Below are 63748 nucleotides of genomic sequence, written 5' to 3'. Positions count from 1 at the left end.
TGAAAGCTCGCTAGCCGATAAACTAACAAAGACAAAGTATTGCAATTAAAATGATCTGTTATGTTTTACCATGACTTTGTTCACCTACTTTCAGGTTCTGTATATCTATATGCTACTTGTTTTGTCCAATCATTTGTGCAGTTAATGTATGTTACAAATTATGACTGAATAATGTGATCTTCACCTTCTTTTAGAAATCTATCTTTTCCAGAGTTCTTATAACACAAGATACTCCTCACTTCCAAATAGTTTCACATAATGATAAGTCAAGTCTTACCAGCAATCTGCAGCCAAAGCGCTGATCAGCACACATCCTTAGCTGCTGCAGCTATTCTATCTCTTCATTTTAGACTTTGATGCATTCTGTCCTTTTCTATTTCACTTCTTGAGACCTGTTTGAATTCCAAGCTGGGGCTAGGGGATTTCTTTTTGGCACCAAGGCTGAATTCACATATCACATTAAGCCAGATTTTTAAGTAATTTGTTAAACTATAATAGTCTGGTTTGTGTATAATGCTAAGCCATGAAAAGTAGATTAATACATCAGACAAAGACAGGAACAAATGAACATTATAGACCAACATTCTGTGTTAACTAGGCCTATGGCTGTTGGCCTGTGATGATTTCATCTTGTCCTTGTATTTAATATATGCATGAATCTGCTGGTGAGATTTTTTTGTGTCAAAATTCTGATGAACCCAACTTTATCTCTCTTCTCCATTTCAGTATAAGAAAGCTGCCCACATTCTAATTTGGTGTCTGATCCTGACAATCAAGGTGTCCATAGAAGAGTAAAAAAAGTCAAGATGGTGGTCACAATGCTGAGATTTTAAGCTCTGCCTATTTTTATGTGTGTGTCACATAAAATTGAAACATACTCTAGCCAGTTCCTGATCAGTCAAAGAGAAAATAAGAAACTGGGGATTTGACTTAAGCCATACATTTTTATACTTTCCCTCAAGACAGTTTATAGTTTGGATGTACTCTTGAATTCTGTCTTGAATATGGATGCTGAGTTTTCCTGCTGGCTTGCAGTGTGTTTTCTCATTCCAGTGTGCCAAATGCTCCATTCCTGAAGATACAAGTAATTGCTGCCTGAAAGAATTACCCTCAAGGGTCAGTAGGCTAGGTGATGATTTGGATATCAGGCAGGCATTTGCATATTTTGGCAGTTCTGTGGAAGCAACTCCCTTAATGTAATCAGTGGAAGAAAGTCATAAACAATTAGTTTCTGACCCCTTTGCAGCCACCTGAGAGTTTCTCATACCTGGCAGCCTTCCAATTATCTGGGAGCCTTCTGGGTATCTGCCTGTGTTGTCTTTTGTTGGATTCTTCAGCCAAGGTGCTAAAATAATACACATAACACAGCAGCATGTGGAGAGAGAGATAGAGAGAGATAGAGAGAGAGAATATCTGCCTGTAAGATTTTTAAAGTATTTTATATAAAAACAAATGGCATCCTATTTCTTATCTCTATTATTTTTATGCAACACTTGTTTTTAATCAACCCTTTCTTGACATCTAAATTTTAACTTTAATATTAAAAAAGAATAATAAGATTCCTGTCACTTTGTTGATTTTCCCTTGTTAAAAGGAAACATTTTAAAGGAATACATAAAAAGCATCATTACGTTTCTAAAAATGCTTTACTAAAAAGTGATGTATGTAGAAGCAGTGAAAGACTTTGTATTCCTAGGTGCAAAGATTACTGCAGATGCTGACTGCAGTCAGGAAATCAGAAGACACTTAATCCTTGGAAGAAGAGCAATGACCAATCTCGATAAAATAGTTAAGAGCAGAGACATCACACTGACAACAAAGGCCCGCATAGTTAAAGCAATGGTGTTTCCCGTAGTAACATATGGCTGCAAGAGCTGGACCATAAGGAAGGCTGAGAGAAGGAAGATCGATGCTTTTGAACTGTGGTGTTGGAGGAAAATTCTGAGAGTGCCTTGGACTGCAAGAAGATCCAACCAGTCCATCCTCCAGGAAATCAAGCCAGACTGCTCACTTGAGGGAATGATATTAAAGGCAAAACTGAAATACTTTGGCCACATCATGAGAAGACAGGACACCCTGGAGAAGATGATGATGCTAGGGAGAGTGGAAGGCAAAAGGAAGAGGGGCCGACCAAGGGCAAGGTGGATGGATGATATTCTAGAGGTGACGGACTCGTCCCTGGGGGAGCTGGGGGTGTTGACGACCGACAGGAAGCTCTGGCGTGGGCTGGTCCATGAAGTCACGAAGAGTCGGAAGCGACTAAACGAATAAACAACAAAAAAAGCGATTGTTTGCAAGTTGTTTACTAAGCTTATAAAAAATTAGGTTAAGGTAGCAAATTACTTTCAGTTATATTTGAAAGCAAGGATATTTAATTATATTCAATCACAGTTAAAGTGTCACGACTTAATGAAATTATTTAGTACATCAGTATAAATAACATACTGGACACAATACTAGCTGGTCATAATACTAGCCAGAATATTGGTTATTGACTAAAAATGAAATAACAACACTTATTCTCCATGTTGAAGAAACCAGTGCCTCCTAAAAACTGTACTGAAAATTCTGATCCCAAGCTCCCAGTAAACCACCTTGCCTTACAGTCAGATGCACACCAACTCTTGAAGCTCTTAGAATCAGAGTGAAATGAATCATATCTTATTTTCAGGTCAGGGTTGAAGTTATTTCATTTCTTAATTAAGACAACATGTCAATAAAGCCTAGAACTGTACTTAGCAATTCAAAGTAGTAATTAATTAGATAAGGAGCATAAAATCTATGTATTAAGCTGGTAACAATATTTAAGATTTTGAAACTATGATTTAAAAGGTTAGGAACACTTTACACATTTCCTATAACAGCTTATTCAGGGTATCTTTCAGCATTGCTGCATTTTTTTTAACCTTCATGTATGTTTGAAGTCATTTTGAATTACCAAGAAGTTTATATTGTAACTTCAGAATCAAACAAAATCTTCCTTGGACATTTATAGAAAGGACTGGGTGTCAGGGCCAGCCTCGTTCCGAATAAGGCATGGACTCACTCAATAGGGATTAAGGATTTCCGGTTTATTGAAATGGGTCTGACAAAAAGAAAAACAGGAATGGGGGTGCGGTGGTGAGGTGTCCTGTTTATACCCCTCTTGTGGGGCCCTGTGCTTCTCCACCCTCCATTGTCCCCATTCCCCTTGATGGGTTTCTTGATGGCTGTGTGGGTGTTTTCCTGGTTGCTGTCCTTGTCCTCTTGGTTCAGGTGTGTCCTCCAGGGCACCAGGTATGGGTTATCGCTGCTTATCTGAAGTCCTTCTATTCATCTGTATATGAGTCCATGGGTGTGGGTGCTTTGGGTGCTTGGTTTAAGTGTTGATTTGATTATCTGCTTCCTTTCTTTCTTAATGATCATGATCCACGTTGTGAGGCTCTTTGTGCCTTGCAACGGGGTCATGACATGCTGCCCCCCGAAGATGTCTTTAGGGTGCTGGTTTCCCTGGGTATGCCTCATGGAAACGTCTAGTCAGTTGTTTTGCTAAGACGTGTTGTGCCTGGACCCACTCTGGGTGTGGGAAATGCTTCCATTTAACAAGGTATTGTAGAGTACCCCTTTACCTTCTTGAGTCCAGTATCTCCTGTACCTCAAAATGCTGTTGTTTATCTATCATGATGGGTGGGGGCGGTGGGTCTTCTGTGTGCCATTTGGATGGGCTTGTTGGTTTCAGCAAGGCACAGTGGAATACTGGATGGATCCATCGTAGATTAAGGGACGCGGTGGCGCTGCGGGTTAAACCGCTGAGCTGTCGATCGGAAGGTCGGCGGTTCGAAACCACGCGGCGGGGTGAGCTCCCGTTGCTCGTCCCAGCTCCTGCACACCAAGCAGTTCGAAAACATGCAAATGTGAGTAGATTAATTGGTACCGCTTCGGCGGGAAGGTAACGGCGTTCCGTGAGTCATGCTGGCCACATGACCCGGAAGTGTCCTATGGACAACGCCGGCTCCAAGGCTTTGAAACGGAGATGAGCACCGCCCCCTAGAGTCAGACACGACTGGACTTTACGTCAAGGGAAACCTTTACCTTTACCTACCATCGTAGATTGTGTGGCAGTTCCAGTTTGAATGTCACCGGATTGATTACTTCTGTGATTTTGAAGGGTCCGATGAATTTCGGTGCCAGTTTCTTCGAGGGTTGTGAGGTTTTTATGAACTTAGTGGAGAGGTAGACCCTATCTCCCACTTTGTAGTTCGGTGCCTCCGCCCTGTGATTGTCCGCAAATTTCTTGTATGTGGTTTGTGCGTCTGCGAGGGCCATTTGGATGATTGGCCAGGTTGTCGCCAGTTGTGCCGCCTAGTCGTCTGGTGAGCAGGGTGGGGCATCTGGTTGAGGTAGTTCTGGTATCGATACAAAGTCCCTTCCATAGACCACCTTAAATGGGGTGTGGCCCGTGCTCTGGTGTACTGCATTGTTATAGGCTACCTCTGCAAAAGGTAGTAAGTCCACCCAGTTGTCTTGTTGGTAATTTATGAATGCCCTCAGGAATTGTTCAAGGGTTGAGTTTAGGATCTCTGTAGATCCATCTGTGTGTGGATGCCATGCTGTTGACAGTGCCTGTTTGGTGCCAATGAGTTTTAAAAATTCCCTCCAAAATTTTGACGTGAACTGTGTGCCCCTATCAGTCACCAACTGACAGGGGGCGCCGTGGATCCTGTATATATGTGTCAGGAACAGGCGTGCCAGCTGTTGCACGGTGGGGATGGTTGCGCAAGGAATAAAGTGTGCCTGTTTTGAAAAGTAGTCTTTTACCACCCAGATGACTGTTTTCCTTTGGCTGGGTGGGAGGTCTACAATAAAATCCATGGAAATTTCTTCCCAGGGGCGAGAGGGGCTGGCTACTGGCTGCAGCAGCCCTTGAGGTTTCCCCCCTTCCATTTGGAGGTGGCACATGTGGGGCAGGTGGCTACATAGTCTTTAATGTCTTTTCTCAGGGTTGGCCACCAAAATTGCCGTCTCGTTAGATGTAGGGTTTTTACAAACCCAAAATGCCCCGCAGTCTTGTCATTGTGTGAGCGGTTTAAACTTCCCCCCGCAATGACTCTGGCATGTACAAGACTTTCTCTTTCCAGGCTAGGTTGTCCTTGATAGATACATGGTGTTGGTTGTTTTGCAACCATGTATCTGTTTGTAGTGCTTGTCCGAGTCTTTGTTGCCAGTTGGGTGAAATTGAACGGCAGCTCCGTTCGTTTTCTGGCGTTTGTGTTGGCATGCATTGATTTCTCGTCTGGCTGCACATGACAGCTGGGCAGCCCAGTTGTTTGTTGGTCCATACCGTCCCCACGATGTCTGAGGCTTGCGTGTCGTCCTGTGGCTGTCGGGAGAGGGCATCCGCCAGGAAGTTCTTCCTACCCGGTATAAATTTCAGCGTGAAATTGAACCGGCTGAAGAACTGTGCCCAGCGCACCTGCTTCGGGCTGAGGCGTTTAGGCATGCTGAGAGCCTCCAGGTTCTTGTGGTCTGTCCAGACCTCAAAGGGGCAGGCTGCCCCTTCCAGCAGGTGCCTCCATGTTTACAGAGCTGCTTTCACTGCGAATGCCTCCTTTTCCCATACATGCCATCTCTGCTCCATTTCGGAGAATTTGCAGGAAAGGTACGTGCAGGGTTTCAGCTGGTTGTCAGAGTCCCTTTGTAGCAGGAGAGCTCCGATGGAGAAGTCGGAGGCATCTACCTGCACCACAAAGGGCTTGGTGGGGTCGGGATGTTGTAATACTGGCTCAGCTGTAAACAGGTTTTTTAGTCTCTCGAACGCCGTTTGACAGTCAGCTGTCCAGTTTAGCACCGCCCCCGGGTTTCTCGATTTGCGAATGTCCCCCAAACCCTTGGTCTTTAGGAGGTTGGTCAGAGGCAGTACAATCTCTGCCAGCCCCGGGATGAACCCCCGGTAAAAGTTCGTGAATCCGAGGAAACTTTGAAGTTGTCTCCTCATGCGTGGGCGCTCCCACGCCAGTATGGCTTGGACCTTGCTCGGGTCCATTTCAATCCCTTTTTCCGAAATCCTGTACCCTAAATAATCAATTTGTTGTTTGTGAAACTCGCACTTGGAGAGCTTGGCAAACAGCTCTGCCTTGCGAAGTTTCTTGAGCACTTCCCTTAACAACCGTTCGTGCTCACGTTCTGTTTCAGTGTATATTAGCACATCATTGAGGTAAACCAGTACCCCCTTAAAAAGGTGGTCACGCAGGACCTCATTGATTAATTGCATAAATACATCCAGTGCCCCTGCCAGTCCAAAAGGTAGCACCTTGTATTGAAACGACCCCAATGGGCAATTGAAGGCCATTTTCCACTCATCCCCCTCCCGTATCCTTATGCGGTAATAGGCTTCCCTTAGGTCTAGTTTAGAGAATACCTTGCCCTTTGCCAGGTGGGACAATATGTCCTTTATTAGGGGCAGTGGGCTTTTATTGGATACAGATGCTGTGTTCAGGCCCCGGTAATCTGTGCAGAGCCGCAGTGACCCATCCTTTTTTTCGTGAAAGAGGACCGGCACTCCTACTGGGGAGTTTGCAGGCTCGATAAAACCCCTTGCCAAGTTCTTATCTATAAAGTCCCTTAACGCTGCCAGCTCCCTCGGGGTCATGGCGTATATTTTGGGTTTGGGTAGGGGCACCCCCGGGACCAGTTCGATGGAGCAGTCTGTTTTTCTGTGAGGGGGGAGTCTGTCCGCTTCCTTCTCGCAGAAGACGTCTGCAAAATCCGCATAGTTTGGTGGCAGGTCATCTGGCAACGCTGTCCCTCTGTGCTCCGAGGTAGTCGTTGCCCTTCCCATTGCTGCCCGGGGGACTCTGTCCCCTGTGGGTGCTTGGTATCGCCTGTCAGCAAACTTGATCTCTCTGGTTTTCCAGTTGATGACTGGGTTATGCTGCATGAGCCACGGGATCCCTAGTATCAGTAGGGGTTGCCCGACCGGTGCCACGATGAAAGCCAATTTTTCTTCGTGGCTGCCGAGCTGTAGCGCGGTTTTGCCAGTGTATTGGGTGACTGGGCCCCCTCCCGCTGCTTATCCATCAAGCTGAGTAAACACCAAATGGTGCTGAAGTGGATAGCAGCGGAGGTTCAGCGCGGCTACCAGGACCGGGTGCATTAGGCTTTTTGAGCAGCCTGAATCAATCAGTGCCCAGACCTTTTCAGTCTTTTCCCCATGGGTGAGGGTGACATGGACATAGAGGGTGGGGCATTCTTCACTCACCCCTCTGTCGCACTGACAGAAGGGCCTGTTGCTCTTTTCCACCTGTCCTTTGGCGCCCATTAGGCCAGGTGGCTGGCATTTCCCGTCGGCTCGTCAGGATTGCTTCCCTCCTCCTCTGAGCTGTAGGGGAACTGTCTGGCTCGATACTCCCCCCTCGCTGCTGGTCACTTTCTTGGTGCTGGGGTTGGTGTGGCTGGTGCCCTCCGCGTGTTCTCTCTGGGTGTCTGTTTGGGGCAGGCTGCCGCCTTATGGTCGTCCTTGCCGCACGTGAAGCACTGCCCCTTTGTGAATCGCCGGTCCCGTTCCTCTTTCCACGGTTGGGATCTTGCCTTCCCCGGCCTTGCAGCTGTCCGTGAAGGTCTCACCACCTCTGCCTGCTGTGCTTCCCTCTTGGCTTGGAGGAAAGTGTCGTGGGTGTCCTCTGCTTCCCCCGCCAGCCGGATCCACTCAGTCAGGGAGTTGGGGTTGTTGCGACAGAGTGCCCACCTGAGCACGTTCAGGTTGAGTCCTTCTTTAAATTTCGCAATCAGGGTTGATTGAGACCAGACTTCTACTTTTCCAGCCAGGGCTTGGAACTCCATGGCATACTCTGCCATGGGGCGCTGTCCTTGCCGGAGCGTTTTCAAAGTCCGTTTTGCTCTTTCTTGCTCGAGGGGGTCCCTGAAGTGTAGTTCCATCGCCCGAAGGAACTCTGTGCTGTCCTGCAGTGCCCGGGTGCCTGATTGGCATAGTTGGATGTACCAATCAGCGGCCGTCCTTTTAGTTTTATGGCCAGGGCATTGACTTTGCCCCTTTCAGTCCTGAAACAGGGGCCCCACTCTTCAAGGTAGTATCTGGCATTCGTTAAAAAGAAGGAGAGTTTCGAGGGGTCCCCGTTGAACTTTATGCCAAAGTCCTTGACTGCCATTCTGGCCTGGCTCCAGGTCACATCTGGGCCATGCAGCGTGTTTCGCGGGGGCTGGTGCGGGTCGATTCGTCTCCAGGCGTCTGGCGGTGTCGGTGCCCTCTCTCGCCGGGTCTCCTCATATGCATGTCATCCCATTGACAGGGTAGGAGGGTGGGATGTCATCCATCTGGTGTGCTCCTGGAACTGGGCTCCACCGTAGTCGCCGCCATCTGCTGGGTCATCGCTGCGTCTCCCGTCTGGGTGCGCCTCCGGTCGTCGGGTGAGCTCCTGGGGCCGGGCTCCACCATGGTCGCCTCCGTCTGCTGGGCCGTCCCTCTGCCTCTCCTCCGAGTGTGCCTCCGGCGCTTCGGTGTCCTCCACGATGTTGCCGCCGCGGGATCCCTGTGCCGCCGTTAGCTGCTGGAGCAGCAGCTGTATTGCCTGCACCCCCTCCTCCAGCGCATCTAGTCTCGCCGCCATCTGCGAACTCCTGCTGGTGCACTCGGCTCTCCACTCGCTCTCGCCTCCGGTCGTGGATGACAGCCCGTCCTTCGGTCCCTCTGGGGTCCTGGGCGCACCTAGAGAGGGTTCCCCCATCTCGTCCGTGGTGGCCCACGGGCCATGGGACGCCTGGGTGCTTCCCTCCCACTCCTCTTCCCCTGAGCTGGATCCCGGGCTTACCTGGGCGTTGCGCCGCCAGGACCTCAGGCACATCCCGCCCGAGGGGAGAGGGGCTTCGCCGCTGGGTGCCGAGTGGTTGCGTTGCCACACTCCATGGGTTTTCATGCCTAGCTGGGTCCCTCACAAGCTGGTTGGATGGGTGCTAGGTAAAAAATTTTTGTCGATTCCCGTTTTTATGTCAGGGCCAGCCTCGCTCCAAATAAGACATGGACTCACTTAATAGGGATTAAGGATTTCCGGTTTATTGAAACGGGTCTGACAGAGAGAAAAACGGGAATGGGGGTGCGGTGGTGAGGTGTCCTGTTTATACCCCTCTTGTGGGGTCCTGTGCTTCTCCACCCTCCATTGTCCCCATTCCCCTTGATGGGTTTCTTGATGGCTGTGTGGGTGTTTTCCCGGTTGCTGTCCTTGTCCTCTTGGTTCAGGTGTGTCCTCCAGGGCACCAGGTGTGGGTTATCGCTGCTTATCTGAAGTCCTTCTATTCATCTGTATATGAGTCCATGGGTGTGGGTGTTTTGGGTGCTTGGTTTAAGCGTTGATTTGATTATCTGCTTCCTTTCTTTCTTAATGATCATGATCCACATTGTGAGGCTCTTTGTGCCTTGCAACGGGGTCATGACACTGGGACCTTCTAATCTGGGGGAAAATCTCAGGTTAAATAATCCCAGGGAAACTCCTCTAAACCTTTCTCCAAATTATTTCATGAACAGGAAGATAGTAAGGGGAAATTTGATGCAGAGAAGATGAAGATGTTGTTGGTCAATAGGAAAGAGTGTATTGTATTATTGGAGTTCAATCTGCTTTGGGTGAGATTGCACTCATTTTGGAAGAAAGGACCATGATCCTAATAATTCTTCATTGTCACCTCTCTCTGGATTCCAAGATAGTGTTTAGTTTATTGTTTATTGATTAGTCTAATGACCACATCAAATAAAATAAGATAAAATAGTGCAGTGTATTGGGTTATAAAAATATTCCCTGAAATAATCAGGTAATATCATTCCCTTGGCAGCTGACCCCAATCTGATCAAGATAGGAACCTCTCAGTTGAACAGCTCTAGCTATAAACTTGGTAGTCTTTCTTACTGTCCATGTGTTCGTACTTTGGAGGAAGTAAAATAGCTTATTGCTGGGGTCCCAATGGACTATACAGTACTGTCAATTAGTGACTTTAAATGCTGTGCTGTGGCTGAAGCATATAGTTGGCAGTCAAAGAAAATATGAGTGATGCCCTCTATTTGTGGCATGCCATCTCTCTCTCTCTCTCTCCTCTGTGGTAAGGTACTTGATGAAATTGCCTGTGTTTTACTATAGAATCTAGGTGCTCAAATCTTGCTCTGGTTAAGGCTGTTCTTTGGCCCTGTGTCAGGCCCACAGTTAGGTATTTTTCTAGTTGAAAGGTCTTTTTGTTCTGGGCTAGCCATTTTAAAGATTTAATGTTAGCAAGTGTCTCTATGTCAACTTGAGCACTAATATCCAGAACCCTCTGTTTGAATATGTCCTTGGCTTGGTGACCAACTGAGTTAAATATGGAAGTGAAAATCCATGGAGTAAACTGATTTAACCATGTCATATAGTGGGTCATGCCAGATGTTCATGAAGACACTTTTTTGGTAATCTATTATGGTCCATTGAAAGTATCTTCCACCAATAGTTGAGAGCTTGAATTGTTGTAGAGCTATGGATAGACAGAATGCCTGTTTCAGTTCTAACTGCAGTGGCTGGTTTTTGTCTGTTCCCAGAAGAGATCTTAGGAAGTGGATCTGGGTTTTTCCAAGTAGTGATGATAGTGACAATCCCCACAGTTCTGAGCCATAGGTCATTATAGGTGTTACTTTAGCCTTCTAGACTTTTAATATAGGGACTAGGGTACCTGGGTAATTATAATTAAGTAATTTCATAATGGCTTTAGACCTGGCTGGGGCCTTCATTGCACCTTTTTTTAAGATGGTTTATCCATGACCCTGTATTGGTAAAAACCACCCCTAGATATGAGAAAGAATTGACTTGTTCTATAGGTTCCTTGTTCAACTACCAGATATATTTAGTACACCTCTTTCCAAATACCATTAGTTTGGTCTTGTCCTTACTGATTTTCAAAGTATTAATGGAGTAGTAAGCATCCAAGTTGTGGAGTAGTCTCCTTAGACTAATTTGAGACTGCGCCCTAAGGACCCTATCATCTGCATACAAAAAAATATAGATAGATTTATTAGGTATCTTTGGCATATGGACATCCTGAGAGCAGAGGAATCCTGGGATCTCATTGGCATAGAGGAATCCTGGGATGTCATTGGGATGTCATTGGCATAAACAGCATTGGAACCAGAACGTATCTTTGCTTAACACCATTGGTAGTACAGGAACAAATGGCATCCTGTATGTCAGGATGCCATTTGTTCCTGTACGGAGTTTCAGATACCCCTATAATCAAGGAGTACTTCTTCACTGTCAGCTGTCATTGGATTTCCAAATAGTGCCTATGGCATGGAACACATTTGCACTCATTCCTGAGCTAATTGGATTTAGCAAGTTATTCATACCTTGTGTCATGAGTACTGATGGCGAGCAGGAGGGGGCCTCTATCCAGGGGGGGAAACTCATGCATAGTACTGAGGAATTAAGCAGCCATTCAAAGAGACACAGATCAGACCCACCTTAACTTTTGGGGTTTATCTGTCTGGGTTTTTCCCACGCTTCTTCAGTTCGTTAGGATTTTCTGTCTTATGTAGCAGTAATAAACACTAGAGACCTATTCCTCATCTCAGCGTGATTCCTGACTGTTAGGATACCTTGATCACATTCTCCTGAATATATGTAAAGCACTCTAGGTGGGGCTACCCTTGAAAAGTATCGAGAAATTGCAGTTGGTACAAAGTGTATCAGGATCACTTGATATCTATGCTGAAATATTTGTACTTATTCCAAATGGTTATCTAGATCACCTTATCCCATTCTAAACTTGTCTAACCATTAAGGGCTATAGAAAAGACTGTTCTGAAGAACTCCCACCATCTAGAGGGGTGTAGGTCTTTTCTTGCATTACACCCAGGTTATTAATGCATCCCTTGGGAATTGTTCAGCCAATTTGATTTTAGAAAATATGTAAAGACGCATATTTATCTTTATCATACCTTTAAAAATCAATTATCCTATTGTTTGTGCTTTGTATGTTGTATATTTTTGTATAATTTTAAATTCTAAGGTTATTGAGTGTTCACTTTGAAGATAAACCAAGTAAGTGAATCAATAGAATATGTCCTATCCTTTACAGTTTTCTTTGCCATAACCTATCATTGTGTAGATTATATAATACTGCCATTATATAAATAGAAATAAAACTTTGGAGACAGAACTTTTCCAAGGTTATATGGTGACTGGGTCCACATGTTAACCAAAATGTGGCTTGTTTGTTTTGGCTTAATGAGATGTGAGAACCCAATCAATGAATTCATAGAAAATTGGAACCTAGAAGATTCACCTTATAATGTCATTAGATTACATCTCTAGTTTTCTTTTGGCATATTAAAGCTACTGCATAATGGAGTTATGTGTTGTATTTAGTCAGATTTTAATCCTGCCAGTAATTACTCAAGAAGCTTCTTTGATCCATCCACATTTTCCTATGGTTTGTATTTTTACCAATGTTAAAAGAAATTCATAATAGATGTACATATTATAAAATATAATTTTAATTGAAGATCTCATCTAATGCACTATTTATCTCTTATTCAGTAGTAATAAATTCATTATTGGTAACATGTCCTTACTGTTAACAATACTGTACAGTACATTGGCTCCTACATGTACATTATTAGGCCAATAGTGCCTAATAGTCTAGTGGTTAAGGCACCAGGCTAGACACAGGGAGACCGTGAGTTCTAGTCCCACCTTAGGCATGAACCCATCTGAGGGACCTTGGACCAGTCAACTCTCTCTCAGCCCCAGAAAGAAGGCAAAGGCAAGCCACTTCCAAAAACTGTTGCCAAGGAAAGTACAGGGACTAGTCCAGGCAGTCATCAGGAGTCAACATTTACTTAAGGCACAAAAATAAATAAAAGTCTATAATTGAAATTTGTATTTGAAGTGTTTAAAAATTTGTTTTGAGTCATGAGATCGTATTTAAAAGTTTCATTCTGCCAGCAGAAATCACTCACACCTACCTAGAAAGTTTGTTTTGTTTGTTTGTTTGTTTGTTTTGGGAGAAAGGTGACCCAAATTATGAGTTCTTCCATTTTAATGTAAATAGATAACAACCCTACATTTAACATAATGGCCAAGCAAATATTATTTGGCATGATCAAACTATATAAAACACTAATTCATATGCTGTTAAATATGCCTGTACAAATGGGAAAAACAGACTTGGCAAACATGTATTACAAAGATAAAATTATTTAATTTGAATCAAATTTTAAATATGCCATCCTATACAATGTACACCAGACCCTGACATTCTGCCATGCTACTTGTAATGATCTGTGAGTGACAGAATGTGTACTGCTACTATGCTGATCTTAAATCTATAAGAACACGAAATTGACTAACAGGTTTTTACTATTAAACATCACATTTGTAACTATATTTTTCCACAAATAAAATTATATAGTATGTTTGTGCAGCATTTGAAATATTGATGTAAAAATAAGTAATATCAAAAATCCTTCACATATTGCAATAACTTTTTGTATTGAAATGAACTGTTAACATTAATCAAGATTTTTTTGTTGTAACAATTTAGTATTTGTAAGGGAAGCAACACCACCTTGTTGTGGTGCTGGAGCCTGAGCACCTTAATTATGCCATGAGCTAAACCATGAAGGGCCACCCAAGACAGGAAGGTCATGACAGAGAGGCCAGACTAAATGCGATCCCTGGGGAAGGTAATGGCAACCCACCCCAGTATTCTTGCCATGAAAACGAAATGGATCAGTACAAGCATAGATATGTCAGTATACCATCAGAAGATGAGACCCCCATGTCGGAAGATGGTCAAAATGCTACTGGGGAGGAACAGAGGATGAGTTCAACTAGCCCCAGATGTGATGACGCAGCTAGCTCAAAGCCGAAAGGACGGCTAGCGGCCGACGGTGCTGGTGGTGAATGGCGAATCCAATGTTCTAAGGATCAACACACCATTGGAACCTGGAATGTAAGATCTATGAGCCAGGGCAAATTGGATGTGGTTATTGGTGAGATGTCAAGATTAAAGATAGACATTTTGGGTGTCAGTGAACTGAAATGGACTGGAACGGGCCACTTCACATCAAATGACCACCAGATCTACTACTGTGGACAAGAGGACCACAGAAGAAATGGAGTAGCCTTCATAATTAATAGTAAAGTGGCTAAAGCAGTGCTTGGATACAATCCAAAAAATGACAGAATGATCTCAATTTGAATTCAGGGCAAGCCATCTAACATCACAGTGATCCAAATATACACCCCAACCACAGATGCTGAAGAAGCTGAAGTAGATCAGTTCTATGAGGATCTGCAGCACCTGCTGGACAACATGCCTAAAAGAGATGTTATTTTCATCACAGGAGACTGGAATGCTAAGGTGGACAGTCAAATGACACCTGGAATTACAGGTAGGCATGGCCTGGGACAACGAAACAAAGCAGGACATAGGCTGATAGAATTTTGCCAAGACAATTCACTCAGCATAACAAACACTCTCTTCCAACAAGCTAAGTGACGGCTTTATACATGCACTTCACCAGATGGACAACACCGAAATCTGACTTCATCCTTTGCAGCCAAAGGTGGCGGACATCTATACAGTTGGTAAAAACAAGACCTGGAGCTGACTGTAGTTCCGATCACGAACTTCTTCTTGCACAATTTAGGATTAGACTAAAGAGATTAGGGAAGAGCCACGGATCAGCTAGATATGAGCTTGCTAATATTCCTAAGGAATATGCAGTGGAGGTGAAGAATAGATTTAAGGGACTGGACTTAGTAGATAGGGTCCTGAAAGAACTATGGACAGAAGTTTGCAACAATGTTCAGGAGGCGGCAACAAAATACATCCCAAAGAAAGAGAAAACCAAGAAGGCAAAATGGCTGTCTGCTGAGACACTAGAAGTAGCCCAAGAAAGAAGGAAAGCAAAAGGCAACAGTGATAGGGTGTAATGATTGCCTTATCCCAACGAAGTCAGTCTCACCAGAGTTTAGTGAATAAAACTGATTTATTGAAAGGATAGTATGCAAATACGAAGAAAGCTGAGAATAAGCAAAAGCGCGCCAAATACAAACTAAAAACCCTCGTCTCCAAGCTGATCCCGCCCCCCACCCCAACATCACAACCACCCCCTCCCAGCCTTTGCAAGCGTCACACATCTGCCTGGGAAAGTAACCTTGAATACATGTCATAACCCAATCACACATTCCTTCATGGTAACAGAAAGATAACAGCCCGGCAGGGCTGGAATTCCCCACCCTGCAGGTGATAGACATGGATCAGAAACATGACATGCGAAACGTTACGATGTATACAAATCATTGGAACGATGAACATGACATATCGCCCCCCTTAAAGAAAGGAAATAACCTCATGGAGCAGGCTTAGCGGGATAAGCAGTGTGGAAATGGGCAACTAGAACAGGGGAGTGAACATCGCGGGCAGTGACCCATTCAGGATGAGGGAAATGTTTCCAGCGAACGAGGTATTGCAAGACAGAACGACATTGTCGAGAATCCAAGATTTCTCGGACTTCAAAGTGTTGTTGACCATCAATCATGATAGGTGCAGGGGGTGGAGGTTGTGGATGCCAGCGGGCGGATTCGTGGAAAGGTTTAAGCAGGCTGCAATGAAAGACAGGGTGTAAGCGTTTAAGATTCGCAGGTAAATCTAATTTAAAAGTAACAGGATTAATTTGAGCAACAATAGGAAAAGGACCAATAAACTTCGGTGCCAACTTTTTCGACGGTTGCGTGGATTTGATGAATTTGGTGGACAGATACACCTTATCACCCACTTGGAAAGGTGGTGAGGTGGATCGTTTGGAATCTGCATGTCATTTGTAAGTGGCTTGGGCATCAGCAAGTGCTTGTTGTATTGTTGGCCAGGCGGCCGCTAGACGTGCAGCCCAATCAGTAGATGAAGATGGGGGGGAGGCTGGCTGAGGCAGTTCTGGGATCGGGACGAAGTCACGGCCAAAAACGGTGTGGAATGGCACCTGGCCAGTGCTCTGATGAACAGCATTGTTGTAGGCAACTTCTGCAAATGGTAGGAGGTCTACCCAATCATTTTGCTGATAATTTACGAAAGCACGCAGATATTGTTCAAGGGTAGAATTGACCGCCTCCGTATTTCCATCAGTCTCCGGATGCGACGCGGTTGACAGTGCTTGGTTAGTACCCAGTAATTTCATAAATTCCTGCCAAAACTTGGACGTGAATTGTGTCACTCTGTCCATCACCAAGCAGGCGGGGCATCCGTGAATTTTGTACACGTGTACAATGAAGAGGCGGGCCAGCTGTTGTGCAGATGGGATGGAGGTACATGGGATGAAATGGGCTTGTTTAGAGAAAAAATCTTTCACCACCCAAATGACAGTTTTCCTTTGGCTAGGAGGTAAATCAACAATGAAGTCCATAGAGATCTCCTCCCAAGGGCGGGAAGGATTAGCCACTGGTTGTAACAAGCCCTGGGGCTTTCCCACTTTTCGTTTGGAAGCAGCACATACTGGGCAGGAATTGATGTATTCTTTGATGTTGTGCCGGAGCGTTGGCCACCAGAACTGGCATCTAACCAGATGAAGGGTCTTCCCAAACCCAAAATGCCCAGCCACTCTGTCATCATGGGATCGTGACAGAATGGTTTTGCACAAAGCCTCAGGTGCATAGAGACGATCATGCTTCCATGCAAAAGCCTGTTTAAAAGTGACTTCATTGAGGTTTGCTTGCAACCAAGTGTCAGTTTTCAGCTTGGAAAGCAACTGTTGTTGCAAGTCTGAGGGAACAGGCAAGCGAGGTGAAACTGAAGCGTCTGTGCGCTGCGCTCTGGTTTGGCTGCGAGTCACAGCTGCCAGACTCATTTGGGGCTCTGTCCAGAGAGTTCCCACTAGATCTGGCACCGTACTGGCATCCTGAGGCTGGCGCGAAAGTGCATCAGCCAGGAAGTTGGTCTTTACAGGTATAAATTTCAGTTTAAAGTCAAAACGACTAAAGAATTGAGCCCACCTAATTTGTTTTGGGCTCAGTTTACGAGAGGCAGTCAGCGCCTCCAGGTTTTTATGATCAGTCCAAACTTCGAATGGGTGGGTAGCCCCCTCCAGTAAGTGACACCAGCTTTCCAAAGCAGCTTTTACAGCAAAAGCCTCTTTCTCCCAAACATGCCATCTCCTTTCTGTCTCCGAAAATTTACGGGAGAGGTAAGCACATGGCTTTAACTGTCCGAGATTGTCCCTTTGCATTAACAGAGCTCCAATTGAAAAATCAGAAGCGTCCACCTGTACCACAAATGGTTTGTCAGGATCAGGATGCTGCAGAATGGGTTCAGATGTAAACAGCTGTTTAAGGGTCTGAAAAGCCCTCTGGCATGCGGGTGTCCATTTTAGCAGCACTCCTGGGTTTTTCACCCTCCGTGTGACCCCCAAACCTTTCATTTTGAGCAACTCAGTGAGGGGTAGTGCAATTTCCGCGAACCCCTGGATGAAGGGCCGATAAAAATTTGCGAATCCAAGGAGACTTTGGAGCTGCTTATGTGTGCGTGGCGGCTCCCATGCCAAAATGGCTTCAATTTTAGCAGGATCAATTTCAATTCCTTTATCGGAAATCCTATAGCCCAGATAATCAATTTGCGACTTATGAAATGCACATTTTGACAGTTTAGCATACAATTCTGCCTTTCTCAGTTTGCTCAGAACCTGTCTGACTAGATATATATGTTCCTCCATCGTTTCAGTATATATTAAAACATCATCTAAATACACCAATAACCCTTTAAATAGGTGGTCATGCAAGACCTCATTGATAAGTTGCATAAAAACTCCTGGTGCCCCCACCAATCCAAATGGCAACACCTTATATTGAAAAGCATCCAAAGGACAATTAAACGCAGTTTTCCATTCATCCCCCTCCCGTATGCGAATACGGAAATATGCCTCCCTCAAGTCCAGCTTAGAGAATATTTTCCCCTTTGCCAGATGTGTTAGCATGTCCTTTATCAGGGGCAAAGGATATTTATTTAATATCGATACTGCATTGAGCCCACGGAAATCTGTACACAGTCTCAAAGTGCCATCCTTCTTTGGTCGAAACAGTACAGGTGCGCCTACTGGAGAGCTGGCCGGTTCAATGAAACCCCTAGCTAGATTTTTGTCAATGAACTCTCGTAGTGTTGCCAGCTCCTTCTGGGTCATAGAATAAATTTTAGGGCTAGGCAATTTCACATTAGGAACAAATTCTATGGCACAGTCAGTTTTGCGATGAGGCGGCAGCCGGTCCGCCTCTTTTTCACCAAACACATCTGCAAAGTCCTGGTATTGCTCCGGCAGCCCTTCCAGCGGCTTGAGGACTTGCAGGGAAGTGGTTGCTGCCCGTCCCACCTCGTTGTCGTCTAGTTGATCTTTCGCAGGGGCTTTATAAAATCCATCTGCAAACGTCACCGTTCGATGCACCCAGTTTATGGAGGGATTTTGCCGTACAAACCAGGGCATCCCCAAGATGACCAAAGGTCCCCCTACCGGTGCCACAATAAACGGTAACTTTTCCCGATGGCTACCCATTTGCAAGGCAACCATCCCGGTAGAGTGGGTGACTGGTTTCCCCCCTGCTATGGTCCCGTCCAACTGGGTAAAGATCATCGGCCGCTTTAAAGGGAACGTGGGTAACCCCAACGCAGTAACCACAGGGTGCATCAAGGACCGTGAACACCCCGAATCAACCATGGCCCACAGTTCTATGGTTCGGGTGCTGGACCCCAACTTCACTCTAACGGTCAGGGTAGGGAAATCCCCACTCACCGAAACATGGTCGCACCTGTCTTCTTCTTCTTCCATTTGCCCCACGGCGCCCTTCAAAGCAGGTGGCTGGCGTTTCCTGCCGGCTCCTCGGTCTCCTGTTCCCCCTCTTCTCCAAAGAAGGGGATGCCTTCAGGTTCCACCTCGGCCAGGGCGGCTTTCATCTTCCTTGGTAGGGATGGCGATTTCCCAGCCGGTTTAGCTGGGCGATCCTCAGCTCGTCTTTTTGGGCACGCCGTTGCCCGGTGCCCTTCCTTCCCACAGCGCAGACATTGCCCCTTAGCAAAGCGACGCTCCCTCTCCTCTTCCCACACACGCTGACTGGGTCGTCCTGAAGAGATCGGAGCGCGGGCGCTTTTGATGGTTTTGCCTTGCTTCACCACCTTACGATGTGCAAAGGTTTCCAGGGCATTTTCAGCACTGCCAGCTAGTTGAATCCACCCATACAAAGTCTTTGGGTCATCACGCCCCAGAGCCCACCGAAGGACCTCAGTTTCCAGCCCATCTTTAAACATCTCTACTAGGGTGGACTGGGACCAATCCTCAACTTTTCCGGCCAGTGCTTTGAATTCTAACGCGTAGTCTGCCACTGAAAGCGACCCTTGGGCCAGGTTCTTCAGAGCCCGTTTTGCCCTTTCTTGTGCCAGAGGGTCCTCAAAGTGTTGTTTTAGTGCCCACAGGAACTCCTCGACATCTTCCAGCTCTGGGGACTCTGCTTGACACAGCTGGACATACCAATCCGTCGCCCTCCCCTTCAGCCTATTTGCAATGGCATTGATTTTCCCCCTCTCGGAGCGGAAGCTCTGCTCCCAGTCCTCCATGTAGCTATTAGCATTAGTAATGAAGAAAGACAGCTTCGTAGGATCGCCGTCAAACTTCACAGGAAAGGGGGGAGGGGGTCTCGCCGCCTCCAGCCATTCGGCTTTTCCCGTCACGTCTAGGGTCCTCATCCCTGTCACTGGCTGTCGGAACCGAGTCTGACCTCTTCTCTGCGGAGATGGGGGTGGTGACTCCGGGTTAGCGCTCTGCTCCCTAGCACCCTTTTGTCTTCCCTCAGCCAACCCCGACTTCCCACGGCTTTCCTTTAGCATCACCGCCAAAGACTCCAACTTTTCCTCTAAAGCCTTCATTCGCGCGGGGGTGACCGATTCTTTGGCCGCACTGGTTACCACTACCACTGTAGGTGACAACGGAGGTCCTGGTTTCCGGACCTCTTGGGCGTCCCCTACAGTGGAGTCCTCATCCTCATCCCCCGTTCTATATTCGGCCCCTGACGTGCCTGTCGTTTCTGATGTTACCAACTGCTCGCCGGGTTGTAGCCCCAGCTGCTCCCGGCGGGCCGCCCTCTCCGCGCGGGCGCTCCGGGCCACCCGCACCGTCATGGTATCCGGCTCCTCTTCACTCGGCTTCTCGTAGTACAGACATCGCTAGCGCACCCCGTCACAGGTAACCTGGCTAGGGGCTAGCGGGGTAAATTTCTTTGATGTTTCTCAGCTTTATGTAATGATTGCCTTATCCCAACGAAGTCAGTCTCACCAGAGTTTAGTGAATAAAACTGATTTATTGAAAGGATAGTATGCAAATACGAAGAAAGCTGAGAATAAGCAAAAGCGCGCCAAATACAAACTAAAAACCCTCGCCTCCAAGCCGATCCCGCCCCCCACCCCAACATCGCAACCACCCCCTCCCAGCCTTGGCAAGCGTCACACATCTGCCTGGGAAAGTAACCTTGAATACATGTCATAACCCAAACACACATTCCTTCATGGTAACAGAAAGATAACAGCCCGGCAGGGCTGGAATTCCCCACCCCGCAGGTGATAGACATGGATCAGAAACATGACATGTGAAATGTTACGATGTATACAAATCATTGGAACGATGAACATGACATAGGGGGAGATATGCCCAATTAAATGCAACTTTCCAGAGGTTAGCTAGAAGAGAAATTCCAGGCAAAAATGGGTATGATCAAAAACAAAGATGGCAAGGACCTAACAGAAGAAGAAGAGATCAAGAAAAGGTGGCAAGAACATACAGAAGACCTGTATAGGAAGGATAACAATATCAGGGATAGCTTTGATGGTGTGGTCAGTGAGCTAGAGCCAGACATCCTGAAGAGTGAGGTTGAATGTGCCTTAAGAAGCATTGCTAATAACAAGGCAGCAGGAAATGACGGTATCCCAGCTGAACTGTTCAAAATCTTGCGAGATGATGCTGTCAAGGTAATGCTTGCTATATGCCAGCAAATTTGGAAAACACAAGAATGGCCATCAGATTGGAAAAAAATCAACTTATATCCCCATACCAAAAAAGGGAAACACTAAAGAATGTTCAAACTATCGAACAGTGGCACTCATTTCACATGCCAGTAAGGTAATGCTCAATATCCTGCAAGGTAGACTTCAGCAATTTATGGAGCGAGAATTGTCGGATGTACAAGCTGGGTTTAGAAAAGGCAGAGGAACTAGGGACCAAGTTGCCAATATCCACTGGATAATGGAAAAAGGCAGGGAGTTTCAGAAAAACATCTATTTGTGTTTTATTGACTATTCTAAAGCCTTTGACTATGTGGACCATAACAAATTGTGGCAAGTTCTTAGTGGTATGGGGATACCAAGTCATCTTATCTGCCTCCTGAGGAATCTGTATAATGACCAAGTAGCAACAGTAAGAGCAGACCATGGAACAACAGACTTGTTTAAGATTGGGAAGGGAGTAGGGCAGGGCTGTATACTCTCACCCTACCTATTCAACTTGTATGAAGAACACATCATGCGACATGCTGGGCTTGAGGAATCCAAGGCTAGAGTTAAAATCGCTGGAAGAAACATTAACAATCTCAGATATGCAGATGATACCACTTTGATGGCTGAAAGCAAAGAGGAACTGAGGAGCCTTATGATGAAGGTGAAAGAAGAAAGTGCAAAAGCTGGCTTGCAGCTAAACCTCAAAAGAACCAAGATTATGGCAACCAGCTTGATTGATAACTGGCAAATAGAGGGAGAAAATGTAGAAGCAGTGAAAGACTTTGTATTTCTAGGTGCAAAGATTACTGCAGATGCTTACTGCAGTCAGGAAATCAGAAGACACTTAATCCTTGGGAGAAGAGCAATGACAAATCTTGATAACATAGTTAAGAGCAGAGTCATCACACTGACAACAAAGGTCCGCATAGTTAAAGCAATGGTGTTCCCCGTAGTAACATATGGCTGCGAGGGCTGGACCAGAAGGAAGGCTGAGAGAAGGAAGATAGATGCTTTTGAACTGTGGTGTTGGAGGAAAATTCTGAGAGTGCCTTGGACTGCAAGAAGATCAAACCAGTCCATCCTCCAGGAAATAAAGCCAGACTGCTCACTTGAGGGAATGATATTAAAGGCAAAACTGAAATACTTTGGCCACATAATGAGAAGACAGGACACCCTGGAGAAGTTGCTGATGCTAGGGAGAGTGGAGGGCAAAAGGAAGACGGGCCGACCAAGGGCAAGGTGGATGGATGATATTCTAGAGGTGACGGACTCATCCCTGGGGGAGCTGGGGGTGTTGACGACCGACAGGAAGCTCTGGCGTGGGCTAGTCCATGAAGTCATGAAGAGTCAGAGGTGACTAAATGAATAAACAACAACAACAGCAAGGGAAGCACATATTATGAACTATTCCAAGAAAAAAATAGTAAGCTTTATTTTTATGGTAGTGGTCAATACTCATGAAAATGAATCCCTTTTTTTGTAATCTTCATAACTTCTCCATTTAATGAATCATCTTCAAGAAATTTTATCAGTCCTTCAGCAATTAGTGATGGGCTACAAATAAATTCATATGACATGAATTAGACAAGGCTGATTAAAAATATTAGAAGTTCTTTCATACTTCCTAAACTATTAAAAGAAAAAAGAAACAGAAATGAATTTCAATCTTGTGCAAGGATTAATGTACTTGAGGGCCAGTCAGGTAAATAATAGTTTGATCTAATTTATTTCTTTCATTTTCCCATCAGTATGATAACAAACAGTTTACATCACAGATCATACAGTGGTTTTAACGCTAGCTGAAATATCCTGAGGTGTGTCTCTGGGATCTTGCAAAAGTTGAAATAAAAGTCAGGTATAAAGCTTATGAATACCTCGTTCAGTCTTCTGAACCAATTATGTAAAATCCCATTCAAGGTGTTGTAGAGACTAGATGATATTGGATAGTACCAGAAAACTTGTGTGACTATTTTAGGACTCCAACTTTTCCCATCTGTATATGTGATGTGAGCCTGTGGATTCCTTAACTCTAGCTAAGCTTGCAAAATATAAGATGTTAGGTAAAGTAACCTTGGGTTAAGCAATCTTGGGTTACTTAATATGTACTTTTTGCTCCTTGGGCCATTGTGGCTGTTCAACCATAATTAGAGGTAATGCTAAGTGTACTACTATTCAAAGATTTGTCAAAGCCACTACCTGCCACGTATGTAACCTTTCATGGAGGAGTGATCTGAAGCTGCAATCACTTAATCTGATCTGCAATTTTCCTTAAAGATGTATTCCAAGCTTAAGTTCCTTATTTCCATTAAATCCCCCATATACTTTTTAAAAAATATGATACTTTTCAAATGAAGAGTTTGAAAATAAAAATTGAAAATACCATTTGAACCAAGCACATTCCAGTAAAAAACTAGTGTAGAAAAGACAAGAGCAGGGCTCGCACAAAATACTAAGCTAAATAAGCAAAGACAAAAAAGTTTGTTTTTTGAATCTGGTTTGTATCTTGTAGACAATGATTTAATAACTGGCAGGTGAATGCAAAGACCTTTAATAAAGCTATGATCTGTATGATCCCAGGTACTGGTTCTGATGCTTTGAAAAGACCCTGTCATGCATGTACATGCTTAGAGACAGTCAAGCAGGAGTATAAAATAAAGATTCCTTTGAATCAGTTTAGATACCCTGTGACTATATGGATATGTCCATGTAGTTTTCTTGGGAGCAATATGGGAGTATATAATTCTCATTGAGCTAAGACATTAAGTAGAACTGCATGATTTTTACTCACTCCAAAATTCCATAGTATTCCATCTTCTCTTTGATTTCTTCTTCGAATGAATAATATAAACCCATATTTTCTTCCTTGAAAGCTGTCTGAAGAATTGGTGTGTTGACAAAACCAGGACAGATAGCATTTATTCGCACACCATAATTTTTTGCTGTAGCAGCCAGCTGCAAAACAGGAAAGTATATTATATGCTATTGTTGAGATATGGTAAGAAAACATTCTTTACATGGAAAAAAATATCATGTTCTATCTTTGGCATCTTTAATTCAAAGTAACATTAAGTAACCATGCTGGTAACCATGCTGAGCAAAGTAGGCAATATCAGAAGAACAAGTAAAAATACAAAACAGCTTCTTATAAGAATTGTCTAGTGCACTTATAAATACTGTTTCATTCAATCAATATTAAAAATGATAATACTTTCTCTTTTTATCATTTATATTTTTGGGTTGTTACTGTTTGGTCTTTCAGTCACTCCTGAGTCTTTGTGATCCAGTGGACCTCATTTCTCCATGACGGTCTATCAGTAACTGCTTCTTTGAGTTCTTGTCATCAGTGATTATATTTAACTACATAGTCTTCTGCCAGCCTTTTTTTCAATTGCCTTCAATTTTTGCAAACATAAGGTGAAGATGTGGGACGTGGTGGCGCTGCGGGTTAAACCGCTGAGCTGCCGATCGGAAGGTCGGCGGTTCGAAACCGCGCGGCGGGGTGAGCTCCCATTGCTCGTCCCAGCTCCTGCTCACCTAGCAGTTCGAAAACATGCCAATGTGAGTAGATCAATAGGTACCGCTTCGGCGGGAAGGTAACGGCGTTCCGTGTCGTCATGCTGGCCACATGACCCGGAAGTGTCTATGGACAACGCCGGCTCCAAGGCTTAGAAACGGAGATGAGCACCGCCCCCTAGAGTCGGACACGACTGGACTTAATGTCAAGGGAAACCTTTACCTTTACCTAAGGTGAAGATACATCAGTTTACATTGATTCTTGCCTTTATATTATATGTATAAAATAGTTAACCCTTAGCTTCCAGTAAGCAGTCTGGTTTTACATCATCAAATACTGAAGATTTGTTTTTTCTTGTGGTCCAGGGTAATCTCAACATTTCAAAGGCATCAGGTTTTTTTTCCCCAGTCTTTCTGAGGATCCAGCTTACACAGACACTTGTTACAACTAGGAAACCATGGCCTTTATTGTCAGTATGATGTCCTTAAAGGTAAAGGTAAAGGTTTCCCTTGACGTAAAGTCCAGTCGAGTCCGACTCTAGGGGGCGGTGCTCATCTCCGTTTCAAAGCCTTGGAGCCGGCGTTGTCCATAGGACACTTCCGGGTCATGTGGCCAGTATGACTCACGGAACGCCGTTACCTTCCCGCCGAAGTGGTACCAATTAATCTACTCACATTTGCATGTTTTCGAACTGCTTGGTGTGCAGAAGCTGGGACGAGCAACGGGAGCTCACCCCGCCGCGCGGTTTCGAACTGCCGACCTTCCGATCGACAGCTCAGCGGTTTAACCCGCAGCGCCACCGCGTCCCATGATGTCCTTACACCTTAATATTTTGTTTAGATCTCTCATAGATCTCTCACAGCCTTTCTTCTAAATAATACACATCTTTTTATTTCATGGCTGCAGTTATCATCCTTGTACATGTTTTAGCCTAGGAAGATAAGGTCTGTTACTACTTCAATTTTTTGCCTATTTGCAATGGACTATTAGTCTAGCATTGCCTGTTGATATAATCCTACTTCTTTTTTTTGTTTTTTTGCACTCTTTGTTCACTCTCTATATGTTGTCACAAAAAAAATATTTCTTTTTGAGCTGGAATAAGTCCATCACCTTTGAGTTATGTTCCTGCCAAATCAGAAGTTTTTCTTAGCACTGATTTCATTTTAAGGAGAACCCCAGAGAACCTTCAGTTAATCAAATCTGAAGAATTAGGAACATATATAAATTCACTTCTTACCCCTATGGGTGGTATGTGTCTTCCTCAACCTTGGGTCCTCTACCAGGGGCCTGGGAGTTTGAGGGTTCTGCACAGTATCTTAGCTGTTCCTAGCACTTTACTCTTCTGGACAGGGAGCTCTGATGTTGTTCCTGGTTCCTATTGGAGCCATTCTCCCAGCTTAGGAGTCATAGCCCCAAGTGCTCCTACCACCACTGGGACCACTTTGGCCTTCACTTTCCACATCCTCTCTAGTTCCTCCTTCGGGCCCTGGTACATACGTACATACATACATATGAAGGAAATGGGAAGGTGGGCTTATCAAAAAGAAAACAAGTTTTTTTTTCACTGGTTATACTCACAGCCACTGAACGTGTAAATCCAATTACCCCATGCTTTGAAGCAGAATACACTGGTTGGTATGCAACCGGCCATAGTCCTTTAATAGTAAAAAGAAAAATGTTCAGGGATATTAATAAGAACTTTAATATTATAATTACCTGTAAAAAAATTTAACGTGTGAAACTATATAGTTTCTTTATAATATTATTCCAAGTAATTATAGAAGAGGGTCAAAAGATGGTTCATTTTTGTTAAAGTTAGCATTCTTCAGCACTTTGGATTTGATCTCCAAAAAGTGTTTCAGAGTACATAGGAGCAGGAATGTTAACACTTGTCTGCAATATTTAAAGTAGGTGAATTTTTCCAACGCCTTTTGGAGACTGAACCTGAAGCTCCACAGCCATTGTTATTACCACTTCTTATTTGTTTTTCCTATTTTATGATCACTCAAAAAAGCAATTAAAATGAACGTTTCAAAACAATATCATTCACGTGAGAACAAGTGGAGGAGAGAAGCAGCTATAAGGCTATTATTCTACTTTTATCTCACAATAATTATTTTTCCAGAAGCTCATTAATAGGTACTGTAGAAGTACACAAGATAGTGTCTTCTGCTTGTGTTAATTCTAGTTGAACCATAGGGTATGGGTGTCTGATTCTAACTGATTAGTCTGTATAAAACAGCGCTAAAAACTTCAGTGAGTAGCAGAACAGTATTACGGTACAAAAGCAATCAAAATAATGCTAATCTTGTGTGATGCAAAACCACAGAAATAGATAGAATAGAATAGAAAGATAGGGTGAGAAAATGAAAATGAAATAAAGAAAATCTGTACAGAGATTTTCCCCACCATGGCAATTCATACATGTTAATTCACACAACTGGGAAGTGTATTTTGCTCCCTTGATCTAGAAATTTGGACAGTTTTAAACCAGTCAGTGTTAGATGAGAGCTTCCTGCTTCTTTTTGTAAAATCTGTCCTGAATTATCTTGATCCCAGCTACATCTGTAGAGAATACACTTTAAAAAGCTTTGATCCTGCTGAAACATTTCCCATTCCTGAAACATTCCCCACCATTTGCCATTAAATGGAAAATCATTGGTACGCTGGAAATAAAATGAAAAGTGTTTCAAATAACAATAAGGCCAACTTTTTATTAGCTAACAAAATTAGATGAAACTCTTTATTTTTAATGACTGGACTTTGTAATATATGCATTGGCTATAATGAGGAATATTTTCATTTTTTTATCTCTCAGGTCTGCCTCTTTGATACATCCAATAGACAACAGAGCTATCACTTGCCAATTTATCCCTTTTTCTAATTGTATCTTGTTCTAAAGCACAATATATTACAACCTCCCTGGGAGGAAGATGGGCAGTGATAAAATTTGATAAATAAATAAATAAACAAACAAACCTGTAAAGCCCTGCTCTGACCAACTTTATCTCAGACAGAATTTTGGCCTTAACGGTCCAGCTAAATTTGCTATGCTGTGCTATGCTATGCTAAATTCTATGCTACCTTTCCTATTGCCATATTCTCACAACAGGACAAAATCAAAAGGTTTACATGTGCAAGGGTCTGAGAAATTTCAGGATTCAGGTTAAGTTTGCTCACTAATGCACTACCGATACAAATAAAGTTGTTGTTGAGTTTAAGGAAATCTTATTATAACAATGAACAATGGAGAGAATGTAGACTCTTCATAAAATAAAACAAAAGAACAGTGACAGGTTGTTCTGCAAACTGTTGCCATAGTAATCCGGTACATTTATTCCAAATGTTCAACTTTCAGTAGAGTCCTAATCTGGTACCTCTCAATAATCTTATCAATCTGTGATGTCTCTCAAGGCTGTCTAGACAATTACTATATCCTTTCCATGGAAACAATCTGAGATGACCCCTAATATTGGAATCAGAGAGCAAGCAGCTAATTGCTAGATTGACTCTGCAGAAAACCCCAGAGAAAGACCAAGTCTTTCAGAGTCTTCAGACTCAGCACCCGATGATAGTTCTCTGTTCTTGTAAGACTTTTGTTTGAAATCCTTAGCACTGAAGTCCTTCTCTCTGACTAGAAAAAAGATAATTTCTTTCCAGTAAGAGTTAAGTAAGAGTTATTGCCTAAAAATATGTATGTACATTTTCCCCAAACTTTATGTTCAGTAGCTCTTTTAAGTTCTTTTAATTCATAGCAGACAGGTTTCCTGAAGAATCATAGTATAATTGACCATTATTTAATACTTATCTCATTGTTACACAATGTCCATCCTAAAAAAAATTTCCTTGATTCATTGCTCATTTTAAATAAGTTGTCTACTCAGTTGATAGCTAGATTATAGAAAAAGCATAGGTATACAGACATTGGTGGCTATCTTTTCAAGCTTTCATTGGAAATCCATTCCAATCAATTGGCAAAGTGATAATTGGCCATTAGCCTCCTTTTCTAAAAATAAAATACTTGAACAGGCCTGTTTACTGGTACTATTTCTCTTTTCCCCCCTTAAATAAATTATATGTTAGTACTTTTCTCTCTACTATATAATGGTCATAAAACCCTGATTTTGATATATGATGATGATATGAGTATTTTATTTTTTGTGAACTTAGGTTTTAGAAGAAAGCTAACCAGATTGTCAAACCACTCAGATACAGAAACTCTGAGTATTAACTAAGGAATAACAAAAGTGATGGTGTTATGGTAGCAAAAACATTAAGCAGAAATGGACTATTCAAGTTTGACCAACAGAGTAATGTTCTCCCTTGAAGTATCTGGATTTTGCTTTCTATAAGTCTTTATCATAGAAAGCACACATCTGGATATGGCTAATGAACAGTGAACCATCTTAAAAATTATCCTTAAGGAAAAGAGAATTGACAAAAAATATCCTGATCCTTAAAAGCTTTCAGGGCAGCCTAATATTTTTTTCTTGACTTGTTGATTGTGATTCTCATCTAGAATTACTTGACTAAAACACATCCTGTTCACTTCTCTATGGCTGGTATTATTAGTTTTTTAGCATTTATGTAGGGTTTTGTTTTACTAGTATAACTTCCCTTGTTTACTTGATCTGGAAATAATAATCTTTAATGGACACATAGTCTCAAGCTTTAAATAATACTTTGTTCAAAAGTCAGGAAGTGACTTTTAATGATAAAAAAGTAAGGTTTTTCAGCCCTGTTTGCACTTCATATCTAAAGCAGAATCTTATTCATGTACACTCAAAATAAAATACCATTGACTTCAATAGGACTTACTTCCAGGTGCATGGGTATTAGTTTGTGAGCAGTCTAAGTCTACATGAATGTCAGAGAATCTCATCCCTCCAACAGAAATTTGTGCATAAGCTGGACATTCAAAAAAGGCTGTTATAATAGTATTCTCTTATTAAACTCTATGTTCTGCTAAACTACCACTAAAAGATTAGGACCTGATTATAAATTTATGAAACAAAGCATAGCTTACCTACCATTGAGACAACTGGGAGATTCCATAACTTGAATATGGAAATCTATACAAGAATTTTGGTGTATAACTGAATTTTTACTATATGAATCATCTACCTATATATATGAAAAGGAGAAACTACTACCAGTTAAGCTTTAAGGGAAGATCCAACAAGACCTCTTTATTTAACACTGAAATACACAGTGCAATGATAAATACAAGGCAAAATAAGAGATTCATCTAGCCTATAAAATTCATGAGAAGTTGCTGCGTTCTCAATCTAGTGCTGTTGGGAGCAGCAGACAGTCCATATTTTAAGGCAGTGGGTCTGCATGTTTAAGTCACATCTACTCTCTCATTCTGTGTAAGAAAACCTGGAGTGTTGAACAATCATACAAAATTAAACAGAAGACAGTTAATTATGGCTGACAAGACCATGATGGGATCAATAGGATATAGGTTGAGTTGCCCTGCTCTATTTTGACATGGATCTCTGTAATTAAAGATTGCTAGAAGGGAACTCATTAGGGACCTTTTGTCTAGCTGTAAAATGTGATTGACTGGCTCAGCCAAGTGACAAAAACATGTCTCTGGTAAAGCTGTAAACTACAAAGGACAAGCATCAATTTGTCTAAATACAACAGAACTGAAAAACCAGGGCTCTCCTGTGGACCTATCTTTACGTGCAGGGTATACTGTTCTAGAAACTGCATCTGATGCATTAATTCAAGGGTCTAGTGCAAATATAAGCTAGATCTGCAAATGTTAGCTAAGTCTGCAAGCAGGTTCTGCCTGATGCACATGCATACACACACACAAATACTGGGGGAAGAGGGAAATTATTATTGTGAATAAGTTTGTTTTTCATGTACGGTATATGTTTAGCACATTGATTGACAATATAGTTTATCTAACTGAACTCCTTAAGATAGATAATCCATGAACTGCAAATCACAGAGCACTCTCCTCAGGGTTTCCAGAGATCCCCTGCATCTCATGTGGTTTAGAACTAAGATACTTGAGTCTCCATTCAAAAAACTGGACTTTTCCCATTTCACTTTTTTTCCTATTTCTTTTTATTTAGTGGTAGGACCTGAAGAAAAGCCTTAGATGAGGCCTTACTTAGGATCTAGGTAAATGCACACAGGAGGGGACTGTTCAGAGTTTTCAATATTAAAAGCAATAATTTGAATGGGATGTACAAATGTAATGAAAGCCAGTGCAGATGGCAAAGTACTGGAAAAATATCATTATATCTGTTTGAAGCAGTTTGGATTCACTTTGATAAGGTCCTTTGCATTGCCTCAAGTATTAACCAGTAGTTCCAACAGTGAAAGCAGAGAAGTAACACAAATTGCCTTGACGATGTGCTTTGCAATGGCTTTAACCTTTGACAATTCGTTTCAGTAACCAGAAAATACTTCTGTGCAAACACAGCTCTTTCTTTTGGTTGTTGGAACTTTTGGAGGAGGCTTCACAAGGGAGGCCAAGTGAAGCAATATAGCCATGTTATAGTATGTTCCATTGCCTTAACTCTCCTCAGTTCTAATTCTGAAATTTCATTGGGCCTTCACCTTGGCTAGGATGGATGCACTGCCCTCCACAGTCCTACGTTCCTTTTCAGCAGTATTTATGCCCATGTGGAGATGGCTCTGTGGAATCCCTAAGCCTCACACTCTTTTGTTGCTCTTTCTACAGGCAATTTCGGGAAACATATATCAATCCCATTTTGAAGAACTTCCCTGGTAGAGAGCACAAGGTTTATCTCTCACTGCTTCTCTCAGTCCAGGACCTGACATATCTTCCCTGATTTTGCCCAATTTTGTGTCAACATTTCAGCCTATGACTGAAGATTAGTACAAATGTTGGCCACTTCTATCTGTATTATCGTTACTTTATTAATTTATTTTATGTAATTTTCTTGCATTTTATTCTACTTTTTAGTTTTATTAACTGTAGGTTTATGTATTTTTATTGTTGTGTTCTCTGGCCTAAAAGCTGTAATACTGTAAAGGTTTTTGATTTGATTTGATTATTAAATGTGGGGTGGGGGATTGCTCTACAAAGCAGTTTCAAAGGGATGCTTCTCTTAAAGCCATATGAAGCAAATTTTTCTTTGATGTTCTGTATAAATCAAGTGATCAGAACAGCGTACCTCACCACTAAAACCTTTTAGTGCTTTAAAATGTTCTCCTACATCATATATTTAATCTCATAATTAATGCTGTAACTTCTTTTTTACAAGCATATTTTCGATAACAATTATCTTTGGACATGAGTAAGATTCTCCATCCTTGGGGGGAGATGGGCGGTAATAGAAATTTGAATAATAAATAAATAAATAAAATAAAAAATCCAGCCCTGGCAAGGATAAAATGCCTTATCATGGTAGCAAAGAAAAGATCCAACAGCTGAAGGTAGAGATATTGTTAAAGTCTGACAGAAGTCAAGTTTTAGAGAAACAAAGAAGGACTAATAAGTGAGAAAGAAATACTTGGCCAAGAGTAAGAAAATGTTAAATTAACTAGTGCAGGAGAGGATAAGGGAGCAGGATCTAGGCACTCAGCTTGAGATCCTGCCTTTACTGACTGGGCTAAATGTATTTGTATTAGCTTTGGTCATTATGGAGAGAGATCAGTAGGAAGACTGTGCTTTGAACACAGAGCCCAGCCTTTCGGGTTTGTTGTTACATCTTGGATTTATGATTACATACCATACAGCCTTTTCCTGCCCCACCCCACTCTGCAAATCTCTGGGCAAAGCTAGATATAAGGCTTTCCTCAAAATATTTCAGCATACTGACTGATCAAATCAAAGAGTCCCCCTTTGGGGGGAGATGGGCAGTGACAGAAATTTGAAAAATAAATAAACAAACAAACAAATAAATAAATAAATACTTTTTCCCTGTGCTTCACAGTTTCACAAATAAGGGACAGTTAAATGCATGATGGCTGGTGATACAACTTATCAGCCTGCCTAAGCTATGTAAGAAAAGAGAATCAGAAAAGAGGAAGAATTGATTATAGTGGTTTGGGGTCTAGATTTTACACTGTTTGGGAATTAAATATTATGGGAAAGCACATACACTTTAAATTAAAGCATACAGTATTTTTACCTGCTAATGATGCTATATTAATAATAGCCCCTCCATTGCCACCGTTTTCGATTTTCATGTACTCTAATCCAATATATGTTCCTCTAATCACTGAAATCTGATGTAGAAAATACAAAAGAGTTATCACATATATTTCATTTTCATGTATGTTTTTAAAAACAACTTTTTTCAGTGTACATCTTGAATAATTTTAAGAATGGTTCTATAATGGTTCTCTTTTGTGGCCCATATATTCCAACATTCCTTCTCATTCTAATTGGAATCTTTATTTTGATCTGCTTCCAATCTTGTAATATATTTTCTGTTTAATACATATATGAGTCTGAGTTTTCCTTGATTGCTTAATAGATGCCAGAGGAATTTCTGATATCTGCCAACTAACCATGGAAGAACTCCACACCTTGCCAAAATGCCAAGGCACATGTAGTTATTGCTTAGGATTTTCAAACTCTTTATCAATTTCCCCTGTGTGTCAAAGTTCCACACTATCTCTTAGCATATGTTGTTCTTTCATCTAAAACAATGGTTCCTTGTGTGCAGTAATTAACATAAGTAGTCTTGAAGACATTAACACTTTTATGCTATAGCATTTGTTATCATAAAAATTAAACAGTTTCATAATTGGGGAAATTACAGAGAAAAAAAAATCAAATGGGGATGCAGGTAAAACCAAACATGTATTGAAGAAGTTGTTCTAAAAGTGTTGGTTATTCAATGTATAATGTTTTGTACATTATTTGGTGAATTAATTACTTAATCCATAAAAGGGTTAATACAAAATACTTTTTATTCCCTCTGCTGATGTTCCTGAACCAGATCGATGGTGTAATGACTAGCTCTGGGCCAGTTTGTTCTTAACATTGACAATAGTCACGGAAGAACTGTTTGTAGTCAGTCATCAAATAATATCATACTCTCTCACCAATTATTTTCAGTGGATATGATAATCCATCTGATGCAACTATAACCTGTCATAATGAAAGAGCAATAGTAGGCAAGCAAAAGCAAGAGTGTGCATTGGGAGGAGAATATATAGTTCAGCTGTCAGCACTGGAGACAATTAAGTAACCTGAAAATAAAGATCTTTGTGGGACAATAATATTATAGTAGAAGAAAACAAGCATTGCATTCAGATTGTCTTAGTTTAATTCTGAATTCCTAGCTCAAAGGAATCTACAATCAGCTGATGTGAAAAAAAAGCCTGAAAATCTAAAGGCTGCTATCATTCAGAGTCATACGTGCTAAGCTAACTTGTTATAAGATAGCTATATTCTTCTCTTTCCATGAAAATAGACATGAAATAAATTAGTATTTCATTACTTGTACTTGGAGTAGCAATATTGCATATAGAGATAGAGATATTTATTTATTTTACCAAATTTATCACCACCCATCTCCCCCCAAAGGATGGACTCTGGGTGGGTTACAATGAGATAGAGATAGAGACAGAGATATACAGTAAACACACACACAGGCATAAATAGATAAATCGTCATATATTACTCAGGAGATAAATAATAAATAGCTGCATAATTATTAATACATTTAAATTTGACTACAGTTTAGTGTAAGTAAATTTTATAACATTTTATAAATGTTGTTTGGAGTAATTTAATCTGCATCAGTTTGATGGCCACTTCTTTCTAATTTCTACCATTGTTTCTACTATGCAGTTGATGTACAAATGAATTAAACCTTAACTATTATATTCATCATTATGAAGGGAATCTTCTTTCTATATATTTTTAGTAAGATAAATTAAAATGCATTTTTGATGTTTGATGGAGAAATGTTGGAATATATTTCCATCAGTAAACATGTTAGCACTATTTTGAAAATAGTAGTATGCTGCGGTGGTATAACACTTGAGGTCTTTGACTTGGAAAGGGGAGGTTTAGATACAAATCCTTATTTGTGCACAGAATTACTGGCTGACTACATAAGGATGTTGACTGAAGATAAAATTTTCAGAGAAAAGACAGGATACTTGTGTAATAGATAAAAATAAATATTCATACTGAAACATGCTAGCTTCAGAAATGATACATGATTATTTCCTTGTTGGTTTTCTCCATACATAAAGCAAATTATGTTAGGTCATTTTCATGAAAATAATACATATATTTCCAGAAAAGTTCTACCAGACTTAAATACCAAACTGGGTCTGTGCTTTCAGTATTTTTAATGATTAGGTTAACCATTCTTGCTTTTTAATGAAGCTCTATTGTGTAACTCTTGTTATAGGCTTTTATTTTAAAAATATACGTAACTCACATTGTCAGTAAAAACTGGAAAAACTTATAGCATATTTTGTTTTAAAGAAGTATCATTTTGATTGCATATTTGTGTTCACAGTATGATAAATGTGAGGAAATAAACAAGTGTATAGGACTAGAAATTGTCAATAAAGAAGACGGAAGATAGATGGGGTATAGTGACAAGAAGCGAGTGGAAGTGATACGACAAGATCCAGAGGCTCCAGAAAACACTTATATCCTGCTTGCTTCTTGTACCCTCCTTCCATGCCTAAATAAAATAAAAAACATGATCAGATATTCTTGGTAAAATTATTTATTTCTAGCCAATATCAGTTGGCGTCTATCTAATGTTACCTTAATTGTATTATTTAAACCTTGAAGGTTTTTTTGGTATATATTTATACAAAAGAGGAGGAAAATTTATACTGGACTTGGAAGGAAGATTTTAAACATTCATCATAACTAGATCTTGGGGGAAAAAAGCCTTCTAGCTGCAATCAGGTATTTTTAAAAAAGCAAAAATAAATGCCAGGTTGGCACCAACAGTACTGTTCTAGAAATATTTTATCATTAGTTATACCTTTTTAAAGAACTCACATATTAGTCTAAAGCAAGTATGAGCTCAGCATGAATGCTTTTGATTAGAATCCAGATGAATAGATTCTATTTTAATCATAAAATTTATTTTATTTTTTTATGTTTAATTAATCTGTGGATAAAATTGCATAGTTACTGTATAAATCTTGTATAATTATAAAACTTGAGAGCCAGTTTGGTGTAGTGGTTAAGGTGTCAGGCTGGAAACCAGGAGACCCTGAATGCTAGTCCTGCCTTTGGCACTAAGCCAGCTGGGTGACCTTGAGCCAATCATTCTCTCTCAGTTGTAGGAAGAAGGTAATGGCAAGCCACTTCTGAAATCTTGCCAAGAAAACTGCAGGAACTTGTCCAGGCAGTTGCCAAGTTGTCAATCAAGACTGACTCGAAGGCATTCATACACATACTCCCCATCAAAGTTAAATGCAGCGCTAGTGATTTCTGCTGAGTATTATACTACCTTCCATTTGTTCTTTATCCAGCATAGCAAAGCTTAATACGTGATTCAGAAATAAATGGATTTATGACAATTGCAAAGGCATCCTGTCCAGGTACAGGAGTGAGAAATAAGGTATACTTGGCTTTACTCATTCAGAAATCCAGTCTTTTCTACTTGGAACAACAACAACAACAAAAAAGACAAATAGAAAAAGCTGAGGAGCTTATACTGGGATCCATGTGAGCTTGTTGGTTTACAGGCAAGACCCAAGATGTCCTGAATAAGTTTTTTTAATTTGTTTCCCCTAGTGAGATAAAGTTGAATTGATATATCAACACTTATTATATTTTCATATCAATAAAACAAAAGTGATCAGATTTGTTATATAACACAGCTCTAGAATAGTTTTCAACAAGTTCCTACATGAAAACTAAGAGTTCAAGAAGCTTGACTCAATATAAAATCTTTGGTAGTTCCCAGACACATGAAATCAATAGTTATTTAAGAAACATCTGCTGAATTAAAGAAAAAATGGCATATTTATTATTAATTCTATATTACTTGTAAATAAAAAATCCAACAAATATAACATTCTTTCTCTATATTTTTAACTATACTTCATGTTTTTCTCCCTTCTTTTAAAAAAATACTGTATGTATTAAACTTACCAAGTTGATTTGGACTGTGTTTTCCCAGTTCATTTCATCATTCACTCCAGCGTTATTAATCAGAACATCCAGATTTCCAAAATGTTGAATTGTATTCTTAAATGCATCTATAAGTAAATTTGGGGAGGAGTACAGGAAAACTGTCCTTATTTCCATGGAATAACACACATTATTTATTTATTTGTTTGCTTATTTAATTTTTATCCCACCTTTATTATTTTTATAAATAATTCGAGGTGGTGAACATACCTAATACTCCTTCCTCCTATTTTCTCCACAGCAACAATCCTGTGAGGTGAGTTGGGTTGAGAGAGAGTGACCGGCCCAAGGTCACCCAGCTGGCTTTCATGCCTAAGGTGGGACTAGAACTCACAGACTCCTGGTTTCTAGCCCAGCACCTTAACCACTAGACCAAACTGGCTCTCTTATAATGATTGATTGATGATTGATGACAATGATACAATCAGAGCTATGAATTTGCTTTAACAAAGTTAATCGACAGTGATACAGTTATAGATATGGCTTTTCAAATCATTCATCATATATATTGGATTTGTATTATAACTTTTATCAATAGAATGGTTACCCTAATTTATAGGCAATCTTTTATCTATCCACATTGATGAATAGATGTGGTTGAAGCAAAAATGGTTTGCAAGGATAGAAAGTTATGAAAAAGTATAGTGAATGATATTTGTGTAAACTATGTATAATTAGGGTTCATTTTCTCTTCTCTTATCACCTGCCTTTTATTACCTTAAGTTACTACTTCTCACTCTTTTTCTGTGGTTCTGTTGATTAGCCCAAAAAGAAATAGAGTGAGGTGTATGTGTGTATATCTCCACAAATAAGCCCCAGTGAATATAGTGGAGCTTAATCCAAGCTACTTTTGTGTGGCAAAGATGGAGAACCTCCAGCCCCATAAATTAGTCTGTCAGACATCTCAGACAGCCTATAAAGACTCAAGTAACAATATAACACATGCAGTTGGGCTACTGGAAAGTATGAAAAAGGATACTTGGAAGAAAGAAGTAAAAGAATGAACTGAAATGAGGAAATGCTAGGAGTAGGATTTTAGAAATATCTCTGGGATATTTGGTGATATAATGAAGAATGGAATAGAAGATAATGTTATAAATGTTAGCATTCAAGAAAAAAATGTCAGTGAAAATGGTGTCATAATCATGAAAACGTTGAAAAATGGTAATCTGAAGGTATAACAGACATCTGAAAAAATGTTAAAATATGGATGTGGTTTGCGTAAGGAGTGGCTATGCAAACTCCTTAAGTGTGAAGACTGCATCTACATGTATATTTGATGATTACAAGAATGCTGTTACTATGACTGTATCAAAGAGTAAAGTACAAGAGTGAATGCAGGGACTACAAGGGATTAGTTTGAGTGTGTTCAGAGAGTGTGATAGGATTTAAATACAGCATATTAAATGTTTTATTATTTACTACAGTAAATACTGAGTGTTACCTTGCTGAGTTCATTTGGGAGAAATCTCACCAGTATCTTTTACAATTGGTGGAGAAGAAGAATTTTATTTACCCCCTAGGTTTGGTTTGAAGGTGGAAAAGGAAAAAGGATGAGGAGTTCCTATATATTCAGAAAGGGCATTAACCTATATCGTGTGACTTTCATTTGAGGGAGAAAGCCTAATGTTCATGGCTTAACTGTTTGTGACTAACCAGATGAAGGAGTTGGGGACAGTAGTAAAAGCTGAGTGAAAATGTTGACTCATAGTCCAAGTGCTGGGGGGCGGGGGGTGGGGAAGGACAAATGCCAGGCTGAGAATCATGAGAAAAGGAATGTTAGAAAATGCTAATACTAAAATGCCTCCACACAAATATGAACATACTTCAGGCACTGCCAGTAGTTCTTGTCTTCTTTAGGCATGACACAGAAATTTATTATTTGGTTTGAAATGAACTACAATTAAGTTATAGAAAATATCCACAAGAGTTCACTACTCTTTAAAAAATACATACATATAAACATCTGGATATTAGGGGAAGTATGAAGATGCATCTGTGAACTTTAGCTGAACAAATGAAAACTGAACAGAGCCTGGCTGGACAGATCCACCAATTCCTAGTTAGTTGCTTGTCTAAAATACTTAGGTGAAAGAGGTCAGAAAAGGGAAACCAAAATGATGAAAGAGCTGAAGATGAATGGGAACTGAAGGAGACAATGTTCCAAATATTTAACTGAGAAAACCATGAATAAAGAGGGGTATACTAAGGCATTATTAAAGTATGGATTGTGTACAGAAAATGGATGTTATTATTTTTTATCCATATCTCACAATGCTGAAATTAGGATCACTCAGTGAAGATGAATGGTGGTAAACCCAGGATTTAATCTTAACTGCTCATTAGGTCTGTTCACAAACTTTTTAAAATGTTTTTTTCCGTTTTCACAAATATATTTGTAAAGCCAATAAAAATAAACTCCTATTTTTACAGTACAAAGTATACCCAAAGAGTGTCTCTGTTTTTTTCTGCAGCAGATTAACAGTTATTCCTCTGGAAACTGTTCAAAAAGGTGTTTTAGGAAGATAAGAAGTACAAGTGATAAGAGTTGTAACTTGAAAAGAAGATTCAGACCACATGGTTCAAGGAAAGCCTCTTGGCTAAATGTATTTCAACTGTTGTCCTATTTCATCTTGGCTTTAAACAGTTTTTCTGGAAATACATTATTCCTATGCAATAAGATCTTAAGCACTGAAAAGCCCATTGAATCAGTGGATATTGCTAAGTGTAATAGGTTTAAGATCATACCAAGCCACACAGTTGTCAGCAAAACTGATTCTTCCCCTCCTCCACCATTTACAGAGCTGCCTTTAAATTATACTTTAAATCATTTTTAAAACTTGAGGAAGTTCAGATGTAGTTTTGAAGCAGGTAGAAATGGTTATGTACAGTAAAAGGGAAGATAAAACTTTTTTATGTTATAACTACTTAACCCTAAATAACTTCTTTGAAAGAAATGGTATCTTCTTATGTATGAATATAATAGAAGATGAAATTTAAATTTCAATGTCTGTAGTAATATTAGATTTGGAAAATAAAAGTGTGTATTTGAATAGTTTTAAATTTCACACACACACTTTGACCCAAAGGTCACAAATCTTTTTCTTCATAATGTGCCAGTATTGCTAATATTTCACATTTTACATTTATAAATTCTGGTAGGTGCAGAATTCTTTCTATAACTATAATTGCATGATAGATATAGAAAACATCATTGCAGTTTATGACCAGTAAGTAATAAAATATATATCTATGTTTTACTTAAGGTTCATCTGTTCATGCTTCAATATATGTATCATTTTATCCCCACTGCCTGCTGGTGCAGATGTATCTGCATAATTAGTTTACATATCAGAAGTTTTTTTATTACAAAGAACACAACTTTATTACAAAGGCCATTTCCTTTGCTCTTCAGCCTTTTACAGAACTTTTACATATAATGCCTCAGACCTTCTTGGAAGCCTAGCTAGCAGAGACAATACCATCATAATAGTCATCTCTAGAATTTGAATGAGGTATTTGTTTGACGACTTCAAACTTATCACCTGCTTATAAAAAGCACTGATCTGAATAGTGTACTCCCTTGAATCCTCCATCTTAAAGAACTGGAAACTGATGCTGGGGTTAAATGAAAGCACTAACTTCTTCAGGAGGAGAGTCAATTAAGATGGCTCCCCAGACTGCTGACAGATCTAGAACATTTCCAAATGCCATTTGTGGATTTACCCAGCAATCTGGAGCAGAGTTCTGTAGGATGCCTTGTTAGACTCTGAAACACAACAGTGACCAGGTTGCTTGACACAATTGCTCCTGAGTGGTCTCTCCCCACTGATCCTGAGCAGCTCCTTGCTTCTCTGAGGAATTTTAGGAAATGAAGTGTGTGAGGAGATGCCTGATGGAAAATGGCAAGGGAGTATGACTGGACACAGGTATGAGTTCAAACTGAGTCTCCCCCACAGAAATATGGGTAGCAAAGTACAATCACTTCTCTATTCTTATATCTTTTGTTGAATATTCTAGACCCTTTTAGGGAAGAATGGGCTGGAATAACAAATTAATATAAATTTCAGCTGCCTGTCCAAACATTTCATGGATAAAATTGTTTGCATTCATGGAAGCTGGGTGGATGGAATCTATTGAAATGACAGGAGTTACATCTTGTGATGTTAACTAGGAGATTCTTGAGCGTGTGGATCGCAATAAAATGTATAAAATTATCTTTGACCTTAGTTTTGTCACTTGTGCATTTGAATCCTGCCTCATTTGCCTGGTAAAAAGAGCCAGTGAGGGGACTAGGATTTGGATCTGTGCTGTACTTAAAGCTTGCTTGAGAGACAGTGACTTTATAACACTTCTGAAAAAGACACTGATCCATCCACACAGCCCTAGAAGCGGAACAACTTTTGTTATATCTCCACACTCTCCTTCTTGGGGAAGATTGTTGAGAAAGTCATAAGGCTATCTTTCAGAGGGCTATGGAGGATGTGGATTATCTGGACCTACGGAATCTGGACTCATTTTTGGAATGAAGCAGAAAATGCATTGGTTGCTGTCATGGATGACCTCTAATGGGAACTAGATGGAGGGAGCACCACTATCTCCTTCCTATATCTCTCAGCAACCTTTGATACTGTTCATCACATTATATTTTTGGATTGCTTGCAATAATTGGAAGTTGAAAGCACCTCTTAACATGGCTCTGCTCTGTCCTAAGTAGGCAGGTCCAGTCAGTGGTAGCAGCAGTGGGAAGGGATTGGGCCTTTGCACTATTTGTTATGGGGTGCCATAGAGCTTGGTCCTCTCTCCTGTTCAATATCTATATAAAGCCACTTGGTGAGGTCATCCACTGGGTTCAGGAAGATGTACTGTCAGCTTCACTTGGTATACCAGACTAGGAAATCAACCCCACAGGAAGGCTGAAACTACTTTTATTGAGACTGGCTTTAATAAGAAAATCTTGCAAGTCTAATCATATTGTATCTCTTTCTCTTCCTCTTCCTCAAAATATGGGGTTCCACAGATATGCTAAAAGAGCAGGTAGGAGCCATGGCCAGAGACTCTTTGCTCTGCATTGTTTGCCAGTTGCAGCCTTATCTGGAAAAGGATGTGCTTAGAACAGTCCTGTGATCTTTGCTTAGATTACTGCAATTAGCAGTATATGGGTTTGCCTTTGAGAATAATCCAGAAACTTCAACTGGTCCAAAAAACAGTGTGTTTCTGAGTGCAGTTCAAGGTGCTGGTCACCACCTTTAAAGTTTAAATGGCTCAGGGTTTGGCTATATAACAGGCCACCCTTCCCAGATAATTCTGCCTACCCAATCAGACAGCCAGATATGTGTACTCAGGCTCCCCACATATCAAGCAGGTACAAGCATTCTCTGTAGAGTCTCACATTTTGTGCAACAGCTTACCCATGAGATGAGGATGGGCCCAATTTTTATAGCTTTCTGGAAAGTTGCAAAGACTTGGCTTTTCCAGAGAGCCTTTTCGGATTGATTCTAGAGTCACTGATACTGGAGTCAGCTCTACTGTACTGTTATATTATTTTATATCTTTTACTATGTTATTTTACTATTACTCTTTTAATACATATACTGTAAACTGTCTATGTCCAGCAGGCTATAGATTTCATAAATAAAAAAAAATTGCAAGATTCTCAATATGTTTCTATCATGAGACTCTGTCCAGGATCAGAAATGATACTTCTGTTTGGCAGTGAGCCTCACTTTATTTGAACACCAATGTTCCTAATTCATTCTTTTATTACCTTTTTATTCAGTGCGGTCATAGCCATTAGAGCGAATCCATACTAGTGGAGTTTTGCTCTATTATCTGTTCCAGGAAAATTAGTAGTTATCCCATAATATTGTACCAAGCTCAGTAGTCCAAACAGGGCAGACAGTAATTTTATCTAGCCACTTAAATAGATCACTCCTAGCTCTTGCTTCTTCTGTTTCCTTGCCTGTTTTAGTGTAAAAAACAAACAAACAGTGGATGTTGCATTGGGAACATCCTTAAAATACTTATTCTGAATTTAGATTGTACTCTTCCTAATGGTTTGAAATTCTACCCACAAGCCCCAGCCCTAATCTCTTCTACCAATTGGACAAAATTAGGTAGCTGCTTCATTCTTCTTTTTTTTCTTTTCTAGAATATATTTAAGGCTGCAAATACATATGATTTTCCTGCTGTACAGAAGAATTTTAATGCTGCCATGGCGTACCTTCTTGCTATCTCTGTAACATGCTCTAATGTCACCTCCATGTACAGTAGACATAAAATCCTACTGTTAAGTATTACAAGGCCCTGGCCTGTTCAATTTCATTATCATCTATCAGCTGTGTACAAATTTTGGACCTTTTAGCAAAAATTATGGCCTTTATCATAATTAGTAGGTTTTCCACATAATAAATGGCAGGAGATTTCAGCACTTTTTCCAGGCTTATTAAGGTGGGAGAAAGTATTAATACAACTTCTACATTTAAAAAAACTTTTTGAAAAAAACTTCTAACCTTTAAGTTTTTCTTCATTTGAAACATCACAAGGAATGAAGATAGTTCTCTGTGGATCATACTGCTTATCAAAGGCATCTTTGCTGGCTTTGCCTACATCTGCATTCAGATCCACGAGTGCTACCTATGAAAAAGGGCACAATGTTCAACACAGGCCTATAAAATCAGGTGCATATCCTGATATAGAAGACAGAAGAATTAGTTATGCCTTTCTTAGATGTAAAACAGAGAAGGGAAGGAGGGTTTCTTTAGAGAGTGGTGATTAGCTGATATAATATCTACATTTGTAGATATGTGGCTTTATATGAAACAAACAGGGTAGAAATTACAAGCATATGACCTAACCATTTTGTATAGCATAACTTATTTGAGGAGATACTGTAAATCCCACCGATTTCAGAGGGAAGGCTAAGTAAGTTTGCAATGCTTCACTCCCTAGAAATTCTAGGTTTTACTACATAAAAATGAAGAAATATAAAATTCCCTGAACAGCAACCCAGTGGAACTTGGCATGACATTAAGTGACCATGGAATGCACAACCTGTCTGTCTATATGGAGCAGTGGTGTTTCCAGACATGGGGGGAGGGGGAAGGAAGCCTATGTTTATCAGTGCATGTGAAAATAAATTTAAAATTAGAAACTATGAATAGGAACACCAAATCCTACTTCAAACAGGCCCAGAGAAGTAATGGGTTTTATGTTGGCCATTCTCTCAAGAGGACTAAAAGAGGATTTTACCCGTTATCTGCACATATCAACAGATACAGTGTACTTTGAAACTCGTGTCGCCCATTCTGTCGCTTCCACCCCCCTCTTCTCTCTCTCTCTCACACACACACACAGACACACAGACCACAAACCCACACACCCAGAGCAGCTGCAAAACTCACGGTACTGGAGAGACAAAAGCAATAGCTCCGAGATACTTGCATGCTCAAGAAAACGGAGGAGCCAGTCTGATCCCACGAACTCCGAGAGGAATTTCTATCATTGCTCCCCAGCGCGGCGAGAAGGCGAGCGACGAAGGAAGCGGAGCGTCTGCTAGAGAGAGCTAGCCTTTCTTTCCCTCCCCTTCCCCACTGCGCGGGCAGCCCGCGGCCGGCGCACTTACCTTGCAGCCCCTTTCCAGTAGGGCTTCGGCGAACGCTTTGCCTATGCCCTGAGCTGCCCCGGTGACCAGAGCCACTTTGTCCTTCAGGTGCATTTTGCTCCCTGTGCTCTTTCGTCCGCGAGGGTCCTCACCGGCTCCCTTTCGCTCAGAACGGCGACTCTCCCTGGCTGCTGGTTTTAACCTCCCCACGGCCTCCCGGCGCAGAAGAAAGCCAGGTCCGAAGGAAAACCGAACCCGACCCCGCCCAGCTGAACTTGGTGTCACCTGCACTGAAGTTGCCTCCCTTTGGCCCCTCCCCTCCTCCACCTCCACTCGCGGCTTCCCCTTCTGGTGACCGTCCGGCTGGCTGTCCCCAGGCTGAATTTCGTGTGTCAGCCTTCGTGTTTTGCTTCTTTCCGGAGATAAAAAAGCAGGCTATCTTTGTCCTCCCGTCCCCTTCCCATTTCATCTCGCTCTTCCTACGCCCCAGTCTGGTGAGCCAACAAAAGCCTGAGGCTATTCCTGCGCTCCAGTAAGGAGCGATCCGGCTGGTTCTGACAAAGCTTTGAAAGAAGGCATTGGCAGAGGAAGATACACCGCAGCTGAAGAGCCCTGAAAAAGAAGCAGCGTGCAGAAGGACCGTTGACCTGGCTGTTACAAATAATGGTGCGATGAAGAAGGCAAGGAATGGGTACTGTGAAAAAATGGAATAGTCCCTGAGGAAAATTATAACCAACTCTTTCCGTTTGTTTTAAAATCCATGCTGGTATCAATTTCCAGTCACAGTCGGAGAAATTGTTGTAGTACATTAATTTTTAATGATCAGTTTATATTTTACTAATAGCTTCTCTTCACTGCCTGGAATTGGAATAATAGCCATCAGGAATTATGTCCCTGACCATGGGATGTGGCCTCTGAAACTGAAATTATGGCCACTAGAAGTAAAGCTGTGGCCACTGATTGACGGCAGTAGCACAGCCCCGGAACAGCATTATGGCCACTGGCCAAACTTAGAAATATCTAGGATGTCATTTTCTAGGAACTTTATCATTTTGATCCTGAAATACATCTAAAACAGAGTATGCTGCTTGGATAATCTAATGAAAATGTATGATTTCCTTCCTCCAGCTTTGATAGTTGTCTGCCCCCTTCTCCACTCATTTTTAGACTTTAACCCAGAGAGGAAATAACGATATCTGTCAGCACATTCCACTAGTAGGATGAATGATGTTCTGGTAATTCAAGTTAATGCTTAATTTCTCAATTTTTACTTTTGCTGATGTCACTGATAAATTCATGGAGGTCTACCAATAGTCTTAAAGTCTCAGTGTTATCTATGGGTTGGGAAAAGCATTGTTCCAAATAGCGTTGGACAGACACATCTGGTTAGCCACTCTGAGAATGTGGAACTAAGACGAGCCTTGACCTGGCCCAGCAGGGCTATTTTTAGATTCTATGTTTTCATATGTATCCTTTTTCAAAAGTGCTGAGCACTCACTCTCCCATAGTCAATTTCAAACAGTATACTTTTCAGGTCCCCAATGCCCAGTTTTTCCTATTGAAATTATAATATGACACAACTGTTTTAAATTAAAATGGAAATTGCTTTGGCTTTAAGTCTTTCATCTCTACTGGAAGCACTAGAAGAGTCCAGTTAGTGTCATAAAAAAAGCTGGAGTAAAGTGTAAATTTCACTGGATAGTAAAAAATCAGCATATACTGTAAAAATAGACCCTGTTGTTCAAATGCCAAAACCATACTTCCCCAAGCCTATTGATCAGCATGTTGAGGGGGGAGAGTGAAAGTGTGATGAAGCCCAGTAGGCTTGTTTCAAACCCAGGTATAACATTCTTTCAAAAAGGCACTTAATCTACTGCCCACACAACCCTGCCCTACAGCTCAATACAGGAGAGGCTGAGCTGCAGAATAAAGAGCTGCCTCCATTATCTTGCAGATCAGCTGTCCAGTGCACAATTTTAAAACAGCACAAAATCTGCAGTCAGAACAAAGCTACTAGCAGCTGATCAACAGTTAGAGGAACAGCACAGTAGAGTGGAGAGCTTCCTAAAACTAACCATGCCATTGTATTTTTAAATGTTATCCATAGGTAAAGAATGTGTTTGCCTGAAAGTTATTTCCCCAAACAAGTGATACTGAAAATTGATATTCCCCAAAGAAGTGATACTGTCTTAGGTTGGGTGACAAAATAGTGATGAAGGCAGATGAGGTGGATGTTTCTCCCTTAAAAAAATTGTTCCTGGGAGGCAGTGTTTATTATTTAGGGCTATCTTCTTTGGAGTAAATATAATATTTATAGCTTTTGACTCTTTCTGATTTTTTTATTTCACAAAATACTTGCTCTGGGGTATGAATTAAAGAATTGCTGGAAGGGCTTGTTTCCATTGTCTCTGGATTTTGCCAAGCAGCAATCATACTTTTTGAAACTACTATGTCCTTCATGAGTCTTCCAGGTGGTAATAAATTTCTGTCTAATTGTTGGGTTATCTGTGTACAACAAAAGTATTTGTCAATTGCTATTGAATTGTTTCAAAAAGCAGAATGATGAAGATGAGCATGGGTATCTGTCTTATACCCACCTACATCCTGGTTGAATGGTTAATTGGGACATCAACCCTTACAACATCAAAAAATTATCTTCTATGAATTCAGTAACATTTCTTCCAGTATAAATTGGATCTTCCTATCTGTAATGAATAACTTGTATTTTGAATGTATTATTGTGAACAGAAGGATGAAGTTCCTTAACCACTGCAGAATTAAAGTTTGTTAATGCTGTAGGAGTGTACATAAAATGAAAACAAACAAAAGTTTGGTCTTAGTTTAGAACAAAGTAATCCCACTTAAACTTTCTATTGGAATGTTTCAATCTGGTTGTGTTCTAATGGAAGAAAACTTGAAATATTTCTAGTGTTCTACTACAGGGAACAATGACACCTTTTAATAAGCTCTTTGTCTTCTCATTTTTCATTCCAAGGCTACAAAAGTAGGTGAGATGACTGTCAAGAGGAATAATAATAATAATAATAATAATAATAATAATAATAATAATGATGATGATGATGATGATGATGATGATGCTTTAAAATTCCAATAGCAAACTTTGGAAGAAACAGCTTTTGGTAGTCCTTCTCACAGGCAACCAAAACCTGAGGTCAACAAAGAACCATTAGCAATTGATTCACTTTAACAAAGTGTCAGGGTCAGCCTCGCTCCGAATAAGTCACGGACTCATTTAATAGGGATTAAGGATTTCCGGTTTATTGGAACGGAATGGACAGAACGAAAAACGGGAATGGAGGCGTGGTGGTATGGTGTCCTGTTTATACCCCCTTGCTGGACCCCGTGCTCCTCCACCCTCCATTGTCCCCATTCCCCTGACCGGACGGGGGATTTAGATGTTGATGGGATTTGTGATGGTTGTTTGGGCGTTTTCCCGGCTGCCGTCTTTGTCCTATTGGTGCAGGTGCGTCCTCCGGGGCACAAGGCGTGAGTCCTTCTGTGTCATCGATGCTTATCTGAATTACCTTGTGATGTCCTTCTATTAAGCTGTAGATCAGTTCATGGGTGTGGTTGCTTGGGTGATTAGTTGAGCATTGATTTGATTGTATCCTTCCTCTCTTTCCTGATGATCATGATCCACATTGTGAGGCTCTTGTGTGCCTTGCAATGGGGTCATGACACAAAGTCTGTCAACAATATAACAAAATACACTTTTCTGCCATTGGCTTGAAGTTTCTTTTTAATGCGCAGGCACCAATGCATATATTTGGCATTCTGTCTTAAACTAAACAAACAAAGCAATGTAGTATTTATATTTTGCAATCTACAGTAGAAGCCTAGTACATAGCAACATCATATGTTATCACAAATGCACTGAATGTAGGGAATGCATACACAAAGAATACACAGGACAACATTATACTGTGTTGTATGAACTCTAGTTTTTCCATAGCAAAGAATTTAAAATATTAGTATTCTTAGAGCAGACAACACGCTGGCTGGTCGGTCATTCTGAATTGCTTCTAATGCAGTATCTTGTGGCCTTAGAGTAATATAAAATGTTTGGCCAGTCATTAACTTGCCTGGGTCAAACAGGTTATTAAGCTATGAGTAGATTCCAATGTATGGAAAGAAGGAGATAACGTTCAATCTATGTCTAGTGGTGGGTCAGACCAGCACACTATATTTGTGATTGTCCAGGACATTGCTGCACATTGAGTATTGATAGTCACACAATCTGACTATTAATAAACAAGACAGCCTTATTTGGTGGGTAGGAGATGTAGAAATTTAAATAATTTAAGGACAATGTGAAGCAGAGCGATGGGGGAGAGAAAATCTCACTACTCACTATTGCTTAATTAATCAGTTAAAAGTACAGATTAATTCTTGTAGGAAATGGAAGGAGTTGTCTTAATAGGCAACAATTTTCTCATCTATAAAATTCAGCTTCGAAGCTTACCTTTGATCTCCAACTTATGTTACTCCATAATGCAATAGTTCACATTTACACTCAATCACTGAATGTGCTTGACTCTCCTTTATCCTAACTGCCTTCTTCCTCAAGGAGGTCCAACCATTTGTAACAGAGATAGGATTATGCCTAACATTTTCTTAGCTAATACACTTTCCAACTCTAATATCTGGCTGGAGAAATCAATAACAACAAAGCTAATCACAAGGTGCCAGAATTGGAAACAATATATAACTAATTACTTTTTCTCCAGAAATCCATGAAGGCACTTCATCTTTGAATGGGTAGGCAGGTTTCACCTCATTCTGATTCGCCAGGAGAAGGAGCCATTTCAGTATGTAGCAAACAGTATAGTCAGAGTGAATTGGAACTACCTAAGGGTTGAAGCATCTCTAAATTCTATATTAAGTTACTTATTCCCTATACCTCTGATCAGGAGATAAGCTTGTGAGGGGATGTTTACTCCATAGGATTTTCTTTCTTCTCTTTTGCTTTGCTTTCTTTTTTTTCCTGCCAACTTGGCCAGAAGTATGAAGTATTGAAAAAGCAGAGATGCAGAAAGCAATTTTGGATGCTTGAATCATTGCAGAACTGCTCTAAGTTCACAGCTACAGAGGTGAAGAAACAGATGAGCAGTGAAGCTGAGGACCCTATCAAAAACCTAATTGTGTCATGCTTTTCATGACCTTCATGGCCAGCAGACTTTCTTGACTTCTTTCTCCACAAGACCGGAAACAAATATAGGTTGCTCCAGTACAGACTCCAGTAGTCAAGATAAACAGTTTCTTCTTGGGAAGCCAAGGATGGTGAACTCAAATTCCCAAATAGGTTGTTTGAACAAACAGAAAAATGTACCCCCTTTCTCTAGAAGCCTTCCTGTGCTGCTTTCCAAAGCATGTAGGAATCTGGTGATTAAGGAGAAGAAGCAGATCCAGTATAAATATTATTTTTGACAGTTGCCAAATTAATTTCCATGCCAGAAGCAAACTTATCACTATATTTTCCTCCTTTCTTCCTTGGAGCAATCTTGCAATTGATTATTGCATATATGTGGAAATCATCAAGTCTTTAAAAGTTTGCTACTGTAATCCATTAAAACTCACTCCCCCAAAGCCCTGAGGAAGATTATGGCTTTTAACTGCTTCTAAAGGATAAAAGGGCTAGCCTGATCTCAGACAGTAAGCTGTTCCAAGGTGAGGGAATGCTGTTGCAAATGCCATTTTCTCCCCCTTATTCTAAGAGTGAGTACCTGCAGGACCTTCTTCTGGCCATGTCAGGTAGGATGGGTAGATTCTACCTGGAGAAGATAACCTTGAAGATCCTAAGTTTTATAGGGCATAGTTGGTAATAGCCAACATCTTCAACTGGTTACACGATCATATCCCTCATTATCAAATGTTAACTTACGAACAGGCATTTGGGAACTCCTCATGTTTTCCTTAATGGATGTTTCTACTGTACTTTCAGCTTCCCGGCAATTAATCCTGCAAATAGTGGAGGTGGCCCATAAGTCAATTTGGAAAAGGTCTGGAGACAGGCTAAAAGTATTATGCTTTCATCAGCTGTTATTTGTCCTTGCTATTACCACCATCACAACAGAAGCTGCTAATAGAATGTATGGGCTAAATTGATTTAGGATGCCCTGAAAAAAAAACCTTCTTCAACAACTCTCCTTGCCAATTCCTTGCTAAATAGCTTTCAGTGTTGGGCTATAGTGTGGATTTTCATTTAGGGTTCAGTTGCATAGGTTGAGAAATGGAGAATGCTAATCTAGGACTACAGGCTGATCTATTATTATTATTATTATTATTATTTTGAACAATTTAAAAATGACTCTCAAAGCTCTAGTTCCTTAAAACTGCTAAATATGGATTATAGTAAACCCCCCCCCATGCTGTTGTATCCAAAATATATATAAGGACACATATTCCTTTTGGAATTTGCTTCTTTTCACCAGTACATACAAGGATAGGGGAATCCAATCTACATTCCCCAAAAGCTAAACCTGGTAGATAAGTCTTTCTATGGAGATCTTCTAGTTCAGGTGCAAAGTTTGTCGGCAGAACATATGATCCAGGGCTCATGTGTAATAGTATCTGGGAATGACCTTAGAAGTCAGGAGGAAGAACCACAGACTGGAAGCCGTCATGTAAAAGCTATATCAGTCCACATAAGGAGGTGTGTCTGTGTGGGAAGCATTTCAGAAGGGACCCTCTCTAGTTTTCCAGAGAGTAAAAGGAGAGGAGGGGAGTAATACTTTCAGTCTTGCAAGATTCTGTAAACGTAACTATACAATAAAGATAGAGTTAGTACTCATAGTTGTGCTTCTTGTTGGAAGTACCTCAAAGGGCTGACACATGGGACTATTGGAACAACCACAGAATATACAGATCTTCAGTCAAATTGGTTAGCAAACATTCCCTTACAGCAGAATATTACTTAATACTGTAATTAAATAATTAAAACAGTTACAATAATAATTAATATGTTATTTTAAATAATATTAATTTTAAGTAAGTATCTCTTATTTGGCTTCCAATCAAAGCCAAGGTGTCTTAGAGGATCATTCCTCTCTCTCTGTTGCTTAGGAATTGTTGGTGCTAAAACATCTGAAACCTGGAAGGCAAATTTCAGGAAGGGCCATATCCCTCCCTGTCCCACTCAGGTTTAGGAAACACATACCAGATCAGCTTGCTCATCCATGACCAACTCATGAATGAGTATTGTCTCTCTAACCACAACCACTAACACAACTTGAGGACTCCCAGACCCAGGAAGGAGGCATTTAGGCTAAAACTAAGAACTGGAATCAAATGACTAATTTTCCTTTGTCCTGGAGTAGCCAGCCCAAACACCTTCCACCATACCTTTCTCTGTCACATTCACAATTCACCCTACATCTTCTGTCTGCTCCCCAATAAAAGCCTTGATTTATCCATTTGCCATAACCACTAGTGGCCTTCCATGTGGACAGCTCTCTACTTTTCTCTGCAACTACATCCCCAGGTATATATAGGGGACATGGCGCTGCGGGTTAAACTGCTGAGCTGCTGAGCTTGCTGATCGGAAGGTTGGCGGTTCAAATCCACATGACAGGGTGAGCTCCCGTTGCTAGCCCCAGCTCCTACCACCCTAGCAGTTTGAAAACATGCAAATGTGAGTAGATTAATAGGTACTGCTTTGGCAGGCAGGTAACGGCGTTCTGTTTAGTCATGCCGGCCACATGACCATGGAAGTGTCTACGGACAAACGCCGGCTCTTCGGCTTTGAAACGGAGATGAGCACCACCCCCTAGAGTCAGACACGACTGGACTTAATGTCAAGGAAAACCTTTACCTTTACTACATCCCCAGGTGGCTTAGATAATCTGGTGAATGCCAGTCCTCCTAGCTAACCCTCCTACTAAACAACCCTACATTCCAACTTCACTACTGTTAGTCGTCCTATTCACCACCACTAAACACACTAAAACTACATCCAGCCTCCATTATACACCACCTGGAACACCCTAGCACCATCCAAGGGAGCCACTTGCTATTGTTTCTTGTATCTCACCCAGAGAATAACTGATTACCTACCTTTGCCTACTCCTTTGTAAATTCAAAGACCAATGTCAATCTGTAGGCAATAGCATACAGCAATACTGATGGACAGACATCTTCTCATTGCCTCAATCAAACCAACAGTAACATCCACAAAAGTTCTAACTCTGCTGGCCTCTGCCCTGTTCATCTCTGACCCTGCCCTTGAGCCTCTGCTGCAGCCATCCCATTTTATCTTTGCCTGCTCCCCTAATTATATCATTGTTTTTAATAACCATGCAAGGTTTCCACCCATTTAATCATAAGTATCTACACTGATTTTAAATAACAAAGGAACAACTAAATGAACTATTCTTTATATTCAGCAAAGGATCGTTACCTTGTTGTGGTGCTGGAGCTTGAGCACCTCAATGATGCCATGAGCTAAACCGTGAAGGGCCACCCAAGACGGGAAGGTCATGACAGAGAGGTCAGACTAAATGCGATCCCTGGGGAAGGTAATGGCAACCCACCTCAGTATTCTTGCCGTGAAAACTAAATGGATCAGTACAACCAGAGATATGTCGGTATTCGATCGGAAGATGAGACCCCCAGGTCGGAAGATGGTCAAAATGCTACTGGGGAGGAACAGAGGATGAGCTCAACTAGCCCCAGACGTGATGACGCAGCTAGCTCAAAGCCGAAAGGACGGCTAGCGGCCGACGGTGCTGGTGGTGAACGGCGAATCCGATGTTCTAAGGATCAACACACCATCGGAACCTGGAATGTAAGATCTATGAGCCAGGGCAAATTGGATGTGGTTATTGGTGAGATGTCAAGATTAAAGATAGACATTCTGGGCGTCAGTGAACTGAAATGGACTGGAATGGGCCACTTCACATCAAATGACCACCAGATCTACTACTGCGGACAAGAGGACCACAGAAGAAATGGAGTAGCCTTCATAATTAATAGTAAAGTGGCTAAAGCAGTGCTTGGATACAACCCAAAAAATGATAGAATGATCTCAATTCGAATTCAGGGCAAGCCATCTAACATCACAGTGATCCAAATATACGCCCCAACCACAAATGCTGAAGAAGCTGAAGTAGAGCAGTTCTATGAGGATCTGCAGCACCTACTGGACAACACGCCTAAAAGAGATGTTATTTTCATCACAGGAGACTGGAATGCTAAGGTGGGCAGTCAAATGACACCTCGAATTACAGGTAAGTATGGCCTGGGAGAACAAAACGAAGCAGGACACAGGCTGATAGAATTTTGCCAAGACAATTCACTCTGCATAACAAACACTCTCTTCCAACAACCTAAGAGACGGCTTTATACATGGACTTCACCAGATGGACAACACCGAAATCAGATTGATTACATCCTTTGCAGCCAAAGGTGGCGGACATCTGTACAGTCGGTAAAAACAAGGCCTGGAGCTGACTGTAGTTCAGATCACGAACTTCTTCTTGCACAATTTAGGATCAGACTAAAGAGATTAGGGAAGACCCACAGATCAGCTAGATATGAGCTCACTAATATTCCTAAGGAATATGCAGTGGAGGTGAAGAATAGATTTAAGGGACTGGACTTAGTAGATAGGGTCCCGGAAGAACTCTGGACAGAAGTTGGCAGCATTGTTCAGGAGGCGGCAACAAAATACATCCCAAAGAAAGAGAAAACCAAGAAGGCAAAATGGCTGTCTGCTGAGACACTAGAAGTAGCCCAAGAAAGAAGGAAAGCAAAAGGCAACAGTGATAGGGGGAGATATGCCCAATTAAATGCAAAATTCCAGAGGTTAGCCAGAAGAGATAAGGAATTATTTTTAAACAAGCAATGCGCGGAAGTGGAAGAAGACAATAGAATAGGAAGGACAAGAGACCTCTTCCAGAAAATTAGAAACATTGGAGGTAAATTCCAGGCAAAAATGGGTATGATCAAAAACAAAGATGGCAAGGACCTAACAGAAGAAGAAGAGATCAAGAAAAGGTGGCAAGAATATACAGAAAACCTGTATAGGAAGGATAACAATATCGGGGATAGCTTTGACGGTGTGGTCGGTGAGCTAGAGCCAGACATCCTGAAGAGTGAGGTTGAGTGGGCCTTAAGAAGCATTGCTAATAACAAGGCAACAGGAGACGACGGCATCCCAGCTGAACTGTTCAAAATCTTGCAAGATGATGCTGTCAAGGTAATGCATGCTATATGCCAGCAAATTTGGAAAACACAAGAATGGCCATCAGACTGGAAAAAATCAACTTATATCCCCATACCAAAAAAGGGAAACACTAAAGAATGTTCAAACTATCGAACAGTGGCACTCACTTCACATGCCAGTAAGGTAATGCTCAAGATCCTGCAAGGTAGACTTCAACAGTTCATGGAGCGAGAATTGCCAGACGTACAAGCTGGGTTTAGAAAAGGCAGAGGAACTAGAGACCAAATTGCCAATATCCGCTGGATAATGGAAAAAGCCAGGGAGTTTCAGAAAAACATCTATTTCTGTTTTATTGACTATTCTAAAGCCTTTGACTGTGTGGACCATAACAAATTGTGGCAAGTTCTTAGTGGTATGGGGATACCAAGTCATCTTGTATGCCTCCTGAAGAATCTGTATAACGACCAAGTAGCAACAGTAAGAACAGACCATGGAACAACAGACTGGTTTAAGATTGGGAAAGGAGTACGGCAGGGCTGTATACTCTCACCCTACCTATTCAACTTGTATGCAGAACACATCATGCGACAAGCTGGCCTTGAGGAATCCAAGGCTGGAGTTAAAATCTCTGGAAGAAACATTAACAATCTCAGATATGCAGATGATACCACTTTGATGGCTGAAAGTGAAGAGGAACTGAGGAGCCTTATGATGAAGGTGAAAGAAGAAAGTGCAAAAGCTGGTTTGCAGCTAAACCTCAAAAAAACCAAGATTATGGCAACCAGCTTGATTGATAACTGGCAAATAGAGGGAGAAAATGTAGAAGCAGTGAAAGACTTTGTATTCCTAGGTGCAAAGATTACTGCAGATGCTGACTGCAGTCAGGAAATCAAAAGACGCTTAATCCTGGGGAGAAGAGCAATGACAAATCTCGATAAAATAGTTAAGAGCAGAGACATCACACTGACAACAAAGGCCCGCATAGTTAAAGCAATGGTGTTCCCTGTAGTAACATATGGCTGCGAGAGCTGGACCATAAGGAAGGCTGAGCGAAGGAAGATCGATGCTTTTGAACTGTGGTGTTGGAGGAAAATTCTGAGAGTGCCTTGGACTGCAAGAAGATCCAACCAGTCCATCCTCCAGGAAATAAAGCCAGACTGCTCACTTGAGGGAATGATATTAAAGGCAAAACTGAAATACTTTGGCCACATAATGAGAAGACAGGACACCCTGGAGAAGATGCTGATGCTAGGGAGAGTGGAAGGCAAAAGGAAGAGGGGCCGACCAAGGGCAAGATGGATGGATGATATTCTAGAGGTGACGGACTCGTCCCTGGGGGAGCTGGGGGTGTTGACGACCGACAGGAAGCTCTGGCGTGGGCTGGTCCATGAAGTCACGAAGAGTCGGAAGCGACTAAACGAATAAACAACAACAACAACAACATCTACACTGATTTTAAATAACAAAGGAACAACTAAATGAACTATTCTTTATATACCTTTAGCAACCATCCCATTTTTATTGCTGTAGGTAGTTTGCACTGATATCAATGCAATTCAGTTATATCAGTGTTCCTTCTTATCTCCCATTCTTTTGTATTATGTTTGAATAGATTTTCCTCCCAGTGGACATGTTTGTCTTTCCTCTATTTCCTTTTCTAATCCTTCAACCCACCCACCCAATCCCAAAAGTGATTTAAGTTTTCTTTGAGCCAGATTAAATTAAGGGTAATGTATAGAACTGAAACAAAATCGTAATTATAGGGAATGGAGTGAGACAGTATGGTAGAGTTTATTCTCTGACATCATCATCATTGTGCATGGGGGTGGTCTCTTTGGCAGCCAAAGTAGAAATGGCCACGAAGGCACAACTCCTTGGCTAAATAGGAGGGGGCAGTCATGCAGTGAGCCAATTGGAACATTGTGGGTCACCAGTACTCCAAATATTCCTCCTTCGTGTGATGTAGAAAGTTTGCATAGGAGATACTGTTTTGTATTATGATGGCAAATGCCACTTCCAGGCTTCAGCTTTCTTCAATAGCGGGTTGCTACCAGAATGGAACTTCCAGTGGGCTATCTTAGAGCAGGGCAAGGAGGCTATGGGGGTGAGCCATAAATTAGAAATATGAGGTAAGATAGCCCACTTATTACCTCTCATTACCTTTCATGTGTAGACAGCGACTGTTTGCAGCAAGGAACTATTTTGTTAATGGGGACCCTAGAATCCAGCTTTCCCAAGTTCTCATTTGTATGAGGACCAGAATATAACAAAAGAGAGCAGGCATGTTAGTTCTGCTCCTTCCTCAGAGAAGGTTTTCCAATCTGTTTGGCTCATAGAAAGATCATCCAAGGCCATATACTGTACTATAGTATGTATGTATGTATGTATGTATGTATGTATGTATGTATGTATGTTTTAACAATTGTTTGTTGTTTATTCGTTTAGTCGCTTCTGACTCTTCGTGACTTCATGGACCAGCCCATGCCAGAGCTTCCTGTCGGTCGGTTTTAACAATTAATCTGTTAGATTTAAACATTAATCTGTTAAATAGCAGAAGGGAATATATATTTCACACACACATCATAAGATTTCCATTTGTTTTTCTTATCCATACTCTCCCAGTCATTTCTATTTTCTGACTATTCAGTGAAAATTCCAGTATGGAATATCAAAGTTAATCGCAAGATCTATATTGAAAACTAGAACTTAAGACCCAGTTTGGTCTAGTGGTTAAGGTGCTGGGCTAGAAACCAGGAGTCTGTGAGTTCTAGTCCCACCTTAGGCATGAAAGCTGGCTGGGTGACCTTGGGCCAGTCACTCACTCTCAGCTCAACTCACCTCACAGGTTGTGGGGAAAATAGGAGGAGGGAGGAGTATTAGGTATGTTCCCTGCACTGAGTTATTTAAAAAAATAATAAAGGTAGGATAATAAATAAATAAATAAATTTATGAGATCCTTTCAATCTTCCCATTCATTTCTGTTAAATTCTGCCAACTATGAAACAAATATCATATGTTGTACAAGTATGAATGCAGGTATCGTTGACTGGTTAAAAAATGATTAGGGATAAAAATACCTTTGTTTAAACAAGTAACTGAACAATTACTGAATATTCAGTAATATCTTGCTATCACTGGAAGTTTATTTTCAAAGTTAAAAAATCAGAAAAAATGTTATTATATATTATATATATTCTTAGCTATATCAATGTCAGCCAACATTAAATAATTAATTAAACCTAAAAATAAAAGAAAAAAAAAATAACAACTGCAGCATTTCCTTTTTTTTAAAAAAAATAATAAATTAACCTAGAGCTTTGGGTCACAATGGTGAAAAGTGGTTGTTTATATACAAGTATGCCTAATTGCATTTCACTGGGGGACTCTAAGATCTTCCCTGTCCCTGATAAAGTCAGCAGTTAAATTTAGTGGCCCACCCTACCAAAAAGCAAAACAAAACCCCAACCCAAAAAGTCCAGTATTGTTTGCAAGCAGTTCTCACCAAAAACACTGAGTGTAGACTCTTGTTCTATAAAATTAGAGCTGAAAAAAAATATGTTTTTGTATAAAAAGCTACTATGATTTAGCTGCTATGTAGCTGAATGAGCCCAATTTCTTTATGCATACCCTTTCTACTGTCAACTGGATTGCTAAATTATTATGGGGACAAGGAGACTCTCTGGGATTGTTGACAAGATCTAGCTGACTGGCAAGATTTCAGAAACGATGGAACATATACTTGGCACAAGAGCCAGTTTAGTGTAGTGGTTAAGGTATCAGGCTACAGACCAGGAGTCTGTGAGTTTTAGTTCTGCCTTAGGAACAAAGCCAGCTGGGTGACCTTGGGCCAGTCACTTTCTCTCAGCCCCAAGAAGGGGGCAATGGCAAACCACTTCTGTAAAACCCTGCCAAGAAAACTGCAGGGACTTGTCCAGATGGTCTCCAAGAATCAGACATGATTGAATGGATTAAAAAAAAAATACTTGGTACATTCTTCCAATGGAAAATTCTTATGATTAATTAGTGTAAGCAGAAGAAATCCCTACTCAAAATCTTTAGCTTGCTTTTGACTTAAAGAGAACATAGTTATTTTCTCACAATTCTCACCTTACAGAGAAAATATTTTATTATGGAGAAAGCTTATAAGGAAAGCTTGTATCATCATTTAGGTTTGTGGTGTGGTATATTTGTTGTAAATACGAAAACCTTTTCCCCTTATAGCAGGAAGTGGATCATAAATCAGGAAGGATGAAATGGAGGAGGACCAAATTAACCCTCCTGAACTTCCTTCCACACTTCTGTGTTATTTCAGCTGCTACTAGTGCTATTCCTTTACAGGCTGTTTTAAGTAATCTCTGCAATGGGAATGAAAGGAGGGAAGCTAAAAAATATTCCTGATATTCTACCATCTGACTATTTTGGTGAAAATGGGACAAGCCTTCCAACCCACTATTAATATGAGAACTAGTAGTAGAATAGTCTTTTAGGCCTCTCAAATAATAACTGAAAGGGTATCTAGTTGGAAGGTTTTATATTTTATATATTTATTACCCCCCCTCCCGCCACAAGTCTTAGGATTCCTTTAGGCTTCCTTTTTATTCCTAGTCAGTGTCCAGGCACTAAATCAGAAACAGCAGTTTCCACCCCATGTCTAGGTCTAAATCCAGAGTGTCACAGGTCCAGTTAATCCATATCCTCCAGTGCTTTCTATAATTTGTTGCCTACTACCTTATCAGTAACCTTCCCCAAGAAGTGGAAATTAGAAATAAGCCAGTAGTTGTAGTAACCAGTAACACTGGATCCAGAACTAGCCTCTTGAGGAGTAGGCAGCCAGTACCTGTTTCAAGGCAACCAGAATCTCCCGCTCCCTCAAGTAAAAATTGATTACTACATGAACCTGGTTCCTCATCCCATTTCTGGCTGCTTAACTAGCCAGATGGAGAAGGGAAAAAGTTCACATATGGTGGAACTAACATCAGAGAGAACTGTGTCAGCTTCCTGGAGTTCCATAAACATAAAGAATTCCCACATAAAATTAGAAAATGTCATCTCTGTTATCTCAATAGATGCTGTACATCTTTCAACAGAGTGAATACAAGCAACTTCATACATGAGATGCTCAATTAGATTATCACAACTCACATTAGCTGGCTCTTTCAACCCATCCTTTACTAATAGATTTTGTCACATTCTAAACAGTGCACCTGGCAAATCTGAATTCATACCCATGTCCAGTCATACTCACATTTCATTTTCTGCCAGCATTGTTCCAGACATATCTTCACTGGTTTCATCTTCCATAGTTCCTTGTAAAACCAAGAAGCTGCCCAGGATAAGCAGGTGCAAGGTAAGTGCCACTCAGGAAAATTCTTACCTAACATCCTGGTTGCTTCCATATTTTAGAGACTAAGAAACATTTAAAACAGTGTCCTTCAGATTTGTGGAAAATCCCCAAGTGCTCTCTAGAAGCCTTCCAGATCAATTGGGCATCTGGGATGAACTACTGTATCTTAACTGGTTCCATCTCTCTGAAATCAAGCCCACTGTCACAAGGAACTGATCTGTCCATGACAAAGATTTGATGGAAAAGTCCTCAAGTATTACATCACATTTCATCTGCTCTGTGTTAAGGCCAGACCTAACATTTGACCAGCTGTGTGAGTCTGGCCTTAACACAAAGCAGATGAGATCTAAGATAAGACCATGACCTGAGATAAGACCATGGTTGTCATGAAGGCCATGAATTTTCAAACTGTCTCCAACCCCAGAGAGGGAATGTTAAAATTGCCTAGAATTAGCAGCCTAGCCCTGCAATGAGATCAAGTAGCACAGAAAGGGATGCTGCTGGGAGGATGGTATATAGCAGTGGTTCCAGTTATTCCTCTGGCCTAACATAACAGATAAGACTACCTGTGGATAAGGCTCCTCACAACAACCAGGGTCTCCCAGTACTGAACTGCTATTCTACTATTCTATTCTACCCCAAGGTCAGGGTTGATGTAGCACATGAAACCCATTTAGTCAAATCTCAGTGAGAGGGAATTCCCCCTTCTTCCAGCAGGTCTTGGTGATGTACACCTTGACTGTCATGTTTGTCAATAATTAAATTGTGAATGAGGCTAGATTTATTACAGTCAGGATGATATTGATGCCAAAATGTGCAAGAAACTGACAGAAATCTTTTTTTTTTTCGGTAGTACTCCTGAAAAATTTATCTGAGTTTATCACAGAGGATATTAACACTCCTTTTTCCTAGGTAAACTTAAAGATTAAGACTAGCTGGTTATTTTGAAAGTAAAGTAGTGACTCAAACTAAAATAATGAAACCATTCTGCCACAGTAAATAGTTCATAGTAGTTTTCATAGGTAGGCACTGTAACTGCTACACTTTTTTTAGAATGAGATATGAAGTGGACCAAGACTTTTCCTTAATGAAAATGCAGAATTGCACTTGGGCCTAGAAACCCCAACATTCTTGCCCCAGACCAGGATGATCACAGACCTAGCACAATCTTATTTTTAAAACTTACCAAAAGAGGAGATTTCTTTCTGGCTTCATTTACAGTTACTTAAAAACAAGTGCATAAACTATGTAGTAATTTTGTAACTACTTGTTCTACTGTCCAAAGCTCAAGTAATGTCCAAAGTTCACTTACTAAATCTAACATTTCAGGTTGATATTGTTTGCATTCGTTAGGGGTAAACTGTGGCCTTTTTGATCTATTATAATATTATGCCTTGTGGGCAAATTGTATGCATTTGAGGGGTGTCTTACATAAATTTAATTTTTACCTTTATAATATAGCATATGCTAGAAAACATACATGCATACATATACAATTCCGTATAGACATCCATCCATAAGTAGAAACAGATCTTTGAATTCAAACTATAAGTAAGACAGAAATGACTCAGAAACATTTAAAACAAATGAACATGCATATTTATGTTAACAGAAATGATAAAGTTAAAGCAATTAATAATAATAATAATAATAATAATAATAATAATAATAAATAATTGTCCTTGAACATGTAAGGATACACTTCATTTTCTTTCTCAAAGCACAGTACAAAAGCATAACATTTTTTTTTTAAAAAAAGTCCTACAATGTTAAACAAAGACCAATCTTGATAACGTATGAACTTAGTAAGAAATATTGACTGGTCTTTTTTGTGTTATTGTTCTGACCCAGAGTTTAGATAATTCTTTAGAGATGAAATATAAGAGTTAAGAGATAAAATAATTAGACTAAGCTGTCTTTCTTTTTCATTCAATTTGTAAAAATTGTGAACTAAGCCTGCTTTGTTATTGTTGTGATGGCAAAATGGTAAGAAGGAACTTTTCATTAAGAACCCAGAGTTCTGTTTGGATTTCACAAAGAGGAAGTGAGATCATTTGTAAACCAAAGCTATGTAGTAGGGCTAACACTACTTTATCAAACCTTAACTGGGAATGTTGAACACTTCTAAAAGTAGTCTAACAACTGTACATTTTGCAAAAGCACCATAATTAAAGTATGACAATGAAAGGCCACCTCACCTCAATTGAACTGATTAGAGTCATTCAAGAAAAACAGGATCTAAATTCCAAATAGTTTTTTTTTTTCATACCTGCACGGAGCCTCTTTTTTTCCCTACCATCTGCTCTGATTTGAGACATGTTCCCACATGCTATTGCAAAGCACTCTACTGGAAAGGAAGCCACAGTGAAGACTTCTAATCTCGAACTACGTTAGTTAATTAAAACTAGTAGAAACAGTGTGGGGATCTCTTGTTCCAGACTTCCTTGCTTGCTTCCTTTATTTCTAACTGAAAGCAGCCTTTAGGCAGAATTCCTCATAAGATTAGCTTTCCTCAACCAAGTGCCCTTCAGCTGCTGCAATTCTTAACTGATTTGAAATTGGTTTACCACATAATGGAACAGGTGTTCTGCAAACTATCATACCTTTGCATTGGATGCATTACAGTTTAGCCAGACGTTCACACTGAGTATCAAGGGAAGGCAAATGACAAAAGCTGCTTGTGCCATAAGCTCTGTCCCTTTTGTAGAGCAGAGCTTATAAGGCACCATTGCTTCTGTCATTTTGACAAAAAAAGCCAACATCTCAGATTTTAGCACGCTTTGTCTTCTTTTTTTATTAATTTTTGTTGAAAATTTGAACAATAGTAAATGACAACGCAAACAAAACTCAGAAAGAAGAAGAACACTAAAGAAAGAGAGAGAAGGAAGGAAGGAAGGAAGGAAGGAAGGAAGGAAGGAAGGAAGGAAATATTTAAAGAAGTGACTTCAAATCTTCATCACATCAAGTACAAACAAACTTGGTAATCTTTACCCCTTATAAGATTATATGCAAGTATCTCTTCTTCCCATAACCCATCCCTTATTCATGTGCAAATCCATTAACATTTCAGTCCTGGCATCAGCAAAAATTCCATAAAGGGTTCCCACAGCTTTATAAAAACATGTCTTGTTTTAACCTTGGACAAACCAACCAATCTTCCTTTTGCTCCTTCCTTTTTCTTCTAACAGTCTTGGTCTTTAATTCATTCTGATGTTGTTGTAGGATTTGATCTCTCTTCCTCACATCTCAAATGCTTCTTCGAGACTTTAGTACACCCCTTTTGCAAATCCAGTAAGGAGTCATATTCCAGGTCATTCTTTTGGCTTATCATTTGTATTCCACTTTAATTGTAAACTCTCTTTTACAATCCACATTTTTTTTTTATTTTCTAGTGTTTCAACAATTTCTTTATATTCTAATATTTCTGCATCATGTGCAGTTTGTTTCAGCTCTTTATCTTGTAGAGTATTCTCTTTCACATCTGTAATTTCTTCTTTAATATCTTTTGGAAACCACTGTCCTGCAAGGCACAGTTGTCTGGAGCACAAGTGTGTGATATTTATTTAATTAATTTTTATCCCACCTTTATTATTTTCATAATAAACATACCTGATATTCTTTCCTCCTCCTATTTTCCCCCACAATAGGAACCCTGTGAGGTGAGGTGAGCTGAGAGAGACTGACTGGCTCAAGGTCACCCAGCCAGCTTTCATGCCTAAGGTGGGACTAGAATTCATAGACCCCTGGTTTCTAGCCCAGCACTTTAACCACTAGACCAAACTGTCCTCTCCTTCTCTAGAGACGTTCCATAGGACAGGTCTAGTTGGTCATGGCCATGATGTTGCCTCTGCTTGTTTGAAGATGTGTTAGCTAGCCATTCCTCAGTTGGAAATAGCATGCTTTGTCTTCTTATCTGAGACACTGACTGTTGCCAGATCTCCCTGCCTCCCAGCTTAAAA

At 40.7% G+C, this 63748-nt stretch overlaps 1 protein-coding gene across 2 annotated transcripts; it reads right to left on the bottom strand.

The window, feature by feature from the left end:
* Positions 1-22421: 22421 nt before the first annotated feature.
* Positions 22422-59706, bottom strand: HPGD (15-hydroxyprostaglandin dehydrogenase). 2 transcript variants are annotated; one of them, XM_063309742.1, is made up of 7 exons: positions 44284-44874; positions 43172-43295; positions 36621-36727; positions 32662-32758; positions 26117-26193; positions 23813-23976; positions 22422-22578 (listed from the first exon to the last, which is right to left on the bottom strand). In XM_063309742.1, exons 1-7 carry the CDS (start codon positions 44374-44376, stop codon positions 22473-22475), a joined length of 768 nt encoding a protein of 255 aa, XP_063165812.1. In that variant the 5' UTR covers positions 44377-44874; the 3' UTR covers positions 22422-22472. The 2 variants fall into 2 exon arrangements, with proteins under 2 accessions (XP_063165812.1, XP_063165813.1); XM_063309743.1 differs by lacking the exons at positions 32662-32758; positions 36621-36727 and adding an exon at positions 59691-59706.
* Positions 59707-63748: the final 4042 nt, after the last annotated feature.

Source organism: Candoia aspera, chromosome 8 (assembly GCF_035149785.1).
Source record: "Candoia aspera isolate rCanAsp1 chromosome 8, rCanAsp1.hap2, whole genome shotgun sequence".
NCBI lineage: Eukaryota > Metazoa > Chordata > Lepidosauria > Squamata > Boidae > Candoia > Candoia aspera.
Note: the sequence above shows the minus strand (reverse complement) of the source record. Positions and strands in the feature narration are given on the sequence as shown.

What these genes read in the sequence shown, in the direction of transcription:
- HPGD (XM_063309742.1), bottom strand. Translation starts at nt 44,376, where the DNA reads ATGCACCTGAAGGACAAAGTGGCTCTGGTCACCGGGGCAGCTCAGGGC. An exon ending in AAATGAAGAAAAACTTAAAG is followed by an intron (nt 36,728 to 43,171) that starts GTTAGAAGTTTT and finishes ATTTACTTATAG; the next exon opens with ATGCATTTAAGAATACAATT. An exon ending in ACACAGTCCAAATCAACTTG is followed by an intron (nt 32,759 to 36,620) that starts GTAAGTTTAATA and finishes TTTCTACATCAG; the next exon opens with ATTTCAGTGATTAGAGGAAC.